The sequence below is a fragment of the Haliotis rufescens genome, unplaced genomic scaffold (assembly GCF_023055435.1).
Source record: "Haliotis rufescens isolate VD_foot unplaced genomic scaffold, xgHalRufe1.0.p SCAF_63, whole genome shotgun sequence".
In the NCBI taxonomy this organism is placed as follows: domain Eukaryota; kingdom Metazoa; phylum Mollusca; class Gastropoda; order Lepetellida; family Haliotidae; genus Haliotis; species Haliotis rufescens.
The window spans coordinates 2088204-2160292 of NW_025964354.1; the positions used below are offsets into that span (position 1 = coordinate 2088204).

The 72089-nt window shown below is 40.2% G+C and overlaps 5 protein-coding genes across 9 annotated transcripts in view; all 5 read left to right on the top strand.

Moving 5' to 3' along the window:
- The first annotated feature begins 768 nt into the window (after nucleotides 1-768).
- LOC124150177 (hemicentin-2-like) lies at nucleotides 769-28695 on the top strand. 2 transcript variants are annotated; one of them, XM_048386959.1, is made up of 11 exons: nucleotides 769-945; nucleotides 3614-3931; nucleotides 23513-23788; nucleotides 24383-24637; nucleotides 25087-25359; nucleotides 25690-25986; nucleotides 26219-26521; nucleotides 26836-26952; nucleotides 27319-27349; nucleotides 27576-27640; nucleotides 28126-28695. In XM_048386959.1, the coding sequence occupies exons 1-11, from the start codon at nucleotides 843-845 to the stop codon at nucleotides 28254-28256; spliced, it is 2169 nt and encodes a 722-aa protein (XP_048242916.1). In that variant the 5' UTR covers nucleotides 769-842; the 3' UTR covers nucleotides 28257-28695. The 2 variants fall into 2 exon arrangements, with proteins under 2 accessions (XP_048242916.1, XP_048242915.1); XM_048386958.1 differs by lacking the exons at nucleotides 3614-3931; nucleotides 23513-23788; nucleotides 24383-24637 and adding exons at nucleotides 3988-4314; nucleotides 4998-5273; nucleotides 5877-6131.
- Nucleotides 28696-32221: 3526 nt separating this feature from the next.
- Nucleotides 32222-39658, top strand: LOC125375917 (carcinoembryonic antigen-related cell adhesion molecule 5-like). Of its 2 annotated transcripts, none has more exons than XM_048386965.1 (5): nucleotides 32222-32391; nucleotides 34889-35191; nucleotides 35774-36049; nucleotides 38191-38445; nucleotides 39262-39658. In XM_048386965.1, exons 1-5 carry the CDS (start codon nucleotides 32289-32291, stop codon nucleotides 39633-39635), a joined length of 1311 nt encoding a protein of 436 aa, XP_048242922.1. In that variant the 5' UTR covers nucleotides 32222-32288; the 3' UTR covers nucleotides 39636-39658. The 2 variants fall into 2 exon arrangements, with proteins under 2 accessions (XP_048242922.1, XP_048242921.1); XM_048386964.1 differs by lacking the exon at nucleotides 34889-35191 and adding an exon at nucleotides 35244-35570.
- Nucleotides 39659-39997: 339 nt separating this feature from the next.
- LOC125375931 lies at nucleotides 39998-43395 on the top strand. The gene is made up of 6 exons (XM_048386983.1): nucleotides 39998-40003; nucleotides 40428-40725; nucleotides 41038-41154; nucleotides 41521-41551; nucleotides 41773-41837; nucleotides 42331-43395. The coding sequence occupies exons 1-6, from the start codon at nucleotides 39998-40000 to the stop codon at nucleotides 42459-42461; spliced, it is 648 nt and encodes a 215-aa protein (XP_048242940.1). The 3' UTR covers nucleotides 42462-43395.
- Nucleotides 43396-46852: 3457 nt separating this feature from the next.
- LOC124150174 (hemicentin-2-like) lies at nucleotides 46853-58706 on the top strand. 2 transcript variants are annotated; one of them, XM_046522111.2, is made up of 11 exons: nucleotides 46853-47022; nucleotides 49550-49867; nucleotides 50773-51048; nucleotides 52589-52843; nucleotides 53655-53927; nucleotides 54265-54561; nucleotides 54706-55008; nucleotides 55413-55529; nucleotides 57174-57204; nucleotides 57432-57496; nucleotides 58223-58706. In XM_046522111.2, exons 1-11 carry the CDS (start codon nucleotides 46920-46922, stop codon nucleotides 58351-58353), a joined length of 2169 nt encoding a protein of 722 aa, XP_046378067.2. In that variant the 5' UTR covers nucleotides 46853-46919; the 3' UTR covers nucleotides 58354-58706. The 2 variants fall into 2 exon arrangements, with proteins under 2 accessions (XP_046378067.2, XP_046378066.2); XM_046522110.2 differs by lacking the exon at nucleotides 49550-49867 and adding an exon at nucleotides 49920-50246.
- Nucleotides 58707-62811: 4105 nt separating this feature from the next.
- Nucleotides 62812-72089, top strand: part of LOC124150175 (hemicentin-2-like) — an 11731-nt gene continuing 2453 nt past the window's right edge. Inside the window, exons 1-8 of one of the 2 annotated variants that reach the window (XM_048386956.1) lie at nucleotides 62812-63005; nucleotides 65302-65628; nucleotides 65832-66107; nucleotides 68390-68644; nucleotides 69458-69730; nucleotides 70068-70364; nucleotides 70512-70814; nucleotides 71194-71310. In XM_048386956.1, the coding sequence (XP_048242913.1) occupies nucleotides 62903-63005; nucleotides 65302-65628; nucleotides 65832-66107; nucleotides 68390-68644; nucleotides 69458-69730; nucleotides 70068-70364; nucleotides 70512-70814; nucleotides 71194-71310 (1951 nt within the window). In that variant the 5' untranslated portion in view covers nucleotides 62812-62902. Of the gene's footprint in view, nucleotides 63006-65127; nucleotides 65250-65301; nucleotides 65629-65831; nucleotides 66108-68389; nucleotides 68645-69457; nucleotides 69731-70067; nucleotides 70365-70511; nucleotides 70815-71193; nucleotides 71311-72089 lie in introns of those variants that run through there. The other variant, XM_048386957.1, reaches the window with a different exon arrangement.

Consider the following 72089-nt stretch of genomic DNA (forward strand, 5'->3'; position numbering starts at 1 on the left):
ATTAGCTACATCCCAGAAGAAGGAATTGCTCATAGCAGGGAAATATTTCCTGAAAACCTAAAAAAAATATGCATTTTGTTAATTTATACATTTTAGTCTTAATTATGCATTTAGTGCTTTTCATTAGTCCCACTTGTTGAAATGAATTGAACAAAGTTCACATCAATATTAACTCATCTGGTAACATTCATGGTTATGAATTGTTTGATAGGCATTACTTAGAAGCTGACGGATGACAAAGTAGACACAATTTATGGAAAACAACTTCGTTATCAACTGTTAAGGCGGCGTTTCGGTATAGATCCTTGTTTCGTTTTCAAGTTTAAATGTTTTCCTAATGTCTGATATTATGCATATTCACAGTCAGAAAGGACCCTTATTCCACCCTATGTGTTGATGTCATTGCAAAGACTATTGTGATCATGAAGTCGAATTGTCAAGTGACCCAGTCAATTAAGACAATGAACAGAGTTACGTCCCATAGTCGTCCCAGGATCCTCAATTCTCTCTGATTACGATTATTGTTCTGTCAGCACAACATCCTTGCTCGCTGGTTTCACAACAATCAATCTTTGCTCTTTCTCGCTCATTAAGCTGACACAGTGTAAAACAACCTGAATACTGCTTAAAGCCCCTTTAAACCAACTCTCTAACACCCAGGCACAATAATGTACACAACAACCGCCTTAACATGACATAGATATTAAAGCGTGGTTGACGGGTATATATGTGTTGTTGCTTTGTGTCAAGCTCACAGTAGCACTTACCCCTGTACACACCACCCGGAAGCTGAAAGGCTCACCTGAATTAGATATACCCGACTACCATACCAGCATGTGTGCATGTCAGTTCAGGGAAGTCTACACATAGTCTGTGCAAAATCTTTCATGGAGATCAAAATACGTCATTTGTGGATTATTATCCTGATCTCATGTGGTGCTAGATGTAAGTATATGTGAATTATATACGTGAAAATAGTACAGTTGAACTGCTTCACTGCACACAGCACAGCAGAGCGAACATTCTCGTGTATGCTGTTCAGCAGAACGTACATTCTCGTGTGTGTTGTACAGCAGAACGTACATTCTCGTGCATGCTATTCTTTGGAATGAATCAGATTCCGATCAATCTTTCAATAAAGATTTTCTTTTAGTCTTGTGATCGTTAAACTCTAGCAATAACAACCTGACTAATGTAATTATATACGCTGTGCACAGGACTTAACAACAAGCAGGCCTCCACGCGTTAACCCTCTAACGTGTAGTACGTGATGTCCTCAGATTACATGCTTAATTATACAAATCGCTGTTCACAAGGGATTTGTTTTAAACGATCAGTCGATGTGTACATATAGCATGTAAGTCATCGGAGGTGTCGACGTTCTTCTGTCCCGTATTCACCAGTGTTATCACCGGCCTATGCAACTCACTGTGCGATCAGTGGTGGAATAACGCACCCATTGTATGTGTAATTGAATGCTAAGCCATGTATGTAAAGACGCATAGAAATGAGAGGAAGTTAATCCCCGGGCAGTGACACAACATCTGCCCCTCTGTGTACAGGTGATATCGCTCTAGTATTATTTGTCCAGCAATAATTCACCAGTGATGTATATATGGCATTCAAGTGAGTACAATGACGCCACCACAGGGTCTTTGACAGCAATGTAGGTCACAGGTAAAAGCGACGTCCTGACTATTTCCAACCACCAGTCCTGAAACACACCACAAACACGTCAGAGGATACATTTTGTCAAGTGAAAAGTATACGTTTAGGGTTACAGCATTTTACAACAAATAGGTGAGGGGAAATGGGGTTTATCGTCGCGTTCAAGGCTACTGCACGTATTAAGCATTTTACATGCATGTGTTTCTCTGTTTGTGTGCGTGTGTGTGTAAGTATGTGTGTGTGTGTACGTGTCTACGTGTGTGTGTACGTGTGAATGTGTATGTGTACGTGTGTGTGTGCGTGTGCGTGTACGTTTCTGTGTGTATGTGTGAACGTGTGTATGTGTGTGTACGTGTGTGTGTACGCGTGTGTGTGTGTGAGTGCGTGTATGTGTACGTGTGTGGGTGCGTGTGTGTGTGATGGGGTGGGTGAGCAGGGGCGGTGGCGTATTTGTGACGTCACTCTCTTGTTCTTGCAGTTGATTCTCCGCCAGCAATACACTAGCCAAACTGAACGTGCGTTTTAAACAAGTAAAACTGAAGCAACTATAGGTCAAAACGGGGCGGTCGGGTAGCCTAGTGGTTAAAGCGTTCGCTCGTCACGCCGAAGACCCGGGTTCGATTCCCGACATGGGTACAATGTGTGAAGCCCATTTCTGGTGTCCCCCGCCGTGATATTGCTGGAATATTGCTAAAAGCGGCGTAAAACCATACTCACTCACTCACTCACTCATTCTGCCAAACAGAGAAATTATATATCAAACATAACATAGTTTAAGTCACAGAAGTCACTCGAATCTGGTGATTCCGTCCGAAAGAAGAATCAACTGCCCCCTTTTGGGCCTCTTGGTTACATTTTCCGGAATCAGCGGATATTCATAATATTTCGATTTCGCAGCATATTTAAACAGTTTTTGACATGACGCTGTAGCAAATAGAATTTGAATGGAAGTGACAGCTAAACACCGAGATTTCGCAAGAATGCACGACTTACTGTAGGGTATGAATCTGTTTATTTAAAAGTAGAAGTAGTTATGGTAATAGAAGAAGTATTGGTAGAAGTAGAAGAAGAATACCATGTAAACATAATAATATTGAATTTATCACATTCAGGAATATCACAGTATAGCACATATCACAGTGGTATCATATATTCAATACCAAACAAAGGGAGATAACCGATACCTAACTCGTTTTCGGCTAGAACTTTAGTTCATATATAATACTATCCATTCTATGCCATAATGCTATTAGGCTATTTTACAAACAATATATATACGTATCTCATGAATACTCTCTTTAGTACAACCCCACATTATCAGCGTCAAAGATTATTGCACTTATATAGCGCCAGACAGGGTAACAACAAGTACCATCTTTTAACGTCTTCTGGTATGACGCGGCCGGGGATCCAACCCCAGACCTTCCGCTCTCCGAGCGGACGCTCTACCACTATACCACTGTAGAAGCTGTAAGAAACCACGATGTACAATCCCATTGAAGCAGATGATCCAATCAGCCAATCAAAATCCCCAATGTCACAGTTAAGTTTCCCACTAACATGAAATGCACATGCTATGCATATTCATTAACCTGACTTAAACAAAGAACAGGCAAAAAGAATACCATGAATAATACCGTTGTCAAAAAAAGTGTATACTAAAACAAGAAGCGTTTTTGTACATTTGTTTTGATGAATTTTTATATAAAATTGATACAAGTTGAAAACATCACTGCAACATGGACAAATGCATAAATTCCTCAATGTTGCAAATAAACAGTGTTTGCATGTATAGTAGGACCCACCTGCACAAAGCATGCTTAGCAGGCTTATTGACACTTTGTCAAAGTATGGTCATAGAGACATTCTCAAATTGCACTTACATAGGTAATATACGTATTCAAAACGTATCTGTGTTCCATATGTTGAACGTCAACTCTTCTAGCCACAGATGGTGAGAGTGTCATCGTTAGAGAGACGGACACGGCCAGCTTCAGGTGGCAGGTGCCACGAGGGGCATCTGTCTTTACAGTGTATGTGCTAAACCCAAATGGAACTGGCGTCCTCGTCGCTAACAGAGCAAACCGACACCTTGTTCTTCCTTTATATGAAGCTCGTGTCAACTACACTGGGGACCTGTCGCTGGGGCTTGTGTCCTTTGATATGAGCAATGTCAGCAGATCTGATGCTGGAACTTACACGTGTGGTGAAGGAGGACTGACTGATATCATTCCGAACTGTGGGCAGACGCTCATTGTACTAGGTGAGTGTATGTCAATACAAATGCACTTTTAATCGGCCCCCTTTTTTCTCTCTCAGGTGCTAAGAGTCAGACTACAGCCATCGCCTCCCCTGGAGATAATAGCAGAATCAGCTTCCTCATCCCACAAGGTGGTCTTGGGACAGGAACCTCATTCTACTTTATTACACCAAATGGGATAACAGCCTTTATTGTTACAGCATCAGAGACGTTCCTAGCCACAGATCCATATAAAGATAGAGTAGTTTTTGAAGGCAGCTATTCCTCGAGGAACATCACTTTTGTGCTGAAGAATATTACAAGATCGGATGCAGGACATTATAATTGTAGCAATGCGGGTTCTACCTATCAGATACTGAACTGTGGGTTGAAGCTTATAGTCATCGGTATGTTGTTTACATTTTATAAATCAATGCATGTTGATATTCATAATCCATGATAGCTAGCGAGAAAAAGTTTGGTCCTGTTTCCACAACCATATACGTACACATTGAACAGCTGTGGCATATGAATATGTTTCCCCCGTGTCTGTAGCAGGAGCCAACTCAAATCCGAATAGAAAGTATAATAATTGTGTGTCATTATCCCCTGATTGTTTGAGTTGTCTCGAATAATGTACAGGCAACCATTATGTAGTTCGAATGTTGTTCACTGAGGTATAATAAAAACATCCAATTACTCAAATACTGACATTAGCATAATACATGCGTGTACTTGAGAGTCTTCTTGGGCACTTAGAAGTTGGATGTAACCACAGAAAGAAGTATTCTGGACAACAACTTCTGTATTTTAAACACAAAGCGTTTCAGGGCTCTTTTTTATATATACAATGTAACCAGTTATAAATTGATGCATATAAGTGAAGACAGTTGTGACAGTAATAACGTTATACAATTAAGAAGATGTTCAGGGACGTGGCAAGGGCTATATGACAGTGAGTACAAGGTAATGTTACTACAAGCCGTCATAACAGATTCAACGACCTATTACAGTAGATTGTATACTACATTGTACACTCCTTCTCCCAGAATGTGTGTTTCTTGTAAAAGAGTGCCAACATTCATTCCAGATGAGCCGACCAAGCCAGTCATATCACTGCAATCTACTCCCGTGGTTGGCAGGAACGTCACGTTAACGTGCTCGTCTACATCTACAACACTGCCTGCAGATCATGGACTGACCTTCACCTACACCTGGAAGATAGATGGTCTCAACATTACCTTGCCAGATGGCGCTCGTCTAACAGTTCCGGTTGAGAGTCATGACCCACTAGGTGTCACCTGTCACGTGACAGAGGATCGGGGTTTGGGAAGAGACAGTGACGTTCTGATGTTTACTCCTGACTGTAAGTATATAACTATAGGTTGACAGATATTCATCTGTATGGTGGTGGTACTTGTTGTTAGACAGTGTGACCACAGTGGAATGTCTTCAACTTTGAACTGCATGCCAAGGATACCTTCACCCTGAACAATATTTCAACAATAAAAGCTGAACAAAGATGGATTATACTGTTCCTAACTTGCCTGTACAGCACAAAGTGGAAGGTTCATAATGTATTTATAAATACTCAATAGTGAAATATTACTTGCTGAACAAAAGTCTTGAATACCCTGTAATGATGAATTTGGAAGGCACATGTCAAGTTACGTTTTCATAAATAGACTACTGTACGTGTGTGTTGGGAAAGTGTTGCTTGGTTTGTAATATATATAAAACAAGGCTTTGAGTTTGAATTGATCATAGTGTAACACTATATATATTTATATTCTTAAACGACACATTTGTTTCTCCTTGATGATACGAATGTAAAGTTTAGAAGAACGTATTCAGTATTGAATTTTATTTCTAATTATTGGACTTTACAATCGAATTGCAATTACTTTCGTTTATGTAACTAAAAGCCAAGTTTGGGCGTTTGAATTGATTCGATGCACTGATCTTACAGATCCTCCGTACAATATTAGCATCTCTTCAACATCTGTACAAGTCAAGGAGGCTGACGTCGTACCCCAGGTCACGTGTGTCAGCACGTGTCGACCTGCATGCTCATATTCCTGGAAACAAGGATCTCAGACAGTCGTGACTGGGCAGGTCCTCAGTCTTGGAGCAGCAAACAGGACCATGGCTGGCAGCTACGTGTGCACGGCGACTAACCTATATGGCATAACACAGAGTCCTGCTGTTTCACTTGATGTCCAATGTACGTATGGCTGTATTTCTTGTTAGAGTAAACCATGCTTGTGATAAAAGGCGACAAACGGGATCGGATGGTCAGCCTCTCTGACTTGGTTGATGCATGCCATATTATCTTAAATGCTTTGATCGATGCCGATGTTGGCAATCAATGGTACAGGAACGATTCAACAACAAACGGCGTTGACCAACAAACAAACAAATCATGTCTATAAGACATAGTGCATTGATCAGACAATCCGGTGGTTGACATAATCATGTCACATGTCAATTCCCAAATTGAGGTTATATGTTAACACAGAAATCTGTTCGTAAAAGAACTCAGTGTGAAACTAACAAACAAACAACAAACGGTATACAATCCACAAGCGTATTACTAAATAAGCAAAGTTTACAAATCAACACAAAATACTGCACAGCAATTACATTGGCAGTACACAGTAGAGTGGTGGAACAATATCCAGTGGCAACACTTAATATGACGGCAGTGGTCAGTATCAAATACAAAAATAGAGTCATGATGGCGAAAGTGAGTGATAATAAAATATACTCACCCAGGGGCGACATCGATCAAACTTCCGAGATGGGCCAAGACAGGAATTCAGAGATGATGAGTGATCCACACAAGAAATCTGGTATTAATGTGATGAAAAGGGTGAGAGATGCGTTTACACGCTCTTGTTCCCTTATATTCTAGCTACTGGATATTTCAACACAATGCAATCACTAGTCTATTTGTACCAGAATATTCCACATGTTTCTATCACACACTATCATCATCCGCAGGGTACCGGACCGGTAGTTTACACACTACACTAGCATCTAAATATAGAAACTTCCTGACGGCTTATCACTGTCAAAGCACAATACAGTGAGCGAATCTCAACAGAAACAATGTAACACAGCTACAATTATTGTTAATAAACAATAAAATCCACAGCCATACAACAATAAGCATCGATCCACGCCAGTAAGGATGACAAACGACCAAACATACAACTTGTAGAACAATCAAGTCGGTTATATCCCATTAGTTAGACGTCCCAATTGTTAGACATTTTTATTTAGGCAAAGAGGGAATATACCTACAGGTGTAATGGATCAGTCCTAATTAGATTAAAGTACTGAGTAGGGCTAGGAGACTCAAAGTTTAGGGAGTATATATGTTACAATTTCGTTTAATTAACCTTAATTACCTTACTCTCAGCACAGGTTCAATAGGCATGAGATTAACTATGTAAACTATGGAATAGCTTAATTGTCTTAATGTATGATCAGTTGAAGGAGTTGAGTTTAGATTATCTACTCATCAAACAAATAGAAATTATCTTGGGGTACGTAATATCATTATCAGTATCGATATGGCTGGTTAAAGGAAAGTAGAGTACATCACCTCTCGGCTTGGAAGTATAAGCAGTTGATATTAGATGGATATATTTACAACAGAAACCGCGAGAGGCAAACCTGCACACATTGGAGATGTTTCGTCAAGACGTGCAATGGGAAATGTACGACTGTCGGTGACTTTCTTCGCAATCAGTCGGAACATAACCATCCGCCTGAAGAAAGTCGAGTTCAGTGAAAGGACTTAGGTGATGCAAGTGAACTTTGGTGCGGCACCACGCTGCCGCAAGAGAATCTACAGAGAGACAGAGAACCGCCTGGTACGCCTCAAAAATCAGCTGCAGCAGGGTGACAAGTCTGCTATTGGGTATTTAGATCTTTGTGGACACTTGCTTCGTCTGGGATAAATAAACTGTTAAAGTTATTAAATGTAACGTGTACATTACCAAAAACTGTCACAAAGTGTTGTTACAAACTGTATAAAATTTATCCAATGTAAAGTGTCATTGAATGTTAAGTGTAATATTAAAGTATCTATTTAAAGCTGCTTTGCCTTGTTTGTCAGATCTTATCTAGACTATTCCATTTTAAAGTCTTAGGTAACAAGCATAAGGATTAGTGTGCACTCAACCGTTTAAAGTGTTGTTATAAGCTGTCTAACTATTGGGACGTCTAATTAATGGGAGGACACCATCATGTCACGTAGCCTCATCATCCCATTCCTTAAGTCAGATTTTACGATTCATTGTAACCCAGAGTGTCATGCGTTGCTGGGAATAATTGAAACAGACAACGCATGATATAAGGACCGAGAAGCTAAAATAGAAATTCTGGAATTAGCTTGTTTGAAACAATAGATATACCACAGATAGCCGTACTTAATACCACACATTCTTAAGACTTTGATGTTTATAGATAGCAACGATGGTTTGTATGTTCCAGCATCCTACTTTTGTGTTGCCATTTTCGTTTTATCTAAACCGAGGTATAGATACATATTATGTTTTGTGATGCTCATAATTAAGACAAGACCCATTTCATTTCAACTTATACTGAGATCCGGGGTCTTCAGCAACCCATGCACGCTTTAAAAGGCGACTATGCTTGTCGTAAGATTCAACTAACAGGATCGGATGGTCAGGCTCGCTGACATGGTTGATGAATGTCACCGTATCACAATTGCGTGGATCGATGCTTATGATGTCAATCACTGGATTGTCTGGTCCAGACTCGATTATTTAAAGATCGACGTCATATAGCTGGAAGTGCGGCGTAAAACAAAAAACAAACAAACATCAACTAACGCTGGTGTTCATAGCACACGTGTAATTTAAGTCTGTCGTTCACTCTTCAGATATACCATCTGCAGTTTTAATGGCTAATGGACAGTCCGCCACTGCTGAAGTTGATGAAAGGGGTTTTGTGGTTCTGTCATGCGCAGTAGACAGTAATCCTTTCTCCAGCATATCCATCATGAACGGCACTATTCGACTGAGCCACGTGACAGAGGCAGCCACCGCCAGTTTCAACTGGACTGGAGCGGATTGTCTTGACGGCAGCGTCTACATGTGTCTTGCAAGAAACATAGTTGGTGAAACGACAGCATCAGTAACAGTAAATATAAAATGTAGGAATCTTGATGAGACTGTTAATGTATTTTGTTGATTAACCAACATTGCAACACACCTTTTCGACCGTTACCTGGAAGAAATATTGACTGAAAATATTATAGGAACTCAGTAGGTCATATGTAGACTCATATCCTCTTACTGTAAGGAAGCGATGTATTTGACAAGAAGGATGACGATAGTGGAGACTGGTTAACGTTTTTTTATTCAATTTTCCTAAGCCAGCAATATTCCAGCAGCTCCAGCCTTTGATGAGGAACAATCGATCATGCTCTTTCTACGAAAAGCTCTTCTCAAAGTTGTTTGATCCGGGTTACAGCATTCAAGGTCTCAGTAAGGCTTTCTAAATGCTTAGAGTCGATATGTGGAGGGCAGTTGCATTTCCAAATTGTGTGCAACAATGACAAAGATGACATCCGACGCAATTGCCTGTTTTGACTTTATCATCTGTTCCCAGGTTTGTTCAGATAAACACTTGACTGTCCCGGTGTTTTTGACGGGTGTTTTCGGTGAGGCAGGATAAGCTCACCTTTTCAGGAACATCTGGTGTCATCACTAATTGATTCTTATTCATAAACAGATGTTCATGATGTAGTCGGAATCATACAATCAACTGCTTTTAGCAGAGATTATGGAAATAGTTTTGCAACGCAATCAAATCTGAATATCTATGTATATGTTATTTCCAATTAATATACCCATGACATGTCGAGGTGTTGATTTTTCAATTTGCAAATAGAAATAATTTCAGAATTGTATTTAGTAAATGCATTGATGACTCATCAAGTCTAGAACTATTAAGTCACTGCCATTGCAATAAAATACATGACAGCAAATATTTTAATGGAAGAAAGACATAAACATATCTACTTTATACATTGAAGGTTCCCCGCGGCTCAATTTCCAATACCCCACAGGGAAGGACGTGAATGTTGACATAGGGCAGCCAATCAGATTACAGGCGTACATCGTTGCCTTTCCACAACCGACTTTCACCTGGTTTAAACAGAATGGAGGTAGTGCAGAACCTGTCGACCTGTCAAAATGGCGTCAGTACGACGAAGCCATGACGTCATATATTGTCACAGATATTGTCGAAGAGACGGATTATGGAGTGTATTATGTAAACGTCACAAACACACTTGGAAGATTCCGAATGCAATTTCAACTTATAAAGAAAGGTAGGTTTGAAGGAAATAATTGAACTCGCCTTTTACTTGCAGTATAAGAAGTTTTACGGAAACACTATTATAGGAAACTTATTAAGGTATGTTATTGTTTGTGTCCATGTTTGCAAAGGACAACTGAAACAAATTAATGTTTGACTGATAACACACTCATATACACACCCAGAGAGTGATTGTTTTCTTGTGATCATATCATGAAGCTCCACGTCGTTTCCTTGTTCAATCTATACTATGTCCCTCATCACATACAGCACCGCTTTCTGTACCGGAGAACTTCCAGTGTCAAAATAAAGCCGGCAACTACATCCTTCAGTGGACACCCGGTGGTGATGATGAGACAAGAGGCGTAGGGTTCCTGGTGGAACAAAGACTGCCACAGGCTAACTGGACCACAGTTTCCGCCACTGTTGCAAGTGATGGTGTGAGGAGACAGGTGCAGCTACCTGAATCTGGAGACAGGACCGTCTTCTTCAGGCTCTATGCTGCAGAGGGCGCTGCAAGGACGCCACCAGTGACGGCATCATGTACATCATTCACTGTTGCAGTCGACAATTGTAGGTCACACAGATAGTATTTTAGCTTTTCATGGTTTGATTTTTTTGTGCTCACCATTATAACCTAGCCAATAAACGTGTCCTTAATTTATCGATGATTATAGAAAGATGATCATTAAACTTCCATTACGCCTTGATTGTTATTGAAGTTTTCATATCCTTCAATGGTTTGAGAATACAATGAAGCAGGTAAAATGTGATACACTTTTAGTCAGACTAAAAGAAAAAGCGAAAATATTTTATTGTTCTAACGTGGGCGTTCAATATTCAAAATTCAAATACTTATCTTATTTCTACCCGATGACTTTGTTTTGATAGATGAAGCTATCAAAACACAAAATATTTTGTTCTGTATTCAGGTGAGCTATCGTTCGGTGCAGGCGTGGGCGTTGGCCTTGTTGTTGCAGTAGTTGCTGTAGCAGTATCCCTGGCTATAGTTTTTATCTGCAGGAAGAAGCGACTGTCACTGAAGAATGGTATGTTTAAATAACTTATCAAGATGAGATATGCACGTCTCCCTGAGGCAAAGCACTAGCTCGTTTTATATTGCCACATGATATGGATGACAGTTCACTCAGAAATAAGGGAAGATACTTAATGGACAGACAATGTAGTTTGGTTGCTATGGAAAGATGTTGAAAGTTGTCTGAGGAAGCGGACTGGTAAAGGTTATGTCAAGTTCATTCTCAACTGTACACGATGGAAACTTTCATCTAATCTCCCGCATCATAAGGCCACAAATGATGCCTGGTGATAGCAGCATAGGGGCCTCAGACATGGATGGTACACCATTTCGGGTGATGAAAATGCAGCTCCACTTCCAAGAGCTTTTACTGAGAAACCAGTTGGACATTGTCAGAAACCTATTGTCAGAATAGGATACTAGAGTGCCGGTCTGATATTAGCTTGTAAATATGACGTAACTCTTGCAGCCACAAGAAGGTATTCCATCACAAAGATATGGTCCTTTTACTGTACATTATATACATGTATGGATAGTCAGCGAACCACTTAAAACTAGTACTGGCCTCAACTAATCTCATCGTCATGATATGGCTGAAATATTGCCGATGTGACGTAAAGCATTAACTCACTCACTCACTCAACTAATCTCATCGTTCCCTTAACTGCAGTCTTGTGGTGTGCCAAGACGAACGTACTGTGAAGGATTTTACTACTCCAGAAGATGTTTGAGATCGTTAGTGAGTGCTACATTGGAACAGTACCTTGCGAGTAGGACTACTCCATGAGATAATCTGAAGTGTGTGGATATGGCCTGTGGAGCTGCAATTACCTCACAGGGAGCAAGTTGTTACATTCTCCGACACACCAGCTGGGAAATGGCAAAGAAAATCTCACAGAATGAGTGATATCATCAGGATTTCAATTCATATGTGGACCATCTTTTCAAAGGCATATGCACACAATATATTGAACGATCAGCTGACAGCAAAAACAAGAAAGGTGTGGGATCTTCCCCATCGGAACTAAGAAACCTACGAAAATGAGTGTATTTGACTGTAGTGGTAAGTATGAAGGGACTCAGCTGAATTATAAGCTCCCCCAAGGACCAGATCTCAGAAATTCACCGATAGGTGTACTCACCAGATTCTGAACTGAGACAGTGGCTTTCGTGGCTGATATTAAAGCTCAAACTCGTAGCTTGAACTATTGATAATCTTTCTCTTGAACGAGCTCTTGGAATGCAGTGGCAAATCAGCACAGATATGTTTGATTTCTCTTTTGATATACAAAGAAAACCATTTACATGGGGAGGTCTTATTTGGTCTGCTGGGTATTGCGGCTCCTGCCATATTGCCAGCCTAGAAGATTCTTCAACATTTAAGCACCAAGAAATAATTAAGGTGGTATGTTGAAATACCAACTGGACACAAGGTTTCTGAGGAGAAATAGCTAGAAGGTCATCAGTACCGGAACACATTGAGGACGGAAGATTACTGAGGCTGTTGTGTTTGGAAGTGTCATCTCCAGGCAGCTTCCTATCTTCTTGGATGATAGTTCACTTAGCTGTGGGTGTGCAGCTTGTCTGCACCTTTGCCGTTGTGAACAAAGTATCCATACAGCCTTTCTGATGGGAGAAACTGGCACCAGTAAAATCAGTTACCAGTCCTCGCTAAGAAACAACTTCACTCTTCCTGATAGTGCCACTTGGGATACTATCCATGTACTAATGGGTCTAATTTCACTAACGTGGGTTTGGTGTGATGGGATATTCCATTGTAACTGAAACAAATTATTCTATTTTTGTTAAATTAAATGCACATTATTTTAAGAAGAAAATATCAGTTGAGGAGCATTACCCACTGCTTTTATATAACAAAAATAACCACCATAAACATACAATTCTAGCTTTGTCGCTGACAAGTTGGAGCGCATTTATATATAATTCTGAATTTCATTACGGAAACGATTACTTTGCAATGTATTAATTATACCTGTATTTTGAGTAGGCCTAGATATTTCATTCTTTTGTAAGGAGTGGTTAGAATGATATGAAAAAGAAAATGTACACTTGTGCTACACCACACTATTGTGCAATATTGATGACTGGGAGGATTGGATCACACAATAATAGTTACGAACATGACACGGGTACAAGCTGTTATAATGTGTGAGATCTGTGTTTTCAGATTCGTCGAGGCAGAAAGAAGAGGAGTCTGTGTAAGTACTTGTTGCTCTTGATATATAAAAAGTAAGTTCTGAAACATATTGTTGCTGAAATGAAAGCGAAACAGATGTGTAGATCATTGTACTAACTCTGTTATTACTTTATTTCAGTATAGACTATATCACTTGTGATAAAACGTAATTCGCAGAGGAAAGTTAATTCATGTTATAAGGACACACGAAATAGAATATCCTGCAATGTGATCCTACTGTTTCTGTACAGATATCATGAAGTAGCTGCGTCTACCGTGACAACCCAGCCAAGTCGCCAGCAACATCGTCAGTCAGGTAAAACAAGGATTATAGACTTTATATAAGTTAAATACCTGTTTACTGGACCAATATAACCAATATTGACTGTGGAGGAAGTCTGCAGTCGATGTTATTTTGTTCGGGTCTAAAAGAAAAACTCAGTGGCCTCAAATAAAGTCTATAATTGTTTATTATAAAACAAAGCCATGAAGTCACGTTCAAAATTTGCTTGGAGTCAATAAGCTTCTGTCGAATGACACGTGACCGCTCCTTCGCCAATGTGGCGGAAAATGTCACGTGTATACAAACAAAAGATATATATCCAATCCGCCTCAACCAAGGGTGTATTGCTGTACTGTATAATCTACAAACGGAGAAAGATGGTAAAGTACATCTCATTATTAGTATTTATGTATTTGTAAGGCTTATCGCCATTTGTTTCTGATGTTAGCATACTTATTTGCATGTAAGGGAGTCTTCACCAGCTCGAATAGCCATTGTGGATTTGATTAGACTGTCAAAGGTACTTAAGAAAGAAATTATTGATCTAAAGTTTCAAATACAAGGAGCTGCTGAGAACGTGAATGTTTCCACCTGATTATCGTCGATCGTTTCAGTTATATGCATGTCATATGTCCTTGATTCATAAAATATCGTAGCCACATGAATGCGAGGAGGATTAAGAATGATCACCCACTGCAAGTGTTTATTGCGAGCTTAATTTTGTTACATTTTGGTTTACTGAAGTGTGCATGGTTCGACACGAAGCGACCACAGGCTGATGTGTAATAATACCATTACAGGCGCGGGGACATTTGGCGGCACTTACGACGCCCTCACATCTGACAGGGACACGCCAACTGAAGCACCAACTTACGAGAAACTAGAGAAACAGTACGTGAACATGGCGGTGTCTGCTGATGATGAGACCTAACCGCAAAGACCAAACAGTGTACAGTGTACAAAGGACAAAGTGGCACATTCACAAGTCACATAAGATCTCATTGTACGTCTTCCATGGGGTCTTGGCTCTTTTCAATTGAAAGCGTCTGAGGCGCCATCATTCGAAGTGCCGAGTTGCGTCCCTTAGGCGTGCCAGACACCCGTGATCGTGTGTATCTCAGATTCGTTGTGATTACCCTGCGAAGCTTTTCAGCACAATACCTGAGCTCTTTGGTTTTATCAAATCAGTTTTCCTCCTTCACCAATCTTTAACGCCATATCTATAACTGAACAATTCTTACACAGCTGCGTTAAACTCATTACCCAATAAGATCTACAATCGCTAAGCAACCAAACTGCAATTACATTGCTTTTTCTTAAACTATATTTGATTTCAGAGATGTACATTGTTTCACCAAAACAATCTTATTTTCAGAAACTTATATATATTTACAATATTATTCATATACATATTTTTAAAAACAGCTTAAGAGAGATTCTGTATTCTCTGGGGATGGTCAGATATAGCTGTAGTCACTAAAGCGCTGTGCAGTAGGGAACAATACGGCCGGTTTCACAAACACACATGCCACGACATAGTATACACATGAAGCCTCATAGTAGACTTGACGAACGTATGAAGCGTTAACTTATTTTCCAATCTCGTGAGCGGAAATACGATATTGAGGGGCAGCATTACCCAATCGTCACTCAGTTATCTATCTACATCTGCATTTCTTGGACGTACCAGAAAACGACGAGCTTCGGTTCGAATATAAGATTCGCCATCTTTATAATTCTAGCTTTGTCAGCACCATAACCATGCTCGTGAGTTTCACCAAAGTTGACTAGCCCTGATAATAATACTCACCAAAGCACGGTTAGCTAACTCACTCAGCGAAACAATTGTTCAACAAACTGTATACGCTCAAAATATAAATGATTTTAAACATGTACATTATTATCAGTCTTACTTCTTTCATTTGAAGCCTCTTGATATCCGTTACCTGTTGCGACAAGAAGATATGATAATACCTGACACCAGCTGTGACATCAACTCACAGAGCCTATGTCACAATCCGAATGTTTCCCACCATTGGAAACATTATTGCTGACAGTGATGACATGGGTTTTTCCCCAAAATGCAATAAGCACTGTGTGTATCTTCAGGAGAAAACTGTTGTTTCCGTGATTGCCTGCATCGTCAAGCGGAATGTCAGGGGTATCAAAAGATAATAAAATTATAGTACTTGTTGTTACCCTGCCTGGCACTCGGCATTAAGGAGATACAGTACAATATGTCTGAGTTGGGTATTTCTTCACAATAGTACTGTATAACTGGCATAAGTCTAGACTCGTACAAGCAGCGACACATGCACATACATCCACGTCGCTATGCAGTGCAATGATCATGAAAGTCTTTTCAAACCCCATTTCATCTCCCCTTTGTTTGGCAACGGTCGCAGTTTTGACAGCTGGTTATTTTTCATAGTCTTCTCGAGGTTTGACAAGACAGACCATTTGAAAAAAAGTGTTAATCTCTGTTACAAATCTAAAAAATTACTATATAAACTATGTACTTTAATAAATATGTCAATTGTCAAGCAGACTGAGTTGTTTGTTCCCCACCTTCAGCAGTGTTAAATTCGCACGTGCAACGCAAGGTTCATGTGAACGTGACGGCCTTGAAGCTTCTTTATTCTTCAGGGAAAGTGAGTGTTATGTTTTTATGCCACTTTCAGCTATATTCCAGCAATGATGAATGACTTATACATGTACAAATTCTCCAGCCCCAAAGCTGGAAACATAAAGAATTTCACGGAAGTGTCTCTGATATCAAATATATCAACACAATTCTTACAAGAGAAAAAATTCCAAGGCTTGAGCGATGATAAAGACAGGAGGTATTTATCATCCAAAATCACAGTCATGGTATGTGACAATAGATCCATTGATTTCATTATGTTCATTATGAAAAACACACAGAAGATATTAAATAGAGTTCAATATAATTAATTGAAATAGTATCTACAGGTTTCCAGATCATCTATGCACAGAACAGAATCAGAATTTATCACATTATTAACCATTCACCCAGTGATTATACATACGATAAATAACATATACATGTATATGTACAAATATTACATATATTTTCCAGTACCCTTACATAACATTCCCCCAAGACTGGAAACATAAAGAATCTCACCGGAGTGTCTTTTTACATCAAATATATCAACACGGGTCTTTAAAGTGTAAAATTCAGGAATTGAGTGATGGTAAAGACAGGTGGGTGAGATTTTATTTATCATCCAAAATCATTCTTCCAACTTTTACATTTTGTAAACAGTAATAATTAACTAGTGTCTTGAATGTTAAAAATACAGTAAACCATCTTCAGTAGCAGAGAGTATTGATGTCATTTGATTGTGATGTCCATGTAACTGAAGATTTTACAATAGTCTGTTTTGAAAAATGTACATACAAGATCAAATATGCACTAAACCCTCCTTGGTTAAACAATCATTTGACCAACATGAATCAAACTCATGTGTCATGATTTGATGTTTATTTGAGTCGTATCAAGACACTTTTGCTAAACAATAACTATTTCAGTCAACATTGTCATACAATGAAGCAAATATATTCAACTGTTAGTATTGAACTTTCCATAGTAATGTTTTAGCTAGTCGAAAGAGAGGATCAAGTGTATATAAAACCAAATTAAAAATGCATTATCGGCCATACCACGTATGCTAACTGGGTCAGATGACTTTAATGGTAGACAACATAGTTTTGGGGCATAGCATCTGTTCATACACCAATGGTTGATTTGTTAGTGTGGCGATATGAGATATATGTGTGTATGAAAGACAATATTTATACTCGTACGTGCCTAGGAACTCTTCATACTCTAGGCTACGTCATTTGCAGCCAGCTGTACAGCAACATCCTCTACAACATCAGCGATTCCGCAGCTGTGAAAATGAGGGAAAACGGCAGTGCCGACCTTGTCCGAGATGCACCAACTGATAACTATAACATCTCATAGTTACCAGCGTATATGTAGTGACGCTTCTGTCACAAACATTGGCTTCAACTGGAACATATATCATGCTGTCAAGCCTCGCTAAACACAATGTTTCTTCCTAATACAGGATATTTCTATCTCAAAATACACTCACGTGATCGCTTCTATTCACGTTCACTGCAACGACCTATATCAATACTATCAAGTATAACTAATAAGACCAACACCGCGGTTTGAGGGTGTCAGTATGCACATTTCTGTGCGTCTGCACGCGGCTTGTTATGCCATACTTTATCAAAGTGCTTTTATTTGCAAGGAAACGTTTCATGAAATTCATTCCGTTCTCCCTTGGTGTTCTTCCGTTCTGCCATAAATGAAAAATGTAGTTAATATTCAAATACAGGCTTCAATTGGAATATGTCACATGCGGGTAAGCCTCGCTAAATACAATGTTTCTTCCTATACAGGATAGTGCCATCTCAAAAGTACACGTGATATTTACTTTTACTACAATCGACTATATCACCACCATCAAGTGCAACTAATCAGACCAACGTTAACGCCACGGTATGAGGGTGCAAGTTTGCATATTTGTGTGCGTCAGCACGAGACATGTTATGCAATATTTTATCAAAGTGCTATCATTTACAAAGGAAACGTGAAGAGGTTGTGATCAGTGAATTAGCTTGTGTTCCCAACATCGAAGTATGGAACATTCTGATAATAGACTACATGTATAACACGATTGTGTAAAAGACTTGCTATTAAGTCAGTGACGAGGAGTTACAGGTAACGTGATCAGGGTGACGCAAGAGAGTCATCGTCAAGTTCCCAGTGAGACAAATTCAACGGTAAAAAGCAATGAATAGTGCAGCAACTTGACATATATACTTAATGATTGGCGTCCAAAAGGTATCACCTTGTAGCAGACTGTATAAATTACATTTGTCAAACTATCCTTTCGACTACCTTCAAGTATGGCCCATGCGAGACAATTATTTTCTAAGTATCTAAGTATGAGAAGGTTCGATTCGTGACCCAAATTGACTCTTTCACCCTTTTGTACTCTTATTAGCTACATCCCAGAAGAAGGAATTGCTCATAGCAGGGAAATATTTGCTGAAAACCTAAAAAAATATGCATTTTGTTAATTTATACATTTTAGTCTTAATTATGCATTTAGTGCTTTTCATTAGTCCCACTTGTTAAAATGAAATGAACAAAGTTCACATCAATATGAACTCATCTGGTAAAATTCATGGTTATGAATTGTTTGATAGGCATTACTTAGAAGCTGACGGATGACAAAGTAGACACAATTTATGGATAACAACTTCGTTATCAACTGTTAAGGCGGCGTTTCGGTATAGATCCTTGTTTCGTTTTCAAGTTTAAATGTTTTCCTAATGTCTCATCTTATGCATATTCACAGTCAGAAAGGACCCTTATTCCACCTTATGTGTTGATGCCATTGCAAAGACTATTGTGATTATGAAGTCAAATTGTCAAGTGACCCAGTCAATTAAGACAATGAACAGAGTTACGTCCCATAGTCGTCCCAGGATCCTCAATTCTCTCTGATTACGATTATTGTTCTGTCAGCACAACATCCTTGCTCGCTGGTTTCACAACAATCAATCTATGCTCTTTCTCGCTCATTAAGCTGACACAGTGTAATACAACCTGAATACTGCTTAAAGCCCCTTTAAACCAACTCTCTAACACCCAGGCACAATAATGTACACAACGACCGCCTTAACATGACATAGATATTAATGCGTGGTTGACGGGTATATATGTGTTGTTGCTTTGTGTCAAGCTCACAGTAGCACTTACCCCTGTACACACCACCCGGAAGTTGAAAGGCTCACCTGAAGTAGATATACCCGACTACAATACCAACATTTGTGTATGTCAGTTCAGGGAAGTCTACAAATAGTCTGTGCAAAATCTTTCATGGAGATCCAAATACGTCATTTGTGGATTATTATCCTGATCTTATGTGGTGCTAGATGTAAGTATATGTGAATTATATACGTGAAAATACATGTTGTACATATGAACTGCTTCACTGCACACAGCCCAGCAGAGCGAACATTCTCGTGTATGCTGTTCAGCAGAACGTACATTCTCGTGTATGGTGTACAGTAGAATGTACATTCTCGTGTATGCTGTACAGTAGAACGTACGTTCTCGTGTATGCTATTCTTTGGAATGAATCAGATTCCGATCAATCTTTCAATAAAGATATTCTTTTCGTCTTGTGATCGTTAAACTCTTGCAATAACAACCCGACTAATGTTATATACACCATGCACAGGACTACACAACAAGCAGGCCTCCATGCGTTAACCCTTTAACGTGCAGTACGTGATGTCCTCAGGTTACATGCTTAATTATCCACATCGCTGTTCACAAGGGATTTGTTCTAAACGATCAGTCGATGTGTACATATAACATGTAAGTCATTGGATGTGTCCACGTTCCCCTGTCCTGTGTTATCACCGGCCCATGCAACACACTGTTGGTCATTGTATGTGTAATTCAAGGCATGAAAAGATGCATAGAAATGAGAGGAAGTTAATCCCCCGGCAGTGACACCACATCAGCCCCTCTGTGTACAGGTGATTTCGCGTTAGTATTATTTGTCCAGCAATAATTCAGCAGTTATGTATATATGGCATTCAAGTGAGTACAATGACGCCACCACGGGGTCTTTGGCAGCAATGTAGGTCACAGGTGCAAGCGACGTTCTGACTATTTCCAACCACCAGTCCTGAAACACACCACCAACACGTCAGAGGATACACTATGTCAAGTGAAAAGTACACGTTTAGGGCTACGGCATTTTACAACAAATAGGTGAGGGGAAATAGGGCTTATCGTCGTGTTAACTTCACTAATATAGCGTTTTACATGCATGTGTTCGTGTGCGTGTGTTCGTGGGTGGGTGGGTGGGGGTGGATTTGTGACGTCACACTGTTGTCCTTGCAGTTGATTCTGCGCCAGGAATATACTAGCCATACGGAACGTGCTTTTTAAAACCGACACAACTATAGGTCAAAATGCAAAATAATGCGGTCGGGTAGGCTAGTGGTTAAAGCGTTCGCTCATCACGCCGAAGACCCGGGTTCGATTCCCAGCATGGGTGCAATGTGTGAAGCTCGGTTCTGGTGTCCCCCGCCATGATATTGCTGGAATGTTGCTAAAAGTGGCGTAAAACCATACTCACTCACTCACTTGCTGTTGAGTATTAATCCGTTTATTTCATAGTAGAAGAAGTAGAAGAAGAATACGCTGTAAAGATAATAATTTTGAATTGATCACATTTAGAATAACACATTATAACATATGTCACAGTGGTCTCACAGATTAAATACAAAACAATGGGACATAACCGATACCTAACTCGTTACATTTAACAAGAAATAAATGATATTACATTGATGTCAACCACTTTCACATGTTCAATAGACGTTTTCACTGAGAGGAGCTTATGCTAACTCGATGACCCTAGCAACCTTGTTGCTAGGCTGACGTCACATGGCACAAATTCCACAAATTAAGTCATCGGGTATTTTGACGTCATTGTAAACTTTGAGCTGGAAGGCCCATTCCACAAGGCGATCGTACTGTAGCTCAACGACAGTCGTTGGTCTAAGTTAAAGTGTGTGATTTGTGGTAACCTTAATGCAACTATAATTTTGTGGAACGGACGCCTGAATTCTAAAGGTGGGCCATTGTAAGGTATTAAATTCATACCTTTCAACGTTTGACGTGTTTGAAGTATCATTGTGTAAAATTTAATTGGATTATACCGTGGATAGTGTAGGTGTCAGCCTATTCACACTAAACAGTTTAATTCTAAAAACGTTATGAATGGCAAGTAATAAATAAAATACTAAACTCGCTACCGTGTAAAACCAATTTTATGAAACTCGTGAATAGTTGTGGTATCCGACTCGCTTTCGTTCGCCAGATACCACAACTATTCACTCGTTTCATAAAATTGGTATTACACGGGAGCTCGTTAAGTATTCTATATATATATAATAATAAACATTCTATGCCATAATGACATTGGACCTTTCTAGAAACAATATACATGCTAATCTCATGACTACTCTCTTAAGTACAACCCCTCATCATTAGCTCTCAAAACGCGATGGAAGCCGTACGACACAACGAGGTACATTCTCATTGAAACAGATGTTCCAGTCAGCAAAGCAATCCTCAATATCATTAATAAGATTCCCACTAACATGGAATACATGTGTTATTCATTAACCTGGCCTAAACAAAGAACAGGTAAGAGAGAATACCATGAATAACACCGTTGTCAACTAAACTGTATAACACAAACAAGAAAAGGTTTTGTGCAAATTCTATTGAATTTTTATATAAAAATAAAATACAACTTGAAAACATCCATAAAGTCCTCAATGTTGCAGATAAACAGTGTTTGCATGTATAGCAGGACCCACCTGCACAGAGCATGCTTACATGAGATTGTGCAGACTCGTCCGTAATATTTCACGTGCTCATTCTCAAATTGCACTTACATAGGTTTTAAACTTATTTAAAACGTTAGGGTGTCTGTGTTGAATATGTTGAAAAGTCTAGTTTTTCTTGTCGCAGATGGTGAGAGTGTCATCGTTAGAGAGACGGAAACGGCCTGATTCAGGTGGCAGGTGCCACGAGGGGCATCTGTCATTGCAATGTATGTACTAAACCCAAATGGAACCGGCGTCCTACTCGCTAACACAGCAAACCGGCACCTTGTTCTTCCTTTATATGAAGCCCGTGTCAACTTCAGTGGGAACTTGTCGGCAGGGCTTGTGATGTTTGATATGAGCAATGTCAGCGGATCTGATGCTGGGACGTACACGTGTGGTAACGGAGGAGTGACTCGTATCATTCCGAACTGTGGACAGACGCTCATTGTTCTAGGTGAGTGTATATCAATGCAATTCAACTTTTAGCCCAATATTTCCATCCTCAGGTGCTGAGAGTCAAACTACAGCCATCGCCTCCCCTGGAGATAACAGTACAATCAGCTTCATCATCCCACAAGGTGGTCTTGGGACAGGATCGTCATTCTACTTTGTTACACCAAGTGGTGTGATAGCCTTTATTGTATTCTCATCGGGAACATTTGTCGCCACAAATCCTTACAAAGATAGAGTAGTGTTTGAAGGCAGCTATTCCTCTAGGAACATCACATTTGTGCTGCAGAATATATCAAGATCGGATGCTGGGCAGTATACATGTGGCATTGGGGGTGCTTCTAGTCTGATAGAGGGCTGTGGCTTGAAACTTATTGTCATTGGTATGTCGTTTGCAATTTGATAAGTGAATATATCTTCGTGTTATTAATCCATGATCATCAGCGAGGTAAAGGACAAATGCACAGGCATAATTCCACACACAACATCAATGTGACAGCATCAAATCATATATAGTTATTCAGAGAGTATTATTATAAAGAATCCAATTCTTGACGAAAGCCCAAAATGAAATAAGGATGAACCGTCATCACGTGTGGCATGGCTCATTATATTTAATCACCTGATGGCTTGAGTACAACTGGCTTGCCTGGCACAGACTCGAGTATTCACAGGCCGACTTGATATACCTTGAAACAACATTTACTCAGTCATTCTCATATTTAAAAAATAGAGCACCGACAACCATTCCAAGTCGCCGTGAATACCTGTAAGATTGTTGAAGCGGCGTTTGGCAATATTCTCTCATCATTCCAGGTGAGCCGACCAAGCCAGTCATATCACTGCAATCTACTCCCGTGGTTGGCAGGAACGTCACGATGACGTGCTCATCTACATCTACAACACTGCCTGCAGATCATGGACTGACCTTCACCTACACCTGGAAGATAGATGGTCTCAACATTACCTCGCCAGATGGCGCTAGTCTAACAGTTCCGGTTGAAAGTCATGACCAACCAGGTGTCACCTGTCACGTGACAGAGGATAAGGGCCTGGGAAGAGACAGTGACGTTCTGATGTTAACTCCTGACTGTAAGTATATAACTATAGATTAACTGATACTGATCTGCATGTGGTGGTGGTACTTCTTGTTAGACAGTGTAACCACAGTGGAATGTCTACAACTTTGAACTGCATACAAATGGTGTACTGCCAAGGTTACCATCACTCTGAACAATATTTCGATTGAATTAAGCTGAACAAAGATGGATTATACTTTTCCTAACTTGCCCGTACAGCACAAAGTGGAAGGTTCATAATGTATATATAAATACTCAGTAGTGAAATATTACTTGCTAAACAAAAGTAATAAATATCCTTAATGATGAATATGCTATTTGGAAGGCACATGTCAAGTTACTTTTTATAAATAGACTACTGCACGTGTGTGTTGGGAAAGTCTTGCTTGGTTTGTAATATATATAAAACAAGGCTTTGTGTTTGAATTGATCATAGTGTCACACTATATATCCTTGATGATACGAATGAAAAGTTACGAAGAAGGTATTCAGTATTGAGTTTTATTTCTAATTATTTGACTTTACAATCGAATTGCAATAACTTTTGTTTACATAACTAAAAGCCAAGTTTTGGCGTTTGAATTGATTCGTAGCACTGATCTTACAGATCCTCCGTACAATGCCAGCATCTCGTCAACATCTGTACAAGTCAAGGAGGCTGACGTCGTACCCCAGGTCACGTGTGTCAGCACGTGTCGACCTGCATGCTCACATTCCTGGAAACAAGGATCTCAGACAGTCGTGACTGGACAGGTCCTCACTCTTGGAGCAGCAAACAAGACCATGGCTGGCAGCTACGTGTGCAAGGCGACAAACGTATATGGCACAATACAGAGTCCTGCTGTTTCACTTGATGTCCAATGTGCGTATGGCTGTATTTCATGTTAGAGTAAACCATGCTTGTGATAAGAGGCGACGAACGATATCATGAGCATCAATTCACGGCAATTGTGATAACGTGAGTGAGTGAGTAAGTGAGTGTGGTTTTACGCCGCTTTTAGCAATATTCCAGCAATATCACGACGGGGGACACCAGAAATGGGCTTCACACATTGTACCCATGTCGGGAATCGAACCCGGGTCTTTGGTGTGACCACTAGGCTACCCCACCGCCCCCAAATTTACTTGAGACATCATATATATTTACAGAGATGGTTTGCATATTTCAGCGTCTTCACTGTTGTATAGTCCTATTTTATCTAAAATGAAGTGAAGATACTTATCACAATGTTTCTTAGTTTGCATAATTAAGACAAGTCGCATTACAACTAAGACGGAAGGTATAATTTAAATCCGCCTTTCACTCTTCAGATAAACCATCTGCAGTTTTAATGGCTAATGGTCAGTCCAATGCAACTGAAGTTGACGAAAGAGGCTCTGTGGTTCTGTCATGTGCAGTAGACAGTAATCCTTTCTCCAGCATATCCATCATGAACGGCACTATTCGACTGAACCATGTGACAGAGGCAGCCGACGTCAGCTTCAACTGGACTGGAGCTGATTGTCTTGACGGCAGCGTCTACACGTGTCTTGCAAGGAACATAGTTGGTGAAACGACAGCATCAGTAACAGTAAATATAAAATGTAGGTACCTTGATGAGGTATCTACCCGAGATATTCTTACACCTATTGATATATTCTACCGGCACGTATATTACCTGGAAGAAGTATGGTCAATACTGACTGAAAATATTATTGGAAGTTAGAAGGTGATATGTTGACTCATATCCTCATACTGACTTGTCAAGAAGCAATGTATTTGACAAGAAGTACGACTTTTCGATAAAGAAACTGCATTGATGATTCATCATGTATAAAACTATAAAGTCACTGTCATTGCAATAAAATACTTGACAAAGAAATATTTTCAATGCAGGGAGAAACACGTGAAAAGAAATACTTTATACATTGAAGGTTCCCCGCGGCTCAATTTCCAATACCCCACAGGGAGGGACGTGTATGTTGACATAGGACAGCCAATCAGATTACAGGTGTACATCCTGGCCTTTCCACAACCGACCTTCACCTGGTTTAAACAGAATGGAGGTAGTGCAGAACCTGTCGACCTGTCAAAATGGCGCCAGTATGACGAGGCCATGACGTCATATATTGTCACAGATATTGTTGAAGAGACGGATTATGGAGTGTATTATGTAAACGTCACAAACACACTTGGAAGGTTCCGAATGCAATTTCAACTTGGAGAGAAAGGTAGGTTTGAATGAAATAATTGAACTCGCCTTTTACTTGCAAAATAAGTAGTTTTACGGAAACACTATTATAGGAACTTTATGAAGGTATGTTATTGTTTGTAAAGCAAAACAATTTGATTGATAACACACACATGTACACATCCTTAGAGTGATTGTTTTCTTGTGATCATATCATGAAACTCTACGTCGTTTCCTTGTTCAATCTATACTATGTCCCTCATCACATACAGCAACGCTTTCTGTACCGGAGAACTTCCAGTGTCAAAACAAAGCCGGCAGCTACATCCTTCAGTGGACACCGGGTGGTGATGATGAGACAAGAGGCGTAGGGTTCCTGGTGGAACAAAGACTGCCACAGGCTAACTGGACCACAGTCTCCGCCACTGTTGCAAGTGATGGTATGATGAGACATGTGCAGCTGCCTGAGTCTGGAGACAGGACCGTCTTCTTCAGGCTCTATGCTGCAGAGGGCGCTGCAAGGACGTCACCAGTGACAGCATCATGTACAACAGTCACTGTTGCAGTGGACAATGGTATGTCAAACCGATAATGATTTTAGCGGTTCGTCGTTTGAGTTTTTTGGTGCTCACGTTTATAACGTCTCCAATAAACGTATTCTTAATTAGAAAAAGAAAAGATGATCATTAAGCTTGAAGTTTTCATTTTCTTCCATGGTTGGAGAATACAATGAGGCAGGTTAAATGTGATGCACTTCAAGACAGACCAAAGGTCTAAGCAAAAATATATAATTTCTCTAACGTGGGCGTTCGGATATCATATTTCTACTCGATGACTTTGTTTTGATAGATGAAGTTATCCAAACTAACATCTCTTTCTCTGTGTTCAGGTGAGCTATCGTTCGGAGCAGGAGTGGGCGTTGGCCTTGTTGTTGCAGTAGCTGTTGTAGCAGTGTCCCTGGCTGTTGTTTGCATCTGCAGGAAGAAGTGCCTGTCATTGAAGAATGGTATGAAAACACAATGTGCATGGCTTATCAGGATAGGAGATGTTTGTCTCCCCTTAGACAAATCACTAGCTCATTTTATATTGCCATATGATATGAATGACGCTAAGACGTCTCTCGGAAATAAACACCTCCATTATAAACATGAAAATATTTGCAAAATAGCTGTCGACCTGCATTTTTAGTAGGCCTATGTATTTAATTATTTTGTAAGGAGCAGTTAGAATGATATGAAACAGAAAATGTAAACATGAGCTGCACCACACTGTTAATACACTATTGATGACTGGGATGATTTGATCACGCAATAATTGTTACGAACATGACACGGGTACAAGCTGTTATAGTGTGGGAGATATGTGTTTCCAGATCCGTCGAGGCAGAAAGAAGAGGAGTCTGTGTAAGTACTTGTGGCTCTTGCTATACTTAACTAAGTGAGAACTGAAACATGTTGTTGCTGAATTGAAAGCAGAACAGATGTGTAGATCATTGTACCCTGTTATTACTGTATCAGTATAGACTATATCACTTGTGATAAAACGTAATTCGCAGTGGAAAGTTAATTCATGTTATATGGACACACACAATAGAATATCCTGCAATGTGACGCTACTGTTTCTATACAGATATCATGAGGTAGCTGCATCTACCGTGACAACTCAGCACAGTCGCCAGCAACATCGTCAGTCGGGTAAAACAAGGATTATAGACTGGACATTAGTCACATTGCTGGACCCGAAAAAAACAATATTGACTGTGGAAGAAGACGGTGGTCGATGTTGTTTTGTTTACCATAAAGCATTTAGTGGCCTAAAATATGATTGTTTTTATGTAAGAAAGCGACAAAGGCAGATTCAAAATAGAATGACACGAGATCGCTCCTTGGCGAATGAAATGGCGGAATTTCAAGTACATAAAGAAAAGAGGTATATATCCAATCCTTATCAACCAATGCTAGGATTCAATGCGAATGTTTCAACCTGGTTATTGACGATCGTTTCAGTGATATGCAGGTCGTATGTCCTTGTTTCATAAAATATTAAGGTCACAAGGAGGATTAAGATTGATTACCCACCACTAGTATTTATTGCGAGCTCAATCTTGTCACAAATAGGTTTCCTGTGCATGGTTTGTACAGGGGCGACCACAGGCTGATGTGTAATAATATCATTACAGGCGCGGGGACATCTGGCAGCACTTACGACGCCCTCACATCTGACAGGGACACGCCAACTGAAGCACCAACTTACGAGAAACTAGAGAAACAGTACGTGAACATGGCGGTGTCTGCTAATGATGAGACCTAACTGCAAAGACCAAATTGTGTACAGTGTACGAAGGTCAAAGCAGCACATTCACATGTCTCGTTATACGTCTTCCATGAGGTCTTGGCTTACATCAGTGGGTTGGCTCTATCTTTCCATTTGAAAACGTCTGAGACGCAATCATTCGAAGTGCCGAGTTGCGTCCCGTAGGTGTGCCAGACGTGATCGTGTGTCTCTCAGATTCGTTGTGGTTACCCTTCGTAGCTTTTCCGCACGTACCTCTGATCATGGGTTTCTTCAAATCAGTTTTCCTGCTGCACCAAGCGTTGACGCCATATCTATAACTGAAGATTTCCTACACAGCTGCCTTAAACTCCTTACCCAATAAGAGCTACTGATTTCAGAGATGTACATTGTTTCACCAAAGCAATCTCATTTTCAGAAACTTATACATATTTACATGTATATACATATACATATTTTTAAAGACAGCTCATGAGAGATTATGTATTCTCTGAGGATGGTTAGATATAGCTGTAGTCACTAAAGCACTGTGCAGTAGGGACAATACGGCGGGCTTCACAAAGACACATGCCACGACATAGTATACACATGAAGCCTCATAGTAGACTTGACGTACGTATGAAGCGTTAACTTATTTTCCAATCTCGTGTGCGGAATTATCGTTATGATATTGAGGGGCAGCATTACCCAATCGTCACTCAGTTCTCTATGTACATCTGCATTTCTTGGGTGTACGCTCAAAATATAAATATGATTTTGAAAAAGTACATTATTATCAGTCTTACTTCTTTCATTTGGAGCCTCTTGATATCCGTTAGCTGTTGCGACAAGAAGATTATGATAATACATGACACCAGCTGTGACAATGATGACATGGGTTTTTCCCCAAAATGCAATAGGCACTGTGTGTATCTTCTGGAGAAAACTGTTGTTTCCATGATTGCCTGCATCGTCAAGCGGAATGTCAGGGGTATCAAAAGATAATAAAATGATAGAACTCGTTGTTACACTGCCTGGCACTCGGCAGTAAGGAGATACAGTACAATGTGTCTGAGTTGGGTATCTCTTCACACCATTACTGTATAACTGGCATAAGTCTAGACTCGAACAAGCAGCGACACATACACATACATCCACGTCGCTTTGCAGTGCAATGATAATGAAAGTCTTTTCAAACCCCATTTCATCTCCCCTTTGTTTGGCAACGATCGCAGTTTTAACAGCTGGTTATTTATCATATAGTCTTCTCGAGGTTTGACAAGACAGACCATTTGAAAAAAAGTGTTAATCTCTGTTACAAATCTAAAAAATTACTATATAAACTATGTACTTGAATAAATATGTCAATTGTCAAGCAGACTGAGTTGTTTGTTCCTCACATTCAGCAGTGTTAAATTCGCACATGCAACGCAAGGCTCATGTGAACGTGACGGCCTTGAAGCTTCTTTATTCTTCAGGGAAAGTGAGTGTTATGTTTTTATGCCACTTTCAGCTATATTCCAGCAATGATGAATGACTTATACATGTACAAATTCTCCAGCCCCAAAGCTGGAAACATAAAGAATTTCACCGAAGTGTCTCTGATATCAAATATATCAACACAATTCTTACAAGAGAAAAAATTCCAAGGCTTGAGCGATGATAAAGACAGGAGGTATTTATCATCCAAATTCACAGTCATGGTATGAGACAATAGATCCATTGAGTTCATTATGTTCATTATGAAAAACACACAGAATATATTAACTAGAGTTCAATATAATTATTTAAATAGTATCTACAGGTTTCCAGATCATCTATGCACAGAACAGAATCAGAATTTATCACATTATTAACCATTCACCCAGTGATTATACACAATGATAAATAACATATACATGTATATGTACAAATATTACATATATTTTCCAGTATCCTTACATAACATTCCCCCAAGACTGGAAACATAAAGAATCTCACCGGAGTGTCTTTTGACATCAAATATATCAACACGGGTCTTTAAAGTGTAAAATTCCAGAATTGAGTGATGGTAAAGACAGGTGGGTGAGATTTTATTTATCATCCAAAATCATTCTTCAATCTTTTACATTTTGTAAACAGTAATAATTAACTAGTGTCTTGAATGTTAAAAATACAGTAAACCATCTTCAGTAGCAGAGAGTATTGATGTCATTTGATTGTGATGTCCATGTAACTGAAGATTTTACAATAGTCTGTTTTGAAAAATGTACATACAAGATCAAATATGCACTCAACCCTCCTTGGTTAAACAATCATTTGATCAACATAAAACAAACAAATGTGTCATGATTTATGTTTATTTGAGTCGTATCAAGACTCTTTTGCTTAACAATAACTATTTCAGTCAACATTGTCATACAATGAAGCAAATATATTCCACTGTGAGTATTGAACTTTCCACAATAATGTTTGCGCTAATCGAAAGAGAGGATCAAGTGTATATGACACCAAATTAAAAATGCATTATCGGCCATACGACGTTTGCTAACTGCGTCCGATGACTTTAATGGTAGTGTAGCCGGATGGTGGTGCTAACTCTGAATGAGTTATAGCCACATAAGTACCACCCACTTATAACCCCCTAGTATTTATTCTATACATAAATACATATATACATACATATATACATGTTCATCTATTATCACCATCACATCATTCTGTGTTCATTATATGTTGTCCTTGTCTGCAGTTGAATGTCAGCCAACTAACATCAACCCTGATACCCTTATGCAGCCTCTGTGATTTCTCCAGCTTCACCTGGACTTGTTATACAATGTTTCATCAAAGTGCTATTATTTACAAAGGAAACGTTAAGAGGTTGTGATCAGTGAATTATCTTGTGTTCCCAATATCGAAGTATGGAACATTCTGATAATAGACTACATGTATAACACGATTGTGTATAAGACTTGCTATTCAGTCAGTGACAAGGAGTTACATGTAACGTGATCAGCGTGACGCCAGAGAGTATTCGTCAAGTTCCCAGTGAGACAAATTCATTAATCGGTACAAAGCAATGAATAGTGCAGCAACTTGACATATATACTTAATGATTGCCGTCAAAAAGTTATCGCCTTGTAGCAGGCTGTATAAATTAAATTTGTCAAACTATCCTTTCGTCTACGTTCAAGTATGGCCCATGCGAGAACATTATTTTCTAAGTATCTAAGTATGAGAATGTTCGTGACCCAAATTGACTCTTTCACCCTTTTGTACTCTTATTAGCTACATCCCAGAAGAAGGAATTGCTCATAGCTGGGAAATATTTGCTGAAAACCTAAAAAAATATGCATTTTGTTAATTTATACATTTTAGTCTTAATTATGCATTTAGTGCTTTTCATTAGTCCCACTTGTTAAAATGAAATGAACAAAGTTCACATCAATATTAACTCATCTGGTAACATTCATGGTTATGAATTGTTTGACAGGCATTACTTAGAAGCTGACGGATGACAAAGTAGACACAATTTGTTAAGGCGGCGTTTCGGTATAGATCCTTGTTTCGTTTTCAAGTTTAAATGTTTGCCTAATGTCTCATATTATGCATATTCACAGTCAGAAAGAGCCCTTATTCCACCTTATGCGTTGATGCCATTGCAAAGACTATTGTGATCATGAAGTCATATTGTCAAGTGACCCGGTCAATTAAGACAATGAACAGAGTTACGTCCCATAGTCGTCCCAGGATCCTAAATTCTCTCTGATTACGATTATTGTTCTGTCAGCACAACATCCTTGCTCGCTGGTTTCACAACAATCAATCTTTGCTCTTTCTCGCTCATTAAGCTGACACAGTGTAATACAACCTGAATACTGCTTAAAGCCCCTTTAAACCAACTCTCTAACACCAAGGCACAATAATGTACACAACGACCGCCTTAACATGACATAGATATTAATGCGTGGTTGACGGGTATATATGTGTTGTTGCTTTGTGTCACAGTAACACTTACCCCTGTACACACCACCCGGAAGTTGAAAGGCTCACCTGAAGTAGATATACCCGACTACATACCAACATGTGTATATGTCAGTTCAGGGAAGTCTACAAATAGTCTGTGCAAAATCTTTCATGGAGATCAAAATACGCCATTTGTGGATTATTATCCTGATCTCATGTGGTGCCAGATGTAAGTATATGTGAATTATATACGTGAAAATAGTACAGTTGAACTGCTTCACTGCACACAGCCCAGCACAGCGAACATTCTCGTGTGTGCTGTTCAGCAGAACGTACATTCTCGTGTGCGCTGTACAGTAGAACGTACATACTCGTGTATGCCATTCTTTGGAATGAATCAGGTTCCGATCAATCTCTCAATAAAGATATTCTTTCAGTCTTGAGATCGTTAAACTCTAGCAATAACCTGACTAATGTAATTATACACGCTGTGCACAGGACTTAACAACAAGCAGGCCTCCATGCGTTAACCCTCTAACGCGCAGTACGTGATGTCCTCCGATTACATGCTTAGTCATACATGTGGCTGTTCACAAGGGATTTGTTCTAAACGGTTGGACGATGTGTACATATAACATGTAGGTAATCGGAGGTGTCGACGTTCCTCTGTCCCGTATTCACCAGTGTTATCACCGGCCTATGCCACTCACTGTGCGATCACTAGCGGAATAACGCACCCATTGTATGTGTAATTGAATGCTAAGCCATGTATGTAAAGATGCATAGAAATAAGAGGAAGTTAATCCCCGGGCAGTGACACCACATCAGCCCCTCTGTGTACAGGTGATATCACTTTAGTATCATTTGTCCAGCAATCATTCACCAGTTATGTATATATATAGCATTCAAACAAGCACAATGACGCCACCACGGGGGTTTTGACAGCAATGTAGGTCACAGGTACAAGCGACGTCCTGACAATTTCCAACCCCCAGTCCTGAAACACACCACCAAGACGTCAGAGGATACCTTATGTCGAGTTAAAAGTACACGTTTAGGGTTACGGCATTTTACAACAAATAGGAGAGGGGACATAGGGCTTATCGTCACGTTCAAGTAACTGCAGTTATATAGCGTTATACATGCATGTGTTCGTGAGCGTGTGTGTGTGTTGTGCGTGGGTGGGTGGGTGGGTGTGTATTTGTGACGTCACACTGTTGTCCTTGCAGTTGATTCTGCGCCAGGAAATACTAGCCATACGGAACGTGCATTTTAAAACTATAGGTCATTATGCAAAATAAAGTGAAATTTGGGCGTCTTTCCTTTTTCCAGAATCAACAGATTTTCATGATATTTCGATTCTGTAGCATATTTAAACGTTTTTTGATATGACGCTGTAGCAAATAGAATTTGAATGGATGTGACATCTAAAACACCGTGATTAGGCAAGAATGCTCAACTCGCTGAAGGGTTGGGGGGGGGGGGGGTGCGGTCGGGTAGACTTGTGGTTAAAGCGTTCGTTCGTCACGCCAAAGTGTGAGTGAGTGAGTGAGTGAGTTGAGTTTAACGCCGCTTTTAACAGTATTCCAGTTATATCGCAGCATGTCAGCTTAATGTGGGAGGAAAGCCCGAAGTGATGCAGGTCTCAGACATTTACCACTTCGGTGAAACCCACGAGCACTGGTATGGTGCTGACAAACCTAGAAACATAATTGGGGCGAACCGGGATTGAAACCCACAATCATAGGTTTCTTGCGTGCCCAAGGGACGCAACTCTGCACAGCGAATCGCGGCGCCTTAGACAACTAGGCCACCCGTGCCCCGTCACGCCAAAGACCCGGGTTCGATTCCCAACATGGGTACAATGTGTGAAGCTCAGTTCTGGTGTTCCCGGCCATGAAAGTTCTGGAATATTGCTAAAAGTGGCATAAAACCATACACACTACAACAACAACAACATACTAATATTGAATTAATCACATTTAGAAATAACACAGTATAGCACATGTCACAGTAGTATGACAGATACAAAAAAAGGGAGATAAGCGATACCTTACTTCTCACATCTAACAAGAAATAAATAGTATTACATTGAAGACAACCACTTTCATATGTTCAATAGACGTTTTTTGCTAGAACTTTAGTTCATATATAATACTATCCATTCTATGCCATAATAACATTGGACTTTTTTACAAACAATATATATGCTAATCTCATGACCACTCTCTTTAGTACCTCTCATCTTTAGCTCAACATCATTAGTACGACACCACGAGGTACATTCTCGTTGAGGCAGATGATCCAATCAGCAAACCAAAATCCTCGATATCATAAATAAGATTCCCACTCACATGAAATACATGTGCTATTCATTAACCTGGCCCAAACGAAGAACAGGTAAGAGAGAATACCATGAACAATACCTTTGTTAATAAAACTGTATAACACAAACAGGAAACGGTTTTGTGCAAATTCTATTGAATTTATATATACAAAATAAAATACAACTTGAAAACATCCATAAATTCCTCACTGTTGCAGATAACCAGTGTTTGCATGTATAGCAGTACCAAATAACTGACTCTATGTTAAAGTGGTCGCTGAGATTGTGCAGGCTCATTCGCGATATTTCACATTCTCAATTTGCACTTACACAGGTTTTATACGTATTTGAAACGTTAGGGTATTTGTGTTCAATATGTTGAAAAGTCGACTTTTTCTAGTCACAGATGGTGAGAGTGTCATCGTTAGAGAGACGGAAACGGCCAGATTCAGGTGGCAGGTGCCACGAGGGACATCTGTAACTGCAATGTATGTGCTAAACCCAAATGGGACCGGCGTCCTCCTCGCTAACACAGCAAACCGGCACCTTGTTCTTCCTTCACACTTCAGTGGGAACTTGTCGGCGGGGCTTGTGTCCTTTGATATGAACAATGTCAGCAGATCTGATGCTGGGACTTACACTTGTGGTAACGGAGGACTGAGTGATATCATTCCGAACTGTGGACAGACGCTCGTTGTTCTAGGTGAGTGTATATCAATGCAATTCGATTTTTAGCCCTACATTTCCATCCTCAGATGCTGAGAGTCAGACTACAGCCATCGCCTACCCTGGAGATAACAGTACAGTCAGCTTCCTCATCCCACAAGGTGGTCTTGGGACAGGATCTTCATTCTACTTTGTTACACCAAGTGGTGTGATAGCCTTTATTCTTACAGCATCGGACGTATTCATAGCCACAGATCCATATAAAGATAGAGTAATTTTTGAAGGCAGCTATTCCTCGAGGAACATCACATTTGTGCTGAAGAACATTACAAGATCGGATGCAGGACATTATAATTGTAGCACTGCGGGGTCTACCAGTCATATACCGAACTGTGGCTTGAAGCTTATAGTCATCGGTATGTTGTTTACATTTGATAAATCAACCATGTGCATACGATATGCATGTGTATCAGGAGCCAACTCAAATCAGAATAGAAAGGATTGTGTGTCTTCCTCACCTGACTCTAATAATATATAAAATGACATAATATATACAAATAAACGACTTATCATAGCAAAATTTGTGTGTCTTGTAAAAGCGTGCCAACAATCATTTCAGGTGAGCCAACCAAGCCAGTCATATCACTTCAATCTACTCCCGTGGTTGGCAGGAACGTCACAATGACGTGCTCATCTACATCTACAACACTGCCTGCAGATCATGGACTGACCTTCACCTACACCTGGAAGATAGATGGTGTCAACATTAACTCGCCAGGTGGCGCTAGTCTAACAGTTCTGGTTGAGAGTCATGACCCACAAGATATCACCTGCCACGTGACAGAGGATGAGGGCCTGGGGGGAGATAGCGACGTTCTGATGATAACTCCTGACTGTAGGTATATAACTATAGATTACCAGATACACATCGGTATGTGGTGGTACTTGTTGTTAGACAGTGTAACCACAGTGGAATGTCTACAACTTTGAACTGCATACAAATGGTGTAATGCCAAGGTTACCGTCACTCTGAACACTATTCCGATTGAATTAAACTGAACAAAGATAGATTATACTTTTCCTAACTTGCCTGTACAGCACAAAGTGGAAGGTTCATAATGTATATATAAATACTCAATAGTGTAATATTACTTGCTGAACAAAATACCCTGTAATGATAAATATGCTATTTGAAAGCACTACTGTACGTGTGTATTGGGAAAGTGTTGCTTGGTTTGTAATATATATTATAAAAAAAGGCTTTGAGTTTGAATTGATCATAGTATACACATGCACAACAGTTAAGCGCCACCGACCATATTTGTGAGCTGTTTCTTTCTAATATAACGAGATGTATGTACGAGTGTTATAAGCCGTATATGTAAACCTCATGTGATGCAAAAGTTGTCCCAAAGCAAGTTTTTCTTGTGTTCCAAAAGAATATGAGCAGAATGGAATTTTACCCAAGACCAGAAATTGAAGGATTAGAAAACATTGAAAAACTTTTTCTGTCATGTAACTGTCATGATATCAGCAGATCAAATCAGTTGTCACATAGACACCCTAGGGTGTGCAGAGTCTATTGCAAGACAGAAACGTCAGTAACGTGTGTATGATCCACGGACATTGACCACAGCTTCAACCCTACGCCCTCATACTCATTACAAGTCGTTGAATGCTTCTCTGAGGCAAACGGATCCATTCTTCATGAAGTGCGGCTTCAAGTCCAGCGAGATTTTGAACTGGGGGATCACTATGTCTGATTTTCCGGCCAAGAATGTCCAAGAGATGCTCAATCGGATTAAGATCCGGACTACAGGCCGGCCAAGGAAGAGTAACAATAGCTTCTTGACGCAAATAAGCCAAAACTGCCCGAGATCTTTGTGGTCTAGCATTGTCGTCCATGTAAACAGGTCTTGTCTGAAGAGGATGGTTGTCTTAATGAGGGACTACCACTGGACAAAGAACGGCATCTTGGCATTGTTAGCAATTCAGGTTTCCACGAATTGTCACCAGCGGAAGTTTGCAGCCGAAGGAAACACAACCCCCTGCCACATGCTAAGGTCTTCTGGATGTTACTTGGTGCAAAACGAGCATTACGTTGCCTCCAAACACGTATTCGACCATCAACAGTTCAAAGGAGCATTCGACACTCGTCAGACCAATGGATCCTTCTCCAGTTGGCCAAGTTCCATCGACTATGGGCACAACACCATATCAGACGATTCCCCATGTGCCTCTCAGTCAGTTGAGTGAGTGAGTGAGTGAGTGAGTATGGTTTTACGCCGCTTTTAGCAATATGCCAGCAATATCACGGCGAAGACACCATAAATGGGCTTCACACATTGTACCCATGTCGGGAATCGAACCTGGGTCTTCGGCGTGACGAGCGAACGCTTTAACCACTAGGCTACCCGACCGCCCCCAGTCAGTTGAGGACGTTTTACTGGTCTTCTGGCGTTATATCTGATGGATAATTCACTGCAGTCTTAAATCTGTTCATGTGGCAAATGGATTTCGTCTGACTATCCTTAAAAGATGTCTATCCTCTCTGTTAGAGGTCTTTCTTGGACTAAGAGACCTATGCCTGTCATTGACATCATTGGTTTGACCATGTTTGACAATCAAACGAGTGATAACACTGATGACGACCCATTTGTCTTGCAGTGGCCCTGCATGACATGCCAGCAATTTTCATGCCTATCACTTGCCATCTTTCAGCGTTCGTTTCCTTTCCTTGTGGTATCTGGACAGATGTGGGTTCATGAAACTATGGAGGCCTAATTCAATCATCTTTCGTATTTCTGATTCCCACACGTGAAATCAAGAGACTATGAATATGGTGGCGCTTAATTTTTGTGCATGTGTATATAACACTATATATATTTATATTCTAAAACGACACATGTGTTTCTCCTTGATGATACAAATGGAACGTTTAGAAGAACGTATTCAGTATTGAGTTATATTTCTAATTACTTTCGTTTATGTAACTAAAAACCAAGTTTGAATTGATTCGTAGCACTGATCTTACAGATCCTCCGTACAATGCCAGCATCTCGTCAACATCTGTACAAGTCAAGGAGGCTGACGTCGTACCCCAGGTCACGTGTGTCAGCACGTGTCGACCTGCATGCTCATATTCCTGGAAACAAGGATCTCAGACAGTCGTGACTGGACAGGTCCTCAGTCTTGGTGCAGCAATTAGGACCATGGCTGGCAGCTACGTGTGCACGGCAACTAACACATATGGCATAACACAGAGTCCTGCTGTTTCACTTGATGTCCAATGTGCGTATGGCTGCATTTAATGTTAGAGTAAACCATGCTTGTGATAAGAGGCGACGAACGGGATCTGGCCCTCTGACTTGCGTAGATCGATGCTCATGATTTCAATCACTGGATTGTCTGGTCCAGAAACGATTCAACAACAACTGGCGTTAAACAACAAACAAATCATGTATAATAAAATAGAGTCTGGATCAGACAATAGAGTAATTGACATCATGAGCATCAATTTACGGCAATTGTGATAACATGACAAACAACCAAAGATATACATGTAACATCACCACGGCTGATAACCCAATCCCTCTGGTCGCCTTTTACGATCCATTGTAAACCGGAAACTTCACGGCGTGCTGAGAATGATTATTAAAGTGAATGAAACATGATGACATGCTGGAACTAGTTTGTATGAAATATGGAATATAAAACACAGGTGGTCAAATTTACTTGAGTGAGTGATAATGGTTTTACACCGCTTTTAGCAATATTCCAGCAATATCATGGCGGGGCCAGCAGAAATGGGCTTCACACATTGTACCCATGTGGGGAATCGAACCCGGGTCTTCGGCGTGACGACCGAACGCTTTAACCACTAGGCTACCCCACCAACCCCAAACTTACTTGATACATCATATATATTTACAGAGATGGTTTGCATATTTCAGCGTCTTCACTGTTGTATTGACATATTTTATCTAAAATGAAGTGAAGATACATATCACAATGTTTCTTAGTTTGCATAATTTAGACGAGTCGCATTACAACTACGACGGATGGACAAAGTAAAGGTATAATTTAAATCCGCCTTTCACTCTTCAGATAAACCATCTGCAGTTTTAATGGCTAATGGTCAGTCCAATGCAGCTGGAGTTGACGAAAGAGGCTCTGTGGTTCTGTCATGCGCAGTAGACAGTAATCCTTTCTCCAGCATCTCCATCATGAACGGCACTATTCGACTGAACCATGTGACAGAGGCAGCCACCGCCAGTTTCAACTGGACTGGAGCGGATTGTCTTGACGGCGGCGTCTACACGTGTCTTGCAAGGAACATAGTTGGTGAAATGACAGCATCAGTAACAGTAAATATAAAATGTAGGTACCTTGATGAGACTCTAAAGGTATCTGGTTTAATAACCAAGATATTCACACATCTATTGATATATTCTACAGCCACGTATGCCACCTGGAAGTAGTATGTCCAATATTGAGCGTAAATTTTATGGGAAATTAGAAGGTGATATGTTGACTCATATCCTCATACTGACTTGTCAAGAAGCAATGTATTTGACAAGAAGGACGACTTTTCGATAAAGAAACTGCACTGATGTATAAAACTATAAAGTCACTGTCATTGCAATAAAATACTTGACAAAGAAATATTTTCAATGCAGGGAGAAACACGTGAAAAGAATTACTTCTTACATTAAAGGTTCCCCGCGGCTCAATTTCCAATACCCCCCAGGGAGGGACGTGTATGTTGACATAGGACAGCCAATCAGATTACAGGTGTACATCCTGGCCTTTCCACAACCGACTTTCACCTGGTTTAAACAGAATGGAGGTAGTGCAGAACCTGTCGACCTGTCAAAATGGCGCCAGTATGACGAGGCCATGACGTCATATATTGTCACAGATATTGTTGAAGAGACGGATTATGGAGTGTATTATGTAAACGTCACAAACACACTTGGAAGGTTCCGAATGCAATTTCAACTTGGAAAGAAAGGTAAGTTTGAATGAAATAATTGAACTCGCCTTTTACTTGCAATATAAGTAGTTTTACGGAAACACTATTATAGGAAACTGATTAAGGTATGTTATTGTTTGTGTCCATGTTTGCAAAGGACAACTGTAACAAATTAATTTTTGACTGATAACACACACATATATACACACCCTTAGAGTGATTGTTTTCTTGTGATCATATCATGAAACTCCACGTCGTTTCCTTGTTCAATCTATACTATGTCCCTCATCACATACAGCAACGCTTTCTGTACCACTTCCAGTGTCAAAACAAAGCCGGCAGCTACATCCTTCAGTGGACGCCTGGTGGTGATGATGGGACAAGAGGCGTAGGGTTCCTGGTGGAACAAAGACTGCCACAGGCTAACTGGACCACAGTCTCCGCCATTGTTGAAAGTGATGGTGTGAGGAGACAGGTGCAGCTACCTGAGTCTGGAGACAGGACCGTCTTCTTCAGGCTCTATGCTACAGAGGGCGCTGCAAGGACGTCACCAGTGACGGCATCATGTACAACAGTCACTGCTGCAGTCGACAATGGTATGTCAAACCGATAATGATTTTAGCGGTTCGTCGTTTGAGTTTTTTGTAGCTCACGTTTATAACGTCTCCAAGAAAGGTATTCTTAATTAGAATAAGGAAAGATGATCATTAAACTTGAAGTTTTCACACCCCTTCCATGGTTTGAGAATACAATGAAGCAGGTTAAATGTGATGCACTTCAAGACAGACCAAAGGTCTAAGCAACAATATATAATTTCTCTAACCTGGGCGTTCGGATATCATATCTACCCGATGACTTGTTTTGATAGATGAAGTTATCCAAACTAACATCTCTTTCTCTGTGTTCAGGTGAGCTATCGTTTGGAGCAGGAGTGGGCGTTGGCTTTGGTGTTGCAGTAGCTGTTGTAGCAGTGTCCCTGGCTGTTGTTTGCATCTGCAGGAAGAAGTGCCTGTCATTGAAGAATGGTATGAAAACACAATGTGCATGGCTTATCAAGATCAGAGATGTTCGTCTCCCCTTAGACAAATCAGTAGCTCATTTTATATTGCCATATGATATGAATGACGCTAAGACGTCTCTCGGAAATAAACACCTCCATTATAAACATGAAAATATTTGCAAAATAGCTGTCGACCTGTATTTTGAGCAGGCCTATGTATTTCATTCTTTTGTAAGGAGTGGTTAGAATTATATGAAACAGAAAATGTAAACATGAGCTGCACCACACTGTTAATACACTATTGATGACTGGGATGATTTGATCACGCAATAATTGTTACGAACATGACACGGGTACAAGCTGTTATAGTGTGGGAGATCTGTGTTTCTAGATCCGTCGAGGCAGAAGGAAGAGGAATCTGTGTAAGTACTTGTGGCTCTTTCTATACTTAACTAAGTGAGAACTGAAACATGTTGCTGAATTGAAAGTGGAACAGATGTGTAGATCAGTACCCTGTTATTACTGTATCAGTATAGACTATATCATTTGTGATAATACGTAATTCGCAGAGGAAAGTTAATTCATGTTATATGGACACACACAATAGAATATCCTGCAATGTGACGCTACTGTTTCTAAACAGATATCATGAGGTAGCTGCATCTACCGTGACAACTCAGCACACTCGCCAGCAACATCGTCAGTCAGGTAAAACAAGGATTATAGACTGGACATTAGTTACATTCCTGTTTACTGGACCCGAAAAAAACAATATTGACTGTGGAAGAAGACGGTGGTCGATGTTGTTTTGTTTACCATAAAGCATTTAGTGGCCTAAAATATGATTGTTTTTATGTAAGAAAGCGACAAAGGCAGATTCAAAATAGAATGACATGAGATCGCTCCTTGGCGAATGAAATGGCGGAATTTCAAGTACATAAAGAAAAGAGGTATATATCCAATCCTTGTCAACCAATGCTAGGATTCAATGCGAATGTTTCAACCTGGTTATCGACGATCGTTTCAGTGATATGCAGGTCGTATGTCCTTGTTTCATAAAATATTGAGGTCACAAGGAGGATTAAGATTGATTACCCACCACTAGTATTTATTGCGAGCTCAATCTTGTCACAAATAGGTTTACTGTGCATGATTTGTACTGGGGGCGACCACAGGCTGATGTGTAATAATATCATTACAGGCGCGGGGACATCTGGCAGCACTTACGACGCCCTCACATCTGACAGGGACACGCCAACTGAAGCACCAACTTACGAGAAACTAGAGAAACAGTACGTGAACATGGCGGTGTCTGCTGATGATGAGACCTAACTGCAAAGACCAAATTGTGTACAATGTACGAAGGTCAAAGCAGCACATTCACATGTCTCGTTATACGTCTTCCATGAGGTCTGGGCTTACATCAGTCGCTTGACTCTATCTTTCCATTTGAAAACGTCTGAGACGCTATCATTCGAAGTGCCGAGTTACGTCCCTTAGGTGTGCCAGACGCCCGTGATCGTGTGTCTCTCAGATTTAGTTGTGGTTACCCTTCGTAGCTTTTCCGCACCGTACCTCTGATCGTGGGTTTCTTCAAATCAGTTTTCCTCCTGCACCAAGCGTTGACGCAATATATATAACTGAAGATTTCCTACACAGCTGCCTTAAACTCCTTACCCAATAAGAGCTACTGATTTCAGAGATGTACATTGTTTCACCAAAGCAAGCTTATTTTCAGAAACTTATACATATTTACATGTATATACATATACATATTTTTAAAGACAGCTTAAGAGAGATTATGTATTGTCTGAGGATGGTTAGATATAGCTGTAGTCACTAAAGCACTGTGCAGTAGGGAACAATACGGCGGGCTTCACAAACACACATGCCACGACATAGTATACACATGAAGCCTCATAGTAGACTTGACGTACGTATGATGCGCTAACTTATTTTCCAATCTCGTGTGCGGAATTATCGTTATGATATTGAGGGGCAGCATTACCCAATCGTCACTCAGTTCTCTATGTAAATTTGCATTTCTTGGGCGTACCAGAAAACTACGACCTTCGGTTCGAGTACCAGATTCGCCCTCTTTATAATTCTAGGTTTGTCAGCACCATACCCATGCTCGTGAGTTTCACCAGAGTTGACTAGCTCTGATAATAATACTCACCAAAGCACTGTTAGCTAACTCACTCAGCTAAACAATTGTTCAACAAACTGTATACGCTCAAAATATAAATATGATTTTGAAAATGTACATTATTATGAGTCTTACTTCTTTCATTTGGAGACTCTTGATATCCGTTAGCTGTTGCGACAAGAAGATTATGATAATACCTGACACCAGCTGTGACAATCAACTCACAGAGCCTATGCCACGATCCAAATCTTTCCCACCATTGGAAACATCATTGCTGACAGTGATGACATGGTTTTTCCCCAACATGCAATAAGCACTGTGTGTATCTTCTGGAGAAAACCGTTGTTTCCGTGATTGCCTGCATCGTCAAGCGGAATGTCAGGGGTATCAAAAGATAATAAAATGATAGTACTTGTTGTTACCCTGCCTGGCACTCGGCATTAAGGAGATACAGTACAATGTGTCTCAGTTGGGTATCTCTTCACACCATTACTGTATAACTGGCATAAGTCTAGACTCGTACAAGCAGCGGCACATACACATACATCCACGTCGCTTTGCAGTGCAATGATAATGAAAGTCTTTTCAAAACCCATTTCATCTCCCCTTTGTTTGGCAACGGTCGCAGTTTTAACAGCTGGTTATTCATCATAGTCTTCTCGAGGTTTGACAAGTCAGACCATAAGAAAAAAAGTGTTAATCTCTGTTACAAATCTACAAAATTACTATATAAACTATGTACTTTAATAAATATGTCAATTGTCAAGCAGACTGAGTTGTTTGATCCCCACCTTCAGCAGTGTTAAATTCGCACGTGCAACGCAAGGTTCATGTGAACGTGACGGCCTTGAAGCTTCTTTATTCTTCAGGGAAAGTGAGTGTTATGTTTTTATGCCACTTTCAGCTATTTTCCAGCAATGATGAATGACTTATACATGTACAAATTTTCCAGCCCCAAAGCTGGAAACATGAAGAATTTCACCGAAGTGTCTCTGATATCAAATATATCAACACAATTCTTACAAGAGAAAAAATTCCAAGGCTTGAGCGATGATAAAGACAGGAGGTATTTATCATCCAAAATCACAGTCATGGTATGAGACAATAGATCCATTGAGTTCATTATGTTCATTATGAAAAACACACAGAATATATTAAATAGATTTCAATATAATTATTTAAATAGTATCTACAGGTTTCCAGATCATCTATGCACAGAACAGAATCAGAATTTATCACATTATTAACCATTCACCCAGTGATTATACATAACGATAAATAACATATACATGTATATGTACAAATATTACATATATTTTCCAGTATCATTACATAACATTCCCCCAAGACTGGAAACATAAAGAATCTCACCGGAGTGTCTTTTGACATCAAATATATCAACACGGGTCTTTAAAGTGTAAAATTCCAGAATTGAGTGATGGTAAAGACAGGTGGGTGAGTGAGTGAGTGAGTTCGGTTTTACGCCGCTTTTAGCAATATTCCAGCAATATCACGGCGGGGGACACCAGAAATGGGCTTCACACATTGTACCCATGTTGGGAATCGAACTCGGGTCTTCGGCGTGACGAGTGAACGCTTTAACCACTAGGCTACCCGACCGCCCCCCAGGTGGGTGAGATTTTATTTATCATCCAAAATCATTCTTCCAACTTTTACATTTTGTAAACAGTAATAATTAACTACTGTCTTGAGTGTTGAAAATACAGTTAACCATCTTCAGCAGCAGAGAGTATTGATGTCATTTGATTGTGATGTCCATGCAACTGAAGATTTTACAATAGTCTGTTTTGAAAAATGTACATACAAGATCAAATTTTCACTCAACCCTCCTTGGTTAAACAATCATTTGATCAACATGAAACAAACTAATGTGTCATGATTTATGTTTATTTGAGTCGTATCAAGACACTTTTGCTGAACAATAACTATTTCAGTGAACATTGTCATACAATGAAGCAAATAACTTCAACTGTGAGTATTGAACTTTCCACAATAATGTTTGCGCTCGTTGAAAGAGAGGATCAAGTGTATATAACACCAAATTAAAAATGCATTATCGGCCATACCACGTATGCTAACTGCGTCCGATGACTTTAATGGTAGTGTAGCCGGGTGGTGGTGCTAACTCTGAATGAGTTATAGCCACATAAGTACCACCCACTTATAACCCCCTAGTATTCATTCTATACATAAATACATATATACATACATATATACATGTTCATCTATTTATCACCATCACATCATTCTGTGTTCATTATATGTTGTCTTTGTCTGCAGTTGAATGTCAGCCAACTAACATCAACCCTGATACCCTTATGCAGCCTCTGTGATTTCTCCAGCTTCACCTGGACTTGTTATGCAATGTTTCATCAAAGTGCTATTATTTACAAAGGAAACGTTAAGAGGTTGTGATCAGTGAATTAGCTTGTGTTCCCAATATCGAAGTATGGAACATTCTGATAATAGACTACATGTATAACACGATTGTGTATAAGACTTGCTATTCAGTCAGTGACAAGGAGTTACATGTAACGTGATCAGCGTGACGCCAGAGAGTATTCGTCAAGTTCCCAGTGAGACAAATTCATTAATCGGTACAAAGCAATGAATAGTGCAGCAACTTGACATATATACCTAATGATTGCCGTCAAATAGTTATCGCCTTGTAGCAGACTGTATAAATTAAATTTGTCAAACTATCCTTTCGTCTACGTTCAAGTATGGCCCATGCGAGAACATTATTTTCTAAGTATCTAAGTATGAGAATGTTCGTGACCCAAATTGACTCTTTCACCCTTTTGTACTCTTATTAGCTACATCCCAGAAGAAGGAATTGCTCATAGCTGGGAAATATTTGCTGAAAACCTAAAAAAATATGCATTTTGTTAATTTATACATTTTAGTCTTAATTATGCATTTAGTGCTTTTCATTAGTCCCACTTGTTAAAATGAAATGAACAAAGTTCACATCAATATTAACTCATCTGGTAACATTCATGGTTATGAATTGTTTGACAGGCATTACTTAGAAGCTGACGGATGACAAAGTAGACACAATTTGTTAAGGCGGCGTTTCGGTATAGATCCTTGTTTCGTTTTCAAGTTTAAATGTTTGCCTAATGTCTCATATTATGCATATTCACAGTCAGAAAGAGCCCTTATTCCACCTTATGCGTTGATGCCATTGCAAAGACTATTGTGATCATGAAGTCATATTGTCAAGTGACCCGGTCAATTAAGACAATGAACAGAGTTACGTCCCATAGTCGTCCCAGGATCCTAAATTCTCTCTGATTACGATTATTGTTCTGTCAGCACAACATCCTTGCTCGTTGGTTTCACAACAATCAATCTTTGCTCTTTCTCGCTCATTAAGCTGACACAGTGTAATACAACCTGAATACTGCTTAAAGCCCCTTTAAACCAACTCTCTAACACCAAGGCACAATAATGTACACAACGACCGCCTTAACATGACATAGATATTAATGCGTGGTTGACGGGTATATATGTGTTGTTGCTTTGTGTCACAGTAACACTTACCCCTGTACACACCACCCGGAAGTTGAAAGGCTCACCTGAAGTAGATATACCCGACTACATACCAACATGTGTATATGTCAGTTCAGGGAAGTCTACAAATAGTCTGTGCAAAATCTTTCATGGAGATCAAAATACGCCATTTGTGGATTATTATCCTGATCTCATGTGGTGCCAGATGTAAGTATATGTGAATTATATACGTGAAAATAGTACAGTTGAACTGCTTCACTGCACACAGCCCAGCACAGCGAACATTCTCGTGTGTGCTGTTCAGCAGAACGTACATTCTCGTGTGCGCTGTACAGTAGAACGTACATACTCGTGTATGCCATTCTTTGGAATGAATCAGGTTCCGATCAATCTCTCAATAAAGATATTCTTTCAGTCTTGAGATCGTTAAACTCTAGCAATAACCTGACTAATGTAATTATACACGCTGTGCACAGGACTTAACAACAAGCAGGCCTCCATGCGTTAACCCTCTAACGCGCAGTACGTGATGTCCTCCGATTACATGCTTAGTCATACATGTGGCTGTTCACAAGGGATTTGTTCTAAACGGTTGGACGATGTGTACATATAACATGTAGGTAATCGGAGGTGTCGACGTTCCTCTGTCCCGTATTCACCAGTGTTATCACCGGCCTATGCCACTCACTGTGCGATCACTAGCGGAATAACGCACCCATTGTATGTGTAATTGAATGCTAAGCCATGTATGTAAAGATGCATAGAAATAAGAGGAAGTTAATCCCCGGGCAGTGACACCACATCAGCCCCTCTGTGTACAGGTGATATCGCTTTAGTATTATTTGTCCAGCAATCATTCACCAGTTATGTATATATATAGCATTCAAACAAGCACAATGACGCCACCACGGGGGTTTTGACAGCAATGTAGGTCACAGGTACAAGCGACGTCCTGACAATTTCCAACCCCCAGTCCTGAAACACACCACCAAGACGTCAGAGGATACCTTATGTCGAGTTAAAAGTACACGTTTAGGGTTACGGCATTTTACAACAAATAGGAGAGGGGACATAGGGCTTATCGTCACGTTCAAGTAACTGCAGTTATATAGCGTTATACATGCATGTGTTCGTGAGCGTTTGTGTGTGTTGTGCGGTGGGTGGGTGGGTGTGTATTTGTGACGTCACACTGTTGTCCTTGCAGTTGTTGATTCTGCGCCAGGAGATACTAGCCATACGGAACGTGCATTTTAAAACTATATGTCATTATGCAAAATAAAGAGAAATTTGGGCCTCATTCCTTTTTCCGGAATCAACAGATTTTCATGATATTTCGATTCTGTAGCATATTTAAACGTTTTTTGATATGACGCTGTAGCAAATAGAATTTGAATGGATGTGACATCTAAAACACCGTGATTAGGCAAGAATGCTCAACTCGCTGAAGGGTTGGGGGGGGGGGGGGGGGGGGGGGGGAGGGAGGGTGCGGTCGGGTAGACTTGTGGTTAAAGCGTTCGTTCGTCACGCCAAAGTGTGAGTGAGTGAGTGAGTGAGTGAGTGAGTTGAGTTTAACGCCGCTTTTAACAGTATTCCAGTTATATCACAGCGTGTCAGCTTAATGTGGGAGGAAAGCCCGAAGTGATGCAGGTCTCAGACATTTACCACTTCGGTGAAACCCACGAGCACTGGTATGGTGCTGACAAACCTAGAAACATAATCGGGGCGAACCGGGATTGGAACCCACAATCATAGGTTTCTTGCGTGCCCAAGGGACGCAACTCTGCACAGCGAATCGCGGCGCCTTAGACGACTAGGCCACCCGTGCCCCGTCACGCCAAAGACCCGGGTTCGATTCCCAACATGGGTACAATGTGTGAAGCTCAGTTTTGGTGTTCCCGGCCATGAAAGTTCTGGAATATTGCTAAAAGTGGCATAAAACCATACACACTACAACAACAACAACATACTCATATTGAATTAATCACATTTAGAAATAACACAGTATAGCACATGTCACAGTAGTATGACAGATACAAAAAAAGGGAGATAAGCGATACCTTACTTCTCACATCTAACAAGAAATAAATAGTATTACATTGAAGACAACCACTTTCATATGTTCAATAGACGTTTTTGGCTAGAACTTTAGTTCATATATACTACTATCCATTCTATGCCATAATAACATTGAACTTTTTTACAAACAATATATATGCTAATCTCATGTCCACTCTCTTTAGTACAACCTCTCATCTTTAGCTCGACATCATTAGTACGACACCACGAGGTACATTCTCGTTGAGGCAGATGATCCAATCAGCAAACCAAAATCCTCAATATCATAAATAAGATTCACACTAACATGAAATACATGTGCTATTCATTAACCTGGCCTAAACGAAGAACAGGTAAGAGAGAATACCATGTACAATACCTTTGTTAACAAAACTGTATAACACAAACAGGAAACGGTTTTGTGCAAATTCTATTGAATTTATATATACAAAATAAAATACAACTTGAAAACATCCATAAATTCCTCACTGTTGCAGATAACCAGTGTTTGCATGTATAGCAGTACCAAATAACTGACTCTATGTTAAAGTGGTCGCTGAGATTGTGCAGGCTCATTCGCGATATTTCACATTCTCAATTTGCACTTACACAGGTTTTATACGTATTTGAAACGTTAGGGTATTTGTGTTCAATATGTTGAAAAGTCGACTTTTTCTAGTCACAGATGGTGAGAGTGTCATCGTTAGAGAGACGGAAACGGCCAGATTCAGGTGGCAGGTGCCACGAGGGACATCTGTCCTTGCAATGTATGTGCTGAACCAAAATGGAACCGGCGTCCTCCTCGCTAACACAGCAAACCGGCACCTTGTTGCTCCTTCATATGAAGCCCGTGTCAACTTCAGTGGGAACTTGTCGGCGGGGCTTGTATCCTTTGATATGAGCAATGTCAGCAGATCTGATGCTGGGACTAACACGTGTGGTAACGGAGGGCTGAGTGATATCATTCCGAACTGTGGACAGACGCTCATTGTTCTAGGTGAGTGTATATCAATGCAATTCGATTTTTAGCCCTACATTTCCATCCTCAGATGCTGAGAGTCAGACTACAGCCATCGCCTCCCCTGGAGATAACAGTAGAGTCAGCTTCCTCATCCCACAAGGTGGTCTTGGGACCGGATCTTCATTCTACTTTGTTACACCAAGTGGTGTGATAGCCTTTATTCTTACAGCATCGGACGTATTCATAGCCACAGATCCATATAAAGATAGAGTAATTTTTGAAGGCAGCTATTCCTCGAGGAACATCACATTTGTGCTGGAGAACATTACAAGATCGGATGCAGGACATTATAATTGTAGCAATGCAGGTTCTACCAATCAGATACCGAACTGTGGCTTGAAGCTTATAGTCATCGGTATGTTGTTTACATTTGATAAATCAATACATGTTGATATTCATAACCCTTTGTACAGTTACATCCTGTTCCCACAACCATGTGCATACACGTTGAACAGCTGTGGGATATGAATGTGTATCACACTGTGTCTGTAGCAGGAGCCATCTCAAATCAGAATAGAAAGTATTGTGTGTCTTCCTCACCTGACTCGAATAATATATAAAATGACATAATATAAACAAATAAACGACTTATCATAGCAAATTGTATGCTAGATTTACACTCCTTGTCACAAAATGTGTGTGTCTTGTAAAAGCGTGCCAACAATCATTTCAGGGCTCCTTTGTGACAGTAATAACATTATACAATAAAGAAGGATTTGAGGGACATGGCAAGGGCTATATGATAGTGAGTACAATGCAATGTTGCGTACAAGCCATCATGACAGATTAAACGACCTATCACAGTAGATTGTATACTACATTGTACATTCCTTCTCCAAGAATGTGTGTTTCTTGTAAAAGAGTGCCAACAATCATTCCAGGTGAGCCGACCAAGCCAGTCATATCACTTCAATCTACTCCCGTGGTTGGCAGGAACGTCACGATGACGTGCTCATCTACATCTACAACACTACCTGCAGATCATGGACTGACCTTCACCTACACCTGGAAGATAGATGGTGTCAACATTAACTTGCCAGGTGGCGCTAGTCTAACAGTTCTGGTTGAGAGTCATGACCCACAAGGTATCACCTGCCACGTGACAGAGGATGAGGGCCTGGGGGGAGATAGCGACGTTCTGATGATAACTCCTGACTGTAAGTATATAGCTATAGATTACCAGATACACATCTGTATGTGGTGCAACTGTAACCACATTGGAATGTCTACAACTTTGAACTGCATACAAATGGTGTAATACCAAGGTTACCGTCACGATATTCCGATTGAATTAAACTGAACAAAGATAGATTATACTTTTCCTAACTTGCCTGTACAGCACAAAGTGGAAGGTTCATAATGTATATATAAATACTCAATAGTGTAATATTACTTGCTGAACAAAATACCCTGTAATGATAAATACGATATTTGGAAGGCACTACTGTAGGTGTGTGTTGGGAAAGAGTTGCTTGGTTTGTAATATATATTATAAAACAAGGCTTTGAGTTTGAATTGATCATAGTATACACATGCACAACAGTTAAGCGCCACCCACCATATTTGTGAGCTGTTTCTTTCTAATATAACGAGATGTATGTACGAGTGTTATAAGCCGTATATGTAAACCTCATGTGATGCAAAAGTTGTCCCAAAGCAAGTTTTTCTTGTGTTCACATCAGGTGTCACATAGACACCCTAGGGAGTGCAGAGTCTATTGCAAGACAGAAACGTCAGTAACGTGTGTGTGATGGCATTGTTAGCAATTCAGGTTTCCACGAATTGTCCAGCGGAAGTTTGCAGCCGAAGGAAACACAACCCCCTGCCACATGCTAAGGTCTTCTGGATGTTACTTGGTGCAAAACGAGCATTACGTTGCCTCCAAACACGTATTCGACCATCAACAGTTCGAAGCAACATTCGACACTCGTCAGACCAATGGATCCTTCTCCAGTTGGCCAAGTTCCATCGACTATGGGCACGACACCATATCAGACGATTCCGCATGTGCCTCTCAGTCAGTTGAGGACGTTTTACTGGTCTTATGGCGTTATAACCAGCCGCTCTTAGGCGACGCCTTACGGTCATCGTCGAGAGTCTCTGATGGGTAATTCACTGCAGTCTTAAATCTGTTCAAGTGGCAAATGGATTTCGTCTGACTATCCTGAAAAGACGTCTATCCTCTCTGTTAGAGGTCTTTCTTGGACTAAGAGACCTATGCCTGTCATTGACATCATTGGTTTGACCATGTTTGACAATCAAACGAGTGATAACACTGATGACGACCCATTTGTCTTGCAGTGGCCCTGCATGACATGCCAGCAATTTTCATGCCTATCACTTGCCATCTTTCAGCGTTCGTTTCATTTCCTTGTGGTATCTGGACAGATGTTGGTTCCTGAAACTATGGAGGCCTAATTCAATCATCTTTCGTATTTCTGATTCCCACACGTGAAATCAAGAGACTATGAATATGGTGGCGCTTAATTTTTGTGCATGTGTATATAACACTATATATATTTATATTCTAAAACGACATATGTCTTTCTCCTTGATGATACGAATGGAACATTTAGAAGAACGTATTCAGTATTGAGTTATATTTCTAATTATTTGACTTTACAATCGAATTGCAATTACTTTCGTTTATGTAACTAAAAACCAAGTTTGAATTGATTCCAAGCACTGATCTTACAGATCCTCCGTACAATGCCAGCATCTCGCCAGCATCTGTACAAGTCAAGGAGACTGACGTCGTACCCCAGGTCACGTGTGTCAGCACGTGTCGACCTGCATGCTCATATTCCTGGAAACAAGGATCTCAGACAGTCGTGACTGGACAGGTGCTCAGTCTTGGTGCAGCAAACAGGACCATGGCTGGCAGCTACGTGTGCACGGCGACTAACGTATATGGCATAACACAGAGTCCTGCTGTTTCACTTGATGTCCAATGTGCGTAGGGCTGCATTTCATGTTAGAGTAAACCATGCTTGTGATAAGAGGCGACGAACGGGATCTGGCCCTCTGACTTGCGTAGATCGATGATCATGATTTCAATCACTGGATTGTCTGGTCCAGAAACGATTCAACAACAACTGGCGTTAAACAACAAACAAATCATGTATAATAAAATAGAGTCTGGATCAGACAATATATTAACTGACATCATGAGCATCAATTTACGGCAATTGTGATAACATGACAAACAACCAAAGATATAACATCACCACGCCTGATCACACAATCCCTCTGGTCGCCTTTTACGATCCATTGTAAACCGGAAACTTCACGACGTGCTGAAAATGATTATTTAAGTGAATGAAGCATGATGACATGCTGGAACTAGTTTGTATGAAATATGGAATATAAACCACAGGTGGTCAAATTTACTTGAGTGAGTGATAATGGTTTTACGCCGCTTTGAGCAATATTCCAGCAATATCATGGCGAGGGACAGCAGAAATGAGCTTCACACCTTGTACCCATGTGGGGAATCGAACCCGCGTCTTCGGCGTGACGAGCGAACGCTTTAACCACTAGGCTACCCCACCAACCCCAAACTTACTTGATACATCATAAATATTTACAGAGATGGTTTGCATATTTCAGCGTCTTCACTGTTGTATTGTCATATTTTATCTAAAATGAAGTGAAGATACATATCACAATGTTTCTTAGTTTGCATAATTTAGACGAGTCGCATTACAACTAAGACGGAAGGACAATGTAAAGGTATAATTTAAATCCTCCTTTCACTCTTCAGATAAACCATCTGCAGTTTTAATGGCTAATGGTCAGTCCAATGCAGCTGCAGTTGACGAAAGAGGCTCTGTTGTTCTGTCATGCGCAGTAGACAGTAATCCTTTCTCCAGCATTTCCATCATGAACGGCACTATTCGACTGAACCACGTGACAGAGGCAGCCGGCGCCAGCTTCAACTGGACTGGAGCGGATTGTCTTGACGGCAGCGTCTACACGTGTCTTGCAAGGAACATAGTTGGTGAAACGACAGCATCAGTAACAGTAAATATAAAATGTAGGTACCTTGATGAGACTCTAAAGGTATCTGGTTTAATAACCAAGATATTCACACATCTATTGATATATTCTACAGCCACGTATGCTACCTGGAAGAAGTATGTCCAATATTGAGCGTAAATTTTATGGGAAATTAGAAGGTGATATGTTGACTCATATCCTCATACTGACTTGTCAAGAAGCAATGTATTTGACAAAAAGGACGACTTTTCGATAAAGAAACTGCATTGATGTATAAAACTATAAAGTCACTGTCATTGCAATAAAATACTTGACAAAGAAATATTTTCAATGCAGGGAGAAACATGTGAAAAGAATTACTTTTTACATTAAAGGTTCCCCGCGGCTCAATTTCCAATACCCCACAGGGAGGGACGTGTATGTTGAAATAGGGCAGCCAATCAGATTACAGGTGTACATCCTGGCCTTTCCACAACCGACCTTCACCTGGTTTAAACAGAATGGAGGTAGTGCAGAACCTGTCGACCTGTCAAAATGGCGCCAGTATGACGAGGCCATGACGTCATATATTGTCACAGATATTGTTGAAGAGACAGATTATGGAGTGTATTATGTAAACGTCACAAACACACTTGGAAGATTCCGAATGCAATTTCAACTTGGAAAGAAAGGTGGGTTTGAACTAAATAATTGAACTAACTGAAACAAAATATATGTTAGACTGAAATAACACAAACACGCACCATTATAGTAATTCATTATCATGGGATCATGTTTCCTTATTCAATCTATGGTATGTTCTTCATCACTTACAGCACCACTTTCTGTACCGGAGAACTTCCAGTGTCAAAACAAAGCCGGCAGCTACATCCTTCAGTGGACACCGGGTGGTGATGATGAGACAAGAGGCGTAGGGTTCCTGGTGGAACAAAGACTGCCACAGGCTAACTGGACCACAGTCTCCGCCACTGTTGCAAGTGATGGTGTGAGGAGACAGGTGGAGCTACCAGAGGCTGGAGACAGGACCGTCTTCTTCAGGCTCTATGCTGCAGAGGGCACTGCAAGGACGTCACCAGTGACAGCGTCATGTACATCATTCACTGTTGCAGTCGACAATGGTATGTCAGACCGATACTATATTTCACTGTTCATTGTATGAATATTTTTGTGCTCACTTTTATAACTTTCTAACTTTTTTTTCAATAAACATATCCTTAATGTTTCAGAGATCGTAGATAGATGATTATCAAACTTCATTACGCTTTAATCGTTGTTGAAGTTTTCATTTCCTTCCATGGTTTGATGATTCAATGACGCAGGTACAATATGATGCACGTCAAGATCAGATAGACAAAGTGAAAACATTTTATTGCTCTTACGTGGGCGTTCACCATTCAATTTCCTATGTGTGTGATATTCAAATACTATTACTTACGATAGGCTCCGATATCATGCTTCTAAAATTTGACTTTGTTTTGAAAGATGAAGCTATCTAAACTAACATCCCTTTCTCTGTGTTCAGGTGAGCTATCGTTCGGGGCAGGTGTGGGCGTTGGCCTTGCTGTTGCAGTAGCTGCTGCAGCAGTGTGCCTGGCTGTAGTTTGTATCTGCAGAAAGAAGCGACTGTCACTAAGGAATGGTATGTATACATGGCTTATCAGGATAGGAGATACACGTTTCCCTGAGACAAAACACTAGCTCAGTTTATATTGCCACATGACATGGATGACAGTTCACTCAGACGACTCTCGAAATATGAGCGAACACACAACATGAACAAAACTATGTTGCTGATGTTGCTTAACAATGCTGTTGAAAGTTGTCTGAGGAAGCGGATCAGTAATGTTCGTGGCAGGTTCATTCTAAAGCTGTACATAATGTGAACATTCGTCTAAATCTACCACATCAACACTAAAGCTATAAACGATGCATTGCAATAGAAGGGTAGGAACATAAGACTTTATAACATATAACTTTAACTGAGAAAGAGATACCAGTTGGACATAGTCAGACACCTAATCATGATACCATGTTTAACATGTTTGTGATATTTCAAATAGGATACCAGGGTACCAGCCCGATATTGGTATCGGCTTGTCAATATGACATAACACTTGCATTATTAGTGAGTGAGTGGACAGGTTCTTTAAGACGCATCAGCAATATACCAGGTATTTGCGACAAAGTATGGACAATAAGTGGACCACTTCGTATAAAGTTCAACCAATTTCATCACTCCCCTAACCGCAGTCATGTGGTGTTCAAGACGTACAAACTGAAAAGGAATGTACTACACCAGAACTTGTGTGAGATGGACTTTACCATAACAGGATGTACACCATGACAGGACACAGATTTATACAGTTTGCACATCGGTTTTTCGATTCATACCTCAATGAACCGGAAAAAATACAGTCAATGTTTGAATGCACACAAGATACCGAACTATCGGCTCACATTACTTTTATACTGCCAACCAAGAATATTCTTCAAGATCTATGCACCAACAACAAATGAGGATTGGATGGTCAACTGAACACAAGATATCTTTGGAGAAATAGCTGGAAGGTCATAAGGAAGAGGTTTGAAGATGTCTGAAGCTGTGACGTTGTGGAATGTTTTTTCAGGCAACTTCTGTGGTTAAGATAACATCCATACAGCATTTCTCATGGGCGAGACTTGCATCAGTAAAATCAGTCCTCGCTTAGAGTTAACAACTGTGTCTGCACACATTGGGCAACTCATGTAGAAACAACTTGACACCAATAGTGATAGTGTCGCTTGGGTTTCTATCCATATAAAAATGGGTCACCATATGCTCATCTAATTTCACTGACGTGGTTTGATGGGATATTCCATTAAAACAATTATTTACTTGTGTTAAATTAAATGCACCTTATTGTAATATAATGTTGGATCGAAATGAAATATGTCAGTTAAGGACAAGTTCATTCTTTTATTTGACAAAATAAGCATTGTACACATACAATACTAGTTTTGTCGCTGACCAGTTGAAATGCACATATACATGTATCTAAGTCTGTATTTCATTACTCAAACGATTACTTTACAATGTACTAATTATACCTATATTTTGAGTAGGCCTATATATTTCATCCTTTTGTAAGGAGTGGTTAGAATGATATGAAACAGAAAATGTAAACATGTACTGCTCCACACTATTAATACACTATTGATGACTGGGATGATTTGATCACACAATAATTGTTACGAACATGACACGGGTACAAGCTGTTATAGTGTGGGAGATCTGTGTTTCCAGATCCGTCGAGGCAGAAGGAAGAGGAATCTGTGTAAGTACTTTTGGCTCTTGCTATACTTAAAATAAGTGAGTACTTAAACATGTTGATGCTGAATTGAAAGCGGAACAGATGTGTAGTTCATTGTACCCTGTTATTACTGTATCAGTGTAGACTATATCATTTGTGATTAAACGTAATTCGCAGAGGAAAGTTAATTCATGTTATATGGACACACACAATAGAATGTCCTGCAATGTGACGCTACTGTTTCTATACAGATATCATGAGGTAGCTGCATCTACCGTGACAACTCAGCACAATCGCCAGCAACATCGTCAGTCAGGTAAAACAAGGATTATGGACTGGACATAAGTCACATTCTTGTTTACTGGACCCGAAAAAACACAATATTGACTGTGGAAGAAGACCGCGGTCGATGTTGTTTTGTTCGGGTTCATAAAACATGTAGTGGCATAAAATATAATTGTTTATTATATAAGAAAGCGACAAAGGCACAATCAAAATAGGCTTTTGGTCGCTTCTGTCGAATGACACGTGACCGCTCCTTGGCCAATGAAATGGCTTAATTTCAAGGACATAAAGAAAGGAGGTATATATCCAATCCTTGTCAACCAATGGTGTATTGTTGTCCTTATAATTTGGATTTCACGAAAAAAGTTTGTAAAAGTTTATCTCATTATAATTATTTGTATTTGTGATGCATATCTTCCTTGGTGTCTGATATTTCCAGTTAGCATACTTATTTAAAAACTGAGGGTTCACAAGTTCCAGTTACCACAGAGAATCTGACTCGACTGTCAAAGATACTTATTGATGTATGGTTTCAAATACAAGGAGCTGCTGACAACGCGGATGTTTCCACCTGGTTATCGTCGATTGTTTCAGTTACATGCATATCGTATGTCCTTGTTTCATGAAATATTGAGATCACAAGGAGGATAAACACCATTATTGTTTATTGCGAGCTCAATCTTGTCACAAATAGGTTTACTGTACATGGTTTGTACTTTGGGCGACCACAGGATGATGTGTAATAATACCATTACAGGTGCGGGGACATCTGGCAGCACTTACGACGCCCTCACATCTGACAGGGACACGCCAACAGAAGCACCAGCTTACGAGAAACTAGAGAAACAGTATGTGAACATGGCGGTGTCTGCTTATGATGAGACCTAAATGCAATCATCACGGGTTTCACAAACACACATGCCACGACATAGTATACACATGAAGCCTCATAGTAGACTTGACGTACGTTTCAAGCGCTAACTTATTTTCCAATCTCGTGTACGGAAAGATCGTGATATTGAGGGGCAGCATTACCCAATCGTCACTCAGTTCTCTATGTACATCTGCATTTCTTGGACGTACCAGAAAACTACGCGCTTCGGTTCGAATACCAGATTCGCCCTCTTTATAATTCTATAATTCTTGGTTTGTCAGCACCATACCCATGCTCGTGAGTTTCACCAAAGTTGACTAGCCCTGATAATAATACTCACCAAAGCACGGTTAGCTAACTCATTCAGCTGAACAATTGTTCAACAAACTGATAATACCTGACACCAGCTGTGACGATCAACTCACAGAGTCTATGCCACGATCCGAATGTTTCCCACTATTAGAAACATCATTACTGACAGTGCTGACATGTTTTTTCCTAAAATGCAATAAGCACTGAGTGTATCTTGTTTCCGTGATTGCCTGCGTGGTCAAACGGAATGTCAGGGGTATCAGCAGACATGAAATGATGGTACTTGTTGTTACCCTGCCTGGCACTCGGCAATAAGGACATACACTACAATATGTCTGAGTATCTCTTCACACCAGTACTATATAACTGGCATAAGTCTAGATTCGTTCATGCAGCGACACATACACATACATCCACGTCGATATGCAGTGAAGTGATCATGAAATTCTTTTCAAACCCCATTTCATCTCCCCTTTGTTTGGCGACGATCGCAGTTTTGACAGCTGGTTATACATCATATTGTCTTCTCGAAGTTTGACAAGACAGACCATAAGAAAAAAATGTTAATCTACAACATTACTATATAAACTATGCACTTTAATAAATATGTCAATTGTCAAGCAGACTGAGTTGTTTGTTCCCCACCTTCAGCAGTGTTAAATTTGCACGTACAACACAAGGTTCATGTGAACGTGTCGGCCTTGAAGCTACTTTGTTCTTCAGTGAAAGTGAGTGAGCATGGTTTTATGCCGCTTTTAGCTTTATTCCAGCAATATTACGGTGGGGGACACCAGGAATGGGCTTCACACATTGTACCCATGTACACATTTTATCACATTCTAAATCAAAGACGCACCGATTATGCACAATGATCAATTACTTATACAAATGCTACAGTATCCTTACATAACATTCCCCCAAAGCTGGAAACACAAAGGATCTCACTGATGTGTCTTTTCATTTCAAATATATCAACACGATTCTAAAAAGAGAAAAACTTCCAAGGCTTGAGCGATGATAAAGACAGGCGAGTATTTATCATCCAAAATCACAGTCATGGTATGTGACAATAGATCCATTGAGTTCATTGTGTTCATTATGAAAAACACACAGAAGATATTAACTAGAGTTCAATATATTTAATTTAAATAGTATCTACAGGTTTCCAGATCATCTATGCACAGAACAAAATAGAATTTATCACATTATTAACCATTCACCCAGTGATTATACACAATGATAAATAACATATGCATGTATATGTACAAATATTACATATATTCTCCAGTATCCTTACATAACATTCCCCCAAAACTGGAAATACAAAGGATCTCACCGATGTGTCTTTTGACATCAAATATATCAACACGGGTCTTTAAAGTGTAAAATCCAAAGGCTTGAGCGATGGTCAAGACAGGTGGGTGAGATTTTATTTATCATCCAAAATCATTCTTCCAACTTTTACATTTTGTAAACAGTAATAACTAGTGTCTTGAGTGTAACAAATACAGCTAACCATCTTCAGTAGCAGAGAGTATTGATGTCATTTGATTGTGATGTCCATGTAAATAAAGATATTACAATAGTGTGTTTGGATAAATGTACATAAAAAAACAAATATTCACTCAACTCTCCCTCGTTAAACAATCATTTGATCAACATAAAAGCAAACTAATGTGTCATGATTTATGTTTATTTGAGTCGTATCAAGACACTTTTGCTGAACAATAACTATGTCAGTCAACGTTGTCATGCAATGAAGCAAATATATTCAACTGTGAGTATTGAACTTTCCACAATAATGTTTGCGCTAGTCGAAAGAGAGGATCAAGTGTATATAAAACCAAATTAAAAATGCATTATCTGCCATACGACGTTTGCTAAGTGGGTCAGATGACTTTAATGGTTGATCTGTTAGTTTGGCGAAATGAGATATATGTGTGTATGATATACAATATTTATACTCGTACGTGCCCAGGTACTCTTCATACGGCTACGTCATTTGCAGCCAGCTGTACAGCAACATCCTCTACAACATCAGCGAGTGAAAGTGAGGGGAATTGTGGTGCCGACCTTGTCCCAGATGCATCCACTGCTGAATATCACCGCTCGTAGTTACCAGCTTATACGTAGTTACTCCACTGTCACAAAAGCAGGCTTCAACTGGAACATATCACATGTTGTCAAGCCTCGCTAAACACAATGTTTCTTCCTGAAACAGGATATTACCAACTCCAAATACACTCACGTTATCGCTTCTATTCACGTTCACATATCAATACTATCAAGTATAACTATTCAGACCAACACCACGGTTTGAGGGTGGAAGTATGCATATTTCTGTGCGTCTGCACGCGGCTTGTTATGCAATACTTTATCAAAGTGCTTTTATTTGTAATGGAAACGTTTCATGAAATTCCTTCCGCTCTCCCTTGGTGTTCTTCCGCTCTGCCATAAGTGAAAAATGTGGTTAATAGTAAAAACCAGGCTTCAATTGGAATATGTCACATGCGGTCAAGCTTCGCTCAATACAATGTTTCTTCCTAATACAGGATAGTACCATTTCAAAACACACTCGCGTGGTAACATCTATGTACGTTTACTACATCACCATCAAGTGCAACTAATAAGACCAAAGCCACGGTGCAAGTTTGCATATTTGTGTGGGTCAGCACGCGACATGTTATGCAATATATTATTTAGAAAGGACACGTTAAGAGGTTGCGATCAGTGAATTAGCTTGTATTCCCAATATCGAAGTATGGAACATTCTGATAATAGTGAGTGAGTTGGGTTTAACGCCGCTTTTAACATTATTCCAGTTATATCACGGCGTGTCAGCTTAATGTGGGAGGAAAGCCCGAAGTGATGCAGATATCTGACGTTTACCACTTCGGTGAAACCCACGAGCACGGGTATGTTGCTGACAAACCTAGAAACATAATCGGGGCGAACCGGGATTCGAACCCACAATCATAGGTTTCTGGCGTGGCCAAGGGATGCAACTCTGCACAGCGAATCGCGGCGCCTTAGACGACTGAGCCACCCATGCCCCCCATTCTGATAATAGACTACATATATAACACGATTGTGTAAAAGACTTGCTATTAAGTCAGTGACAAGCCGTTACAGGTAACGTGATCAGGGTGACGCCAGAGAGTCATCGTCAAGTTCCCAGTGAGACAAATTCATCAATCAGTACAAAGCAATGAATAGTGCAGCAACTTGACATATATACTTAATTATTGGCGTCCAAAAGGTATTGCCTTGTAGCAGACTTTATAAATTACATTTGTCAAACTATCCTTTCGTCTACGTTCAAGTATGGCCCATGCGAGAAAATTATTTTCTAAGTATCTAAGTATGAGAATGTTCGTGACCCAAATTGACTCTTTCACCCTTTTGTACTCTTATTAGCTACATCCCAGAGGAAGGAATTGCTCATAGCAGAGAAATATTTGTTGAAAACCTAAAAAAATATCCATTTTGTTATTTTATACATTTTAGTCTTAATTATGCATTTAGTGCTTTTCAGTAGTCCCACTTGTTGAAATGAAATGAACAAAGTTCACATCAATATTAACTAGGGTTAACATCCATGGTTATGAACTGTTTGATAGGAATTACATAGAAGCTGACGGATGACAAAGTAGACCCAATTTATGGATAACAAATTCGTTATCAACTGTAAAGGCGGCGTTTCGGTATAGATCCTTGAACCGTTTTCAAGTTTAAATGTTTTCCTTATTTGTTACATTATGCATATTCGCAGTCAGAAAGGATCCTTATTCAACCTTATGTGTTGAAGCCATTGCCAAGACTAGTGTGATCATGAAGTCGAATTTTCAAGTGACCCACTTAATTAAGACAATGTACAGAGTTACGTCCAATAGTCGTCCGAGGATCCCAAATTCTCTCTGATTACGATTATTGTTCTGTCAGCACAACATCCTTGCTCTCTGGTTTCACAACAATCAATCTTTGCTCTTTCCCGCTCATTAAGCTGACACAGTGTAATACAACCTGAATACTGCTTAAAGCCCCGTTAAACCAACTCTCTAACACACAGGCACAATAATGTACACAACGACCGCCTTAACATGACATAGATATTAATGCGTGGTTGACGGGTATATATGTGTTGTTGCTTTGTGTCAAACTCACAGTAGAACTTACCCCTGTACCCACCACCCGGAAGTTGAAAGGCTCACCTCAAGTAGATATACCCGACTACCATACCAACATGTGTGTATGTCAGTTCAGGGAAGTCTACACATAGTCTGTGCAAAATCCTTCATGGAGATCAAAATACGTCATTTGTGGATTATTATCCTGATCTCATGTGGTGCTAGATGTAAGTATATGTGAATTATATACTTGAAAATAGTACAGTTGAACTGCTTCACTGCACACAGCCCAGCAGAGCGAACATTCTCGTGTGTGCTGTTCAGCAGAACGTACATTCTCGTGTGTGCTGTCCAGTAGAACGTACATACTCGTGTATGCCATTCTTTGGAATGAATCAGATTCCAATCAATCTTTCAATAAATATTTTCTTTCAGTCTTGTGATCGTTAAACTCTAGCAATAACAACCTGACTAATGTAATGCACAGGACTTAACAACAAGCCGGCCTCCATGCGTTAACCCTCTAACGTTCAGTACGTGATGTCCTCCGATTACATGCTTTGTCACACATGTGGCTGTTCACAAGAGATTTGTTCTAAACGGTTGGACGATGTGTACATATAACATGTAGGTAATCGAAGGTGTCGACGTTCCTCTGTCCCGTATTCACCAGTGTTAATACCGGCATATACAACTCACTGTGCGATAACGCACCCATTGTATGTGTAATTGAATGCTAAGCCATGTATGTAAAGATGCATAGAAATGAGAGGAAGTTAATCCCCGGGCAGTGACACCATATCAGCCCCTCTGTGTACAGGTGATATCACTTTAGTATTATTTGTCATTCAAACAAGCACAATGACACCACCACGGGGCGGTCGGGTAGCCTTGTGGTTAAAGCGTTCGTTCGTCACGCCAAACTGTGAGTGAGAGAGTGAGTGAGTGAGTGAGTTGAGTTTAACGCCGCTTTTAACAGTATTCCGGTTATATCGCGGCGTGTCAGCTTAATGTGGGAGGAAAGCCGGAAGTGATGCAGGTCCCCGACGTTGACCACTTCGATGAAACCCACGACCACGGGTATGGTGCTGACAAACCTAGAAACATAATGGGGGCGAACCGGGATTGGAACCCACATAGGTTTCTGGCGTGCCCAAGGGACGCAACTCTGCACAGCGAATCGCGGCGCCTTAGACGACTAGGCCACCCGTGCCCCGTCACGCCAAAGACCCGGGTTCGATTCCCAACATGGGTACAATGTGTGAAGCTCAGTTCTGGTGTTCCCGGCCATGAAAGTTCTGGAATATTGCTAAAAGTGGCATAAAACCATACACACTCATCCACTTGCTCACTTGCTGTAGAGTATGAATCCGTTTATTTAATAGTAGAAGTATCAGAAAAGTAGAAGAAGAATACCCTGTAAACATAATAATATTGAATTTATCACATTTAGAAATAACACAGTATAGCACATGTCACAGTAGTATCACAGATACAAAACAAAGGGAGATAAGCGATACCTTACTTCTCACATCTAACAAGAAATAAATAGTATTACATTGAAGACAACCACTTTCATATGTTCAATAGACGTTTTTGGCTAGAACTTTAGTTCATATATACTACTATCCATTCTATGCCATAATAACATTGAACTTTTTTACAAACAATATATATGCTAATCTCATGTCCACTCTCTTTAGTACAACCTCTCATCTTTAGCTCGACATCATTAGTACGACACCACGAGGTACATTCTCGTTGAGGCAGATGATCCAATCAGCAAACCAAAATCCTCAATATCATAAATAAGATTCACACTAACATGAAATACATGTGCTATTCATTAACCTGGCCTAAACGAAGAACAGGTAAGAGAGAATACCATGTACAATACCTTTGTTAACAAAACTGTATAACACAAACAGGAAACGGTTTTGTGCAAATTCTATTGAATTTTTATATACAAAATAAAATACAACTTGAAAACATCCATAAATTCCTCACTGTTGCAGATAACCAGTGTTTGCATGTATAGCAGTACCAACTAACTGACTCTATGTTAAAGTGGTCGCTGAGATTGTGCAGGTTCATTCGGGATATTTCACATTCTCAATTTGCACTTACACAGGTTTTATACGTATTTGAAACGTTAGGGTATTTGTGTTCAATGTGTTGAAAAGTCGACTTTTTCTAGTCACAGATTGCGAGAGTGTCATCGTTAGAGAGACGGAAACGGCCAGATTCAGGTGGCAGGTGCCACGAGGGACATCTGTCCTTGCAATGTATGTGCTGAACCCAAATGGGACCGGCGTCCTCCTCGCTAACACAGCAAACCGGCACCTTGTCGGCGGGGCTTGTGTCCTTTGATATGAACAATGTCAGCAGATCTGATGCTGGGACTTACACTTGTGGTAACGGAGGACTGAGTGATATCATTCCGAACTGTGGACAGACGCTCGTTGTTCTAGGTGAGTGTATATCAATGCAATTCGATTTTTAGCCCTACATTTCCATCCTCAGATGCTGAGAGTCAGACTACAGCCATCGCCTACCCTGGAGATAACAGTACAGTCAGCTTCCTCATCCCACAAGGTGGTCTTGGGACAGGATCTTCATTCTACTTTGTTACACCAAGTGGTGTGATAGCCTTTATTCTTACAGCATCGGACGTATTCATAGCCACAGATCCATATAAAGATAGAGTAATTTTGGAAGGCAGCTATTCCTCGAGGAACATCACATTTGTGCTGAAGAACATTACAAGATCGGATGCAGGACATTATAATTGTAGCACTGCGGGGTCTACCAGTCATATACCGAACTGTGGCTTGAAGCTTATAGTCATCGGTATGTTGTTTACATTTGATAAATCAACCATGTGCATACGATATGAATGTGTTTCAGGAGCCAACTCAAATCAGAATAGAAAGTATTGTGTGTCTTCCTCACCTGACTCTAATAATATATAAAATGACATAATATAAACAAATAAACGACTTATCATAGCAAAATTTGTGTGTCTTGTAAAAGCGTGCCAACAATCATTTCAGGTGAGCCAACCAAGCCAGTCACATCACTTCAATCAACTCCCGTGGTTGGCAGGAACGTCACAATGACGTGCTCATCTACATCTACAACACTGCCTGCAGATCATGGACTGACCTTCACCTACACCTGGAAGATAGATGGTGTCAACATTAACTCGCCAGGTGGCGCTAGTCTAACAGTTCTGGTTGAGAGTCATGACCCACAAGATATCACCTGCCACGTGACAGAGGATGAGGGCCTGGGGGGAGATAGCGACGTTCTGATGATAACTCCTGACTGTAGGTATATAACTATAGATTACCAGATACACATCGGTATGTGGTGGTACTTGTTGTTAGACAGTGTAACCACAGTGGAATGTCTACAACTTTGAACTGCATACAAATGGTGTAATGCCAAGGTTACCGTCACTCTGAACACTATTCCGATTGAATTAAACTGAACAAAGATAGATTATACTTTTCCTAACTTGCCTGTACAGCACAAAGTGGAAGGTTCATAATGTATATATAAATACTCAATAGTGTAATATTACTTGCTGAACAAAATACCCTGTAATGATAAATTTGCTATTTGAAAGCACTACTGTACGTGTGTATTGGGAAAGTGTTGCTTGGTTTGTAATATATATTATAAAAAAAAGGCTTTGAGTTTGAATTGATCATAGTATACACATGCCCAACAGTTAAGCGCCACCGACCATTTTTGTGAGCTGTTACTTTTGGCACTTAATGATGACTGTTATAACGAGATGTATGTACGAGTGTTATAAGCCGTATATGTAAACCTCATGTGATGCAAAAGTTGTCCCAAAGCAAGTTTTTCTTGTGTTCCAAAAGAATATGAGCAGAATGGACTTTTACCGAAGACCAGAAATTGAAGGATTAGAAAACATTGAAAAACTTTTTCTGTCATGTAACTGTCATGATATCAGCAGATCAAATCAGTTGTCACATAGACACCCTAGGGAGTGCAGAGTCTATTGCAAGACAGAAACGTCAGTAACGTGTGTATGATCCACGGACATTGACCACAGCTTCAACCCTACGCCCTCATACTCATTACAAGTCGTTGAATGCTTCTCTGAGGCAAACGGATCCATTCTTCATGAAGTGCGGCTTCAAGTCCAGCGAGATTTTGAACTGGGGGATCACTATGTCTGATTTTCCGGCCAAGAATGTCCAAGAGATGCTCAATCGGATTAAGATCCGGACTACAGGCCGGCCAAGGAAGAGTAACAATAGCTTCTTGACGCAAATAAGCCAAAACTGCCCGAGATCTTTGTGGTCTAGCATTGTCGTCCATGTAAACAGGTCTTGTCTGAAGAGGATGGTTGTCAAAATGAGGGACTACCACTGGACAAAGAACGGCATCTTGGCATTGTTAGCAATTTAGGTTTCCAAGAATTGTCACCAGCGGAAGTTTGCAGCCGAAGGAAACACAACCCCCTGCCACATGCTAAGGTCTTCTGGATGTTACTTGGTGCAAAACGAGCATTACGTTGCCTCCAAACACGTATTCGACCATCAACAGTTCGAAGCAGCATTCGACACTCGTCAGACCAATGGATCCTTCTCCAGTTGGCCAAGTTCCATCGACTATGGGCACGACACCATATCAGACGATTCCGCATGTGCCTCTCAGTCAGTTGAGTGAGTGAGTGAGTGAGTGAGTATGGTTTTACGCCGCTTTTAGCAATATGCCAGTTCCATCGACTATGGGCACGACACCATATCAGACGATTCCGCATGTGCCTCTCAGTCAGTTGAGTGAGTGAGTGAGTGAGTGAGTATGGTTTTACGCCGCTTTTAGCAATATGCCAGCAATATCACGGCGGGGACACCAGAAATGGGCTTCACACATTGTACCCATGTCGGGAATCGAACCCGGGTCTTTGGCGTGACGAGCGAACGCTTTAACCACTAGGCTACCCGACCGCCCCCAGTCAGTTGAGGACGTTTTACTGGTCTTCTGGCGTTATATCTGATGGATAATTCACTGCAGTCTTAAATCTGTTCATGTGGCAAATGGATTTCGTCTGACTATCCTTAAAAGACGTCTATCCTCTCTGTTAGAGGTCTTTCTTGGACTAAGACTTGGACATCATTGGTTTGACCATGTTTGACAATCAAACGAGTGATAACACTGATGACGACCCATTTGCAGTGGCCATGCATGACATGCCAGCAATTTTCATGCCTATCACTTGCCATCTTTCAGCGTTCGTTTCCTTTCCTTGTGGTATCTGGACAGATGTGGGTTCATGAAACATGAGGCCTAATTCAATCATATTTCGTATTTCTGATTCCCACACGTGAAATCAAGAGACTATGAATATGGTGGCGCTTAATTTTTGTGCATGTGTATATAACACTATATATATTTATATTCTAAAACGACACATGTGTTTCTCCATGATGATACAAATGGAACGTTTAGAAGAACGTTTTCAGTATTGAGTTATATTTCTAATTATTTGACTTTACAATCGAATTGCAATTACTTTCGTTTATGTAACTAAAAACCAAGTTTGAATTGATTCGTAGCACTGATCTTACAGATCCTCCGTACAATGCCAGCATCTCGTCAACATCTGTACAAGTCAAGGAGGCTGACGTCGTACCCCAGGTCACGTGTGTCAGCACGTGTCGACCTGCATGCTCATATTCCTGGAAACAAGGATCTCAGACAGTCGTGACTGGACAGGTCCTCAGTCTTGGAGCAGCAAACAGGACCATGGCTGGCAGCTACGTGTGCACGGCAACTAACACATATGGCATAACACAGAGTCCTGCTGTTTCACTTGATGTCCAATGTGCGTATGGCTGCATTTCATGTTAGAGTAAACCATGCTTGTGATAAGAGGCGACGAACGGGATCTGGCCCTCTGACTTGCGTAGATCGATGCTCATGATTTCAAACACTGGATTGTCTGGTCCAGAAACGATTCAACAACAACTGGCGTTAAACAACAAACAAATCATGTATAATAAAATAGAGTCTGGATCAGACAATATAGTAATTGACATCATGAGCATCAATTTACGGCAATTGTGATAACAGGACAAACAACCAAAGATATAACATCACCACGGCTGATCACCCAATCCCTCTGGTCGCCTTTTACGATCCATTGTAAACCGGAAACTTCACGACGTGCTGAGAATGATTATTAAAGTGAATGAAGCATGATGACATGCTGGAACTAGTTTGTATGAAATATGGAATATAAACCACAGGTGGTCAAATTTACTTGAGTGAGTGATAATGGTTTTACGCCGCTTTGAGCAATATATTCCAGCAATATCACGGCGGGGGACAGCAGAAATGGGCTTCGCACATTGTACCCATTTGGGGAATCGAACCCGGGTCTTCGGCGTGACGAGCGAACGCGTTAACCACTAGGCTACCCCACCAACCCCAAACTTACTTGATACATCATATATATTTACAGAGATGCTTTGCATATTTCAGCGTCTTCACTGTTGTATTGACATATTTTATCTAAAATGAAGTGAAGATACATATCACAATGTTTCTTAGTTTGCATAATTTAGACAAGTCGCATTACAACTACGACGGATGGACAAAGTAAAGGTATAATTTAAATCCGCCTTTCACTCTTCAGATAAACCATCTGCAGTTTTAATGGCTAATGGTCAGTCCAATGCAGCTGGAGTTGACGAAAGAGGCTCTGTGGTTCTGTCATGCGCAGTAGACAGTAATCCTTTCTCCAGCATCTCCATCATGAACGGCACTATTCGACTGAACCACGTGACAGAGGCAGCCACCGCCAGTTTCAACTGGACTGGAGCGGATTGTCTTGACGGCAGCGTCTACACGTGTCTTGCAAGGAACATAGTTGGTGAAATGACAGCATCAGTAACAGTAAATATAAAATGTAGGTACCTTGATGAGACTCTAAAGGTATCTGGTTTAATAACCAAGATATTCACACATCTATTGATATATTCTACAGCCACGTATGCCACCTGGAAGTAGTATGTCCAATATTGAGCGTAAATTTTATGGGAAATTAGAAGGTGATATGTTGACTCATATCCTCATACTGACTTGTCAAGAAGCAATGTATTTGACAAGAAGGACGACTTTTCGATAAAGAAACTGCATTGATGTATAAAACTATAAAGTCACTGTCATTGCAATAAAATACTTGACAAAGAAATATTTTCAATGCAGGGAGAAACACGTGAAAAGAAATACTTTATACATTGAAGGTTCCCCGCGGCTCAATTTCCAATACCCCACAGGGAGGGACGTGTATGTTGACATAGGACAGCCAATCAGATTACAGGTGTACATCCTGGCCTTTCCACAACCGACTTTCACCTGGTTTAAACAGAATGGAGGTAGTGCAGAACCTGTCGACCTGTCAAAATGGCGCCAGTATGACGAGGCCATGACGTCATATATTGTCACAGATATTGTTGAAGAGACGGATTATGGAGTATATAATGTAAACGTCACAAACACACTTGGAAGATTCCGAATGCAATTTCAACTTGGAAAGAAAGGTGGGTTTGAACTAAATAATTGAACTAACTGAAACAAAATATACCTTTGACTGAAATAACACAAACACGCACCATTATAGTAATTCATTATCATGTGATCATGTTTCCTTATTGAATCTATGGTATTTTCTTTATCTTTACATACAGCACCACTTTCTGTACCGGAGAACTTCCAGTGTCAAAACAAAGCCGGCAGCTACATCCTTCAGTGGACACCGGGTGGTGATGATGAGACAAGAGGCGTAGGGTTCCTGGTGGAACAAAGACTGCCACAGGCTAACTGGACCACAGTCTCCGCCACTGTTGCAAGTGATGGTATGATGAGACAGGTGCAGTTTCCTGAGTCTGGAGACAGGACAGTCTTCTTCAGGCTCTATGCTGCAGAGGGCGCTGCAAGGACGTCACCAGTGACAGCGTCATGTACATCATTCACTGTTGCAGTCGACAATGGTATGTCAGACCGATACTATATTTCAATGTTCATTGTATGAATATTTTTGTGCTCACTTTTATAACTTTTTAACTTTTTTTTCAATAAACATATCCTTAATGTTTCAGAGATCGTAGAAACATGATTATCAAACTTCATTACGCTTTAATCGTTGTTGAAGTTTTCATTTCCTTCCAGGTAAAATATGATGCACGTCAAGATCAGATAGACAAAGCGAAAACATTTTATTGCTCTTACGGGGGCGTTCACCATCCAATTTCATTCGTGTGATATTCAAATACTATTACTTACGATAGGCTCCGATATCATGCTTCTAAAATTTGACTTTGTTTTGAAAGATGAAGCTATCTAAACTAACATCCCTTTCTCTGTGTTCAGGTGAGCTATCGTTCGGGGTAGGTGTGGGCGTTGGCCTTGCTGTTGCAGTAGCTGCTGCAGCAGTGTGCCTGGCTGTAGTTTGTATCTGCAGAAAGAAGCGACTGTCACTAAGGAATGGTATGTATACATGGCTTATCAGGATAGGAGATACACGTTTCCCTGAGACAAAGCACTAGCTCAGTTTATATTGCCACATGATATGGATGACAGTTCACTCAGACGACTCTCGAAATATGAGCGAACACACAACATGAACAAAGTATGTAGCTGATGTGGCTTAACAATGCTGTTGAAGGTTGTCTGAGGAAGCGGATCAGTAATGTTCGTGGCAAGTTCATTCTACAGCTGTACATAATGTGAACATTCGTCTAAATCTACCACATCAACACTAAAGCTATAAATGATGCATGGTAATAGGAGGGTAAGAACCTAAGACGTGGATGATGATGAAAGTGAAGCCCAACTCCAAAGAACTTGAACTGAGAAAGAGATACCAGTTTGACATAGTCAGAGACCTAATCCTGATACCATGTTTAACATGTTTGTGATATTTCAAAATGGATACTAGGGTACCAGCCTGATATTGGTATCGGCTTGTCATTATGACATAACTCTTGCATTATTAGTGAGTGAGTGGACAGGTTCTTTAAGACGCATCAGCAATATACCAGGTATTTGCGACAAAGTATGGACAATAAGTGGACCACTTCGTATAAAGTTCAACCAATTTCATCACTCCCCTAACTGCAGTCATGTGGTGTTCAAGACGTACAAACTGAAAAGGAATGTACTACACCAGAAAATGTGTGAGATGGACTTTACCATAACAGGATGTACACCATGACAGGACACAGATTTATACAGTTTGCACATCGGTTTTTCGATTCATACCTCAA

Excerpts from the sequence above, each read along its gene's own strand:
- LOC124150177 (XM_048386958.1), top strand. The coding sequence starts at position 843 with ATGTCAGTTCAGGGAAGTCTACACATAGTCTGTGCAAAATCTTTCATG. Across the intron at positions 5,274-5,876 it reads TCTGATGTTTACTCCTGACT|ATCCTCCGTACAATATTAGC; the intron begins GTAAGTATATAA and ends CTGATCTTACAG. Across the intron at positions 27,641-28,125 it reads CCAGCAACATCGTCAGTCGG|GCGCGGGGACATCTGGCAGC; the intron begins GTAAAACAAGGA and ends ATATCATTACAG.
- LOC124150174 (XM_046522110.2), top strand. The coding sequence starts at position 46,920 with ATGTCAGTTCAGGGAAGTCTACAAATAGTCTGTGCAAAATCTTTCATG. Across the intron at positions 52,844-53,654 it reads TGTTTCACTTGATGTCCAAT|ATAAACCATCTGCAGTTTTA; the intron begins GTGCGTAGGGCT and ends TTCACTCTTCAG. Across the intron at positions 54,562-54,705 it reads ATTTCAACTTGGAAAGAAAG|CACCACTTTCTGTACCGGAG; the intron begins GTGGGTTTGAAC and ends CATCACTTACAG.
- LOC125375931 (XM_048386983.1), top strand. Across the intron at positions 41,155-41,520 it reads GTGCCTGTCATTGAAGAATG|ATCCGTCGAGGCAGAAGGAA; the intron begins GTATGAAAACAC and ends CTGTGTTTCTAG. Across the intron at positions 41,838-42,330 it reads CCAGCAACATCGTCAGTCAG|GCGCGGGGACATCTGGCAGC; the intron begins GTAAAACAAGGA and ends ATATCATTACAG.
- LOC125375917 (XM_048386964.1), top strand. The coding sequence starts at position 32,289 with ATGTCAGTTCAGGGAAGTCTACAAATAGTCTGTGCAAAATCTTTCATG. Across the intron at positions 32,392-35,243 it reads GATCTCATGTGGTGCCAGAT|ATGCTGAGAGTCAGACTACA; the intron begins GTAAGTATATGT and ends TTCCATCCTCAG. Across the intron at positions 36,050-38,190 it reads TCTGATGATAACTCCTGACT|ATCCTCCGTACAATGCCAGC; the intron begins GTAGGTATATAA and ends CTGATCTTACAG.